This window comes from Lampetra planeri, chromosome 48, assembly GCF_965212315.1.
Source record: "Lampetra planeri chromosome 48, kcLamPlan1.2.h2, whole genome shotgun sequence".
NCBI classification, from domain to species: domain Eukaryota; kingdom Metazoa; phylum Chordata; class Hyperoartia; order Petromyzontiformes; family Petromyzontidae; genus Lampetra; species Lampetra planeri.
This window is the reverse complement of record NC_136154.1, coordinates 3486927-3559015: the sequence shown is the minus strand read 5'-3', so window position 1 is coordinate 3559015 and position 72089 is coordinate 3486927. Positions and strand designations below refer to the sequence as shown.

Sequence of the window (72089 nt, the reverse complement as noted above, 5' to 3'; positions counted from 1 at the left end):
CTGCCGTGCCTCCGCCGCGTTCCCCTCCATCCGTCTCAGTGCCTCCTCCACGCATCCCCCTGCTGCCAGCGGGTCGGTCTGGTTGCCCCAGTCCCCTCCGGCGGCACAGGTGGTGTCGGTGGCCCTCTGCTTTCGCCACGTCTTCTTCTTGTCTTCGGCAGTCACCGTCTGGCCGACTCTGTCGTCCCTGGCTCCCTCAGCAGTGCAGGTGGCATTCATTTCTCTTGGCGCTCTCCCTGCTTCCTATTCATCTGCTGCGAGCATAAGCTGGGCGGCTCGGTCATCCCGGTCTCCTTCAGCAACTCGGGTGGCACTCGTGGTCCTTGACTCTCGCAGTTTCCCCTCTTCGTCTGTTGCGATTTCCGTCTCCATTCTCCAGCAGTCCCCGCTTCTTGGCAGCGTGGTCATCCCTGGCCACACGGTCAGGGCCCTCGCAGGCCTCGGGGCTGGTGGCTAGGTCTCACTTGAGATCCGGACGGGCTGGAAGGATCACCTCGATGCTCCTGGTATCTCCCCTGGCCAACCAGGGCAGTGATTTAAGGTTTTTATTTCCTTTCAAGCGGGAGCAGGCCTCTGCTTTGTACAGCCAAAAGGCCCGGAAAAACCACACAAACGTAACGGGAACAGGGGATCCCCTTCACTGCCGACGCACCGAGCTACGCCGCGATCAAGTTCCTCTTTCACACCCTTCACTCAGAAAAAACCAAAAATTCACCGTCGCAAAAAAAGGGGGGGGGGTGCGTTCATCCACTCATTCTCGAAAGGGGGGGGGGGGTCGTTTCGAATTAGCCCATCCCGCACTTGGGCAGCGGCCACCGCCACTTCGCGCCCGTGGCTGCTCCGCCCGCTGTCGCCCGCTCCACCTCCACCACCCTCTCCAACAGCCCCCTGGCCAGTCGGCACACCTCGGGCGGCGACATATAGGCGCCCTTAATCAGTTTCTGGCGCGCCATCCACAGGGCCTCTTTTACGGCACCTATGACGGCCCATGCCTGAGCCCAGACCCCGCCCGCTCTCTGCCTGAACATCCCCCAAATCATATTAGGCGCTGTGGCCTTTACGGGGCAAAAATGGGACAGCAGGGGTCGGCTTAACTCCCACACCTCCTGGGCAAATGGGCACTGTACGAGGGCATGAGCAGCGCTCTCTCCCAGGCCGCAGCCTCTCGGGCAATCAGGTGAGCGGGCCAATCTGCGGGAGCACATAAATAGTCTGCACTCCAGCCTGTCCCATGCGGCCAGCCAGGATAAGTCCCGCTGCCTTTTTGTCAGGGCTGCCGATGCTACGTTTTCCCAAATTTGTCGTGCCCGGGTACCCCGAGCACCTGGCACCTCTGTGCAGACCTCCTTTTTCGACATTTCCGCCAGGACTTCCCTGGGAACCCACGACCCCCGCGTCCGGTCCAGCTCATACTTCGTGATGTATTCATTTACCGCGGTGCACAACCACCCCTGAGGCCAAGCCAGGGGGGTGCTGCGCGGCAACGACGCCATGCTTAGCCGTCTCAGGAGCCACGCCAGTCTATACCGAACATAATATGAGGCTTTCACCTGGAGCCCATTGGAGAAATATAGTCGCAGCGTATTACAGACAAAAATCGTGTTAAGGATACACACGACATTCGGGGCTCCCCTCCCACCGTTCTCAGCACGTTTGTACATTGTTTCTCTCTTCACTCGGTCCATCCCTCCCCCCCAGATGAACTTGAAAAACAGGCGCTCCAACCTTTTTGCCATTTGCGCCCCTGGCGGGAACACGTAAGCCAGGTAGATGAGTACCGGGAGGATTTCCACCCTCAAAACTAACACTCTACCTTCCATTGAAAGGCGCCTGTCTGCCCAACCAGCCAGCCTGCCTCTCACCATGCACTCTTTTCCCCGCCAATTCTTAGTCGCCGAGTCCTCCCTATAGAACGTGACTCCTAAGATTTTGATACCCTCACCCTGGACCGTTATACCTGGCGGGCGGCCCTCAAATAACCTGGGGTCACCGAATATCAGCAGCTCACTTTTGCTTACATTCACCTTTAATCCTGAGGCCAAAAATAATCTATCCGCAAGTCTTAGGGCCTCCCATACTGAAGCAACATTCCCACAGAAAATGACAACATCGTCCATATACGTTGCAATTTTTGCTGGTTCCGCACACCCTGGCATGCTCACCCCTCTAATCAGCCGACTTCCCCTGACAGCCTGGGAAAAAGGCTCCACGCACATTATGAATAACACCGGCGACATCGGGCACCCCTGCCGCACACCGGACCCAATTGGAAACCCTTCCGAGAGGACTCCATTTATTAGCAGGCTACCTGTGAGCTTATGATATAGCTTCCCTATCCAGTCTATAAGCTGTTTCCCCACCCCCATTTGCCTCAAAACCGCGAACAAATAATCGTGCGAGATGCTATCAAATGCCTTCTCCTGATCCAAACTGAGTAGACCCAATGAATTACCCCTCTCCACAGTGGTTTCCACCACCTCCCTCAACAGAACGAGGGTATCGGATATCCGCCTGCCCGGAACCGCACACTTCTGGTCCGACCCCACCACCTCCCCCACCACCTTCCCCAGACGCGCCGCGATAACTTTGGCCAGGATTTTATAATCGGTGTTCAGCAGGGTGATCGGGCGCCAGCTCCCGAGGTCGCTGCGCTCCCCCTTCCCCTTGTATATAAGGGTTATGACCCCTCTAGTCATTGAATCTGGCACAGGGCCTTCCTCCGTAATTTCCTTATACATCTGCCACATGTCGTCCCTGAGGGTACTCCAAAACGTAACATAGAATTCGGCCGGTATCCCATCTAAACCTGGTGCACTGTGCCGACGTAATCCCCCCACCACCTCATCCAATTCTGCCCTCTGGATATGCTTGTTTATCTCCTCTGGAGCCTCAATAACCCTATCTACCCCCCCTAGCAGTGTGCTCCGCGCCCCCTCATCTGACGGCCTGCTCCCGTACAATTCCTTGTAGTAACCCCTGGCGGCCTCCGTTATCCCCTCTGTGTTCTTGAGTCTACCTAACCTGGGACAAACCAATTCTCGGATTGTGTTGTCTGCTTTCCTGCACTTCTTAAAGAAAAAACGCGTGCAACGCTCACCCTCCTCGACCGCCTTCACCCGAGCCCTGAATGCAAGTTGCGCGGCCTGCTTCTCCCACACCGCAGAGATCCTATCTTTTAGTTGCTTTATTTCTCCCATGACGGGGAATCCCAGTTCCATCAGTTTATATGCTCCCTCCAATCTCTCATTCAATCCCCGCAACTCAACCCCTACGCTCCTCCTTCTACTCTGGGACTGGAAAAAGGACTTAATTCGCCCCTTCACCATTCCCCACCATTCAGCTATCGTGCCAAAGCAGCACCGCAGGCTCCTCCATTCCTCGTACTGCCTGACAAATTCCTCCACCACCTTTTTGTCCTCCAGCAGTCCCGAGTTCATGCGCCAGATTCCCCTTCCCAACCTCAGCCCATCTGGGATTCTGAGCCCCCCCGCTATCATCTTATGGTCAGAAAAAGAGAAAGGTTCGTTTTCCACTCTCTCCACTTTAACCTTGGCAGAGACAAAGAGGAAATCAATCCTCGAGTGTGCGGTTCCCAAACAACTCGACCACGTGAACCCTGGTCGCTTTGGGTGTAACGACCGGTAAGCGTCAATCAAATCAAAATCTCCAACCAAAGCCCCCAGCCTCCTAGAGGAGGGGTCCAACTTTCGACATCCGGCGACTGGCCGCGTGTCCGCCAGGGTTAGAGGGCAATTAAAATCACCCCCCATGACGATGTGTCTTCGTGTTAGCAGCAAGGCTGCCACGTTCTCTAGCAACTCCACACGTTCCGGAGAGCCTGTGGGGGCGTACACATTGATCAGCCGGACCGCCGCCCCACCATATGCAACATCGACATAGTGGAGTCGTCCCAGGACCACTTCTCGGGCCTCCTGCACCTCTATGTTCTTTCTACCTAGGAGGATAACCACTCCTGAGCACCTATTAACATTGCTTCCGGACCAGAAGCAGTGTCCCTCCCAGTCCCTAGCCAGATCCTCTCGACCAAGGGAGTATGTCAAGTGGCACTCCTGTAAAAAGTAAACGTCCTTTTTCAGGGACCGTAGATAATGTAGAATGGCCCCCCTCCTAGCCCTGCCCCACATTCCCCTCACGTTTACTGATGCTACGGTAAGGTCCATACCCAGAATTGTCTCTCCCTACCCAGACCCGTCGTCCAATAGTTCATACAGGTTTGTGTCAGCCAATCCCTGCAATTGTTCCCCTCTCCTAGGCTCCTTGGGCAGCCCTCTTCCCTGGTTGGTCTTAGCCGCCACAGCACCATCTTCCGACGACCTCGCGTCTATCGAGGAGTCTGTTGCCTCCAGGTCCCGTTTGCGGGTCGACCTCGCTGGGCCACGCGGCGCTTTCTGCTTCCTTTTCACCACCCTCTTGAATTTCTCCCTCCTGGTGCTCTCCCTCTGCTGCTCCTCTCCGTCTTCCCCCGCCTCCACCGCCTCCGCCCAGTCAACCACCGTTGGGTCGGGGGGTTTTCCCACGGGCTCCTCGTCCTTGTCCCCAGGGTGCTCCACCTGCCGCCCCGTGGGATCCGCGTCTTCCTCCGATGTCATCTCCCCCTCCTCCCTCTCGTCCTGCAGTGGCGTACCCTGCCTGCCCACCTCTCCACCCCCGTCCTCCATCTTCCCGCCGGGCTGCGTTGGCTTCAGCCCGTCCTCGGCCACCTCCCCTTCTCCATCCGACACCCTGCTCCTATGTGCGCGGACCTTATTTGCGTATGACAGCGGGCAGTCCCTGTACAGGTGGTCTTTATTCCCACATAGGTTGCACAATGCCGGGGCGCAGCATTCTGCCACAACGTGGTCCCGTGCCTTGCATCGGTAACATATCCGTGCCTCGCACGCTGCAGCCAGATGGCCACTCCCCCCACATCGCCTGCAGAGCTTCGGCTGCCCCGCATACACCACGTAGCCCCTATTGCCACCAATGTTCAGGGCGCTCGGGATGTGTTGCAGAGCCCCTTCTGCCGTTCCCAACCTCACTCGCCATTGCCTGGCGCCCGTCCAGATCCCTAACGAGTCTTGGACCCGCTTACTGTCCGAAAGCACCAGGCAGTGCTGCCTCAGCCACACCTCGACGTCGTGGTCTGGCAGAGCTTCGTTGTACAAAAATATGGTGACCACTTTTGTATCGAGCTCAGAGAGCAGTTGGAGCTTCAGCAGTGACAGTGGCCGTTCCCCCGCCTTCTCCTCGAACAAAGTCATAAAACGCTGCAGTAAGTTGCTTGTCTTAAAGCTCACGTCAAAAGCCCTGCCACCTGGCAAGGCTATCAAGCAAAACAGATCTGCCGGATCCACCTTCAGAGTTTCGACCATCACTGACCGCACGAACCTCGGTCTGTCGATCGTGACCTCCTCTGGCACGTCCTCCTTAAAGGACACCCGCACGCAGTTATGCCTCTTAGCGTGTAGCGGGGTGAAGTTCCCTGCCGAACCTCCGCGCCACCGCCCTGCGCGCTCCTGGGGTCGCCCTGCCCCCACAGGTCCAGGACTTGCCTGGACAGCGTCGCTTTGGGCACCTTGCGCCTGCAGGCCCGCCGAGCTCGGTGCTTCCTCCGCCTCCTCTCCTGGGCTGGCCGACACCATCCCACTCCTCGTCGGCTCCTCTCCCTTCCTCGCCCGCTGCCACCAGGCGTCCTCCTCCGCTCGCCTCGAGGTCGACGCTCGCGCCTCGTCCCTCTCCTCTGCGGGTCTCCCTCCTCCAGGCCGTCTCATCGCACCATCCTCCGCCTCTTGGCTCACCACCCCAGATCGCTTGGTCGCCATGGCCCCGAGGGCCTGCGAGGCTGCCACTGACCAGGCAGCCAGGGAGCCGAGACTAGACACGACACCAGCAGAGACACGGTAGATACAAACCAGCCGCGGTCGGGGCCCTCATCGGGCAATTCGCCAGAATGATGGGGCTCCCCTCTCTCTCCCGGTCTTAAATAGAGCAGCAGCAGGGTGACGTCATCATTGAACTCATCAGGTGCAATGATTTGAGGCAGAGGGGGGGTATTGTAATTATATAATAGATTGGTAATCAGTCAATTTTTACGATTAGTAATGAGTTGTAGATTAGTAATTAGTTGTAATCTGTGTTATTGTAATTATATGCTACGGTAGTAATCAGTTAATTAGTATTTGTTTTCCCTATAAGGAATTGTAATTATTTAATAATACGATTGCAGGCTGCACTAGGCCTGTATAGCTGTCAGACCGATTAAAGTTATTTCTATTTCTCTCAATTTCAATGGATTCTCGAATAAGTCTTTGCCAATAATAATTAGTTTCACACAACACTTCAACGTTATCAAAATCAATTGAGTGTCCTTGTTGGCAAGCATGTTCTGCCACTGCCGACAGTTGTGTTTGAGATAATTTAATGTTTCTTTGGTGTTCTTTTAGTCTTACGCTGATGTTACGCCCCGTCTGTCCAATATAGCATCTGTCACATAAACAATTAAAGTGGGCGGGGCTATAGACAAAGTGGACATGACTGGGCAGTGGTAGTGCAACGATTGGCATGCTGCGCTACGAACCCTGGCGGTCCGAGTTCAATTCCCACTCATGGCCACCAACACCAGTGATAGTTATTATCGGAACGGATCCTGAGCCTCCCCTAGGTAGACTCAACCTTAAATGAGTAGCTGGTGCGGTGGTGTAAATATCGCCACTCGTGAGACAAAGGAGGCCAGGTGTGGTGTTGGCCACCCACCCCCTCGTATGCCGTGTCGGACTCGCTAACAGCACTTGCCCTAACAGTCTGTTCAGGCTATACAGGGGATGTTTGTCTTTGGTGTGAGGGTATGTGGGTAAATGGCTGAGTGGGTGAGAGAGTGGGTGAGTTTGTGAGTGAATGGGTAGGTGTGTGTGCTAGTCAATGGGTTAGTGAGTGGTTGAGTGAGTGAGTGGGTGAGTAAGTGTGTGAGTGGGTTGGTGTGTGTCTTGCCTCACGGCAGATGTGGAGCGTACGTTCACAGGAAGTTCCTGTTTTTTTATGCTAATTTTGGTCACGTGACCAGGAAGTCACGATGTTAGATTTTCAGTGAACCACGCGGGTATCGGCCATCTTACTCATAATTCAAGATGGCGGCACGCATCGCATCTCAGTGAGACCACAGCCGCACTTGTCCATTGTGGGAGCTTAAGAAGCATTGTCTGTAAGTTTGTTTATATTCCTATAATATTGGCAATGCTGTTGTAATGTTGGAATGACCGTTATAGTGATGTAAATGCCTTTATGGTGCCATTAAGTTGTTGTAGTAAATACGAGGCCTAGTTAGTAACGAAGCCTGCGACTTTCCTTATTGCGGATGTTACTTGTGATTTAGTAGGTCAAGTCAGACTTGTGCCTATGTTGCGATCCTGAAAGTAAAGATGACGAAGTATCTCATCCACAGTTTAGTGTTATGTGTAATGCTGTACATTTGGGGTGCAGTGGGATGAATACACGATGTGCCTGTATGCAACGCACCGGCTTGTGCTCTTGTCTAGCTGTTCAGTGGTAATGTAGGGGCCTGGTCCGTCCAGGATCTATTGTTATCTAAGACAATGTTCTGATGCTGTGGTGTTCATTGTGTTGGTGTTTCCGGATTATAACAGATGCTGTATCTGTGTTTTCTCACCAGTTTTACCTTGTTACAATCAATAAATGACGATTGGAATTGGACGTTCATCCTTGCTCCGAGGGTTTATTGAACGCAAGGTTATCTACTCGACTAGCGGTGCAACGCAGTGCACAGCGAGGCCGAGATAGTAAAACGACAGTCTTCTTGAAGCTCCCAGCCAGCCCTGCAGCCAGCTCTGCAGCAAGCCATGCAGCCAGCTCTGCAGCAAGCCCTGCGGCCAGCCCTGCAGCCAGCTCTGCAGCCAGCCCTGCAGCCAGCTCTGCAGCCAGCTCTGCATCCAGCCCTGGAGTCAGCCTGCAGCAAGCAAGGAGCTCTGCAACGAGTCTACATTAAAATCGTGCTGCAAGCATCGCAGCATGGAAAGCCTCAGTTCGGCAGGGAGAGATGCTGAAGAAGGTGATTTAAGCAATCCAGGACCTCCCATCCTGCCTCAAGAGGACCAAGGGAGTTCAAGGCACCAAAGAGAGGTCAGGTTGACACAACGGGCCTTGGAAAGCTATGATGCTGAGAAACAGGACCTTGATGCCAGGATACAACGGGCATGGGACCGGGTTAAAGCAGATTTATCTGAAGCTTCAAAGGCCTCAGACACAGTGGCCTCAATTCAGCGGGCCATCCATCGACTGAAGGTGAGCAGCTCAAGCTACAAGCTCCTGGCAAATAAATACATCTCCCTCCTGATGAAGGTGAAAACAGATGAGGGCATTGAGGGAGTGCGCACGCAAGAACACTTCCTCGAACTGCTCGATGATAATGTGCAGGCCGTGATACAAGATGCAATGGACCGTGTGGAGGGCTTAAGAGAGACACGATCTCAGCACTCTGTCTCATCCAGGTCCACCACAAGATCTAAAGCCTCAGAGCACTCACAGACATCATCTACTAGTATGGCAGCAGCTCAGGCACGTGCAGCAGCAGAAGCAGCAAACGCCCGTATTGCCTACATGGCCGAAGAAGAAGCCATGCTAATTGAAAGGGCTCGTATACAAGAAGAAGCAAGCATAGCAACTGCTGCCGCACGGAGGAAAGCAGAGCTCGCAGAGCAAGAAAGTATATTAGCAACTGCTGCCGCACGAGAGCAAGAGAGTATATTAGAGGCTACTGCCACACGGAAGAAAATTGAGCTGGATGCTAAGTTAAGCACCCTACAACTCAAAAGGGAAGCAGCTGCTGCAATGGCCCAGGCAGAGGTGCTCGAGGCAGCAGCCAACCTGGATAAGGAAGAGAATTGGAGTGAGTGTGGCACTCAGATACCTGTCAAGGACCGTGATCAACTCACCAAAAAAAATATTTTGGACTGGTCTGAACAATGCATCAATGCTCCTCCACCAAACGATACTGAACAAAGGGTGGACGTTCAGGCATCGCCATCTCCACACCGAATGAACACGAATGCTGTCTACAGGAATGGTGGAAATGCATATCCTGCCCTGGCAGTTAGTCGCCAACTCCGCGTCGCGCACGTGGAGTCAGACGTGGATGCACCAAGTCAGACCCACATTCCAGAGAGTCACATAAGGGGATCCAGCCAACGTGATCGAAACCCTTTGGGCCCACAGTCCAACGCCATCGCAAATGACGGCATGCAAGGCAATACAGACAATAATTTTAAGGAATAGATGCGTCAAAAAAATACGGCATTCAAAAAATTACTACTTCTCTTCCACTCTCCTTGAATCTCATGGACATGGCAGGATTTTCTGGAAAACAATCAAATGTATCGAAAAGGCATCCAAAACAGATAATCTACCTGTTCAGCTTAACCGAAATGGAGAATATTTTTCAGATCCGCAAAAAATAGTTGACAATTTTAACCTTAATTTTTCTGAAGCTGGTACCCTATTTGATAATGTATTGGGAGTCACCCCTGCTCATGCAAATTCCTACACCCCTATCCAAACATTAAGCGAATTAAGTTTTCAGCTAATCCACGAAAGTAATGTTCTGAAACAACTTGTCTACCTCAAAGGGTCCTCCTCTACTGGAGCAGATAGTATTCCCGTCTTTGCTCTATCAACTGTTGGTCACCTAATATACAAACCTATAGCCCATATTTTCAACCTGTCCATCAAAGAAGCATCAGTTCCTCTGGATTGTAAACATTCCTATGTTCGTCCACTTCACAAAGGGGGCCCTAAAGATGATCAAAATAACTACGGACCTATCTCAATTTTGTCCCCGTTGATGAAAATTTTTGAAAAATTATTGAACTACCAAATTAGCAGTTTCCTGTCCGCCAACAATCTATTACATCTAAAACAATCTGGGTTCCGAAAAAAATACAGCACCACATCTGCTGCATTAGACTCTGAATCACATTTACAGTAGCCTTGATAATAAGCAGTACTGCGCCTATCTTTTTCTTGACTTGTCTAAAGCTTTTGATACAGTAGACCACAACATCCTGCTTAGTAAAATAAGTTGCCTCGGTTTTTCCGAAAACACAGTAAAATGGTTAAAAAATTACCTCTTTTCTCGCACCCAAACTGTATTCACAGATGGTTGGAGGTCAAACAGTGTTAAGATAACAAAAGGGGTTCCACAGGGTTCCATTCTCGGCCCCCTCTTGTTCTCTCTTTATGTAAATGACTTGGGCACTGAACTGGATTATTCCAGGGTTAATCTTTTTGCAGATGACACGGTACTGATTACTGCTGGCCGCTCTCCGGATGACATGATTGCTAAGCTCCAGAGTGATTTCAACAAACTACAACATCAGCTAGTTGCTCTTAAACTAGTCCTAAATCCTGCCAAACCCAAGGTGCTATGCTTCTCACCAGGACTAAAGCGGGAAGTCCTTTTCCCCCAATTACATTCCTTAAATAATGATCAAATAGAGCAAGTCAAGATCTATAAGTATCTTGGGGTCATCCTGGATTCAAAACTGAATTTTGAAGATCTCATTGATTATATTGGGAAAATGACAAAAAAAATTGGTTTTCTATATCGAAACAAGCACTGCTTCCCCCCTATGTTCCGTTTGAAATTTATCAAAGCTACCATACTGCCTCTACTTGATTACTGTGACATTGTGTATAAATCAGCCCCAAGTACTGCACTGAAGAAGCTTGACTCAATGTATCACTCGGCCTTAAGATTTTCATTGAACTGCCCATATAGGACTCACCACTGTGATCTCTACATTGGGTCAAACTTAACATTTCTGAATGTTCGACGGCTTGTGCACCAGATCTTATTTATTCATGATGTCCTTGCAAAAAAATCCGCAGATTACCTGCTGGATCTCATCTCTGTTTCAAAGAACAAATTTTACCTAAGGTCTACACTCATTTACCAGCTTAACATTCCCTATTGCCGTACATATACTGGAGGAATGGCCTTTGCTATTGATGCCCCAAGGGTCTGGAATGCTGTTGCCAATAAATTGAAACTTGAGTCACTACCTATGAGATCTTCACTCAAAACTGCTCTAGAGGAATTGTACACCCCTAGCTGCCAGTGCTATTCAGTGGCCTAAAATAAAATGTTTCGCTCCGGATGATCGCTACAAAGTATGACCTGTGTTTTGATTTAGTGTGCTGATCTTAAAGGTAGATTGAAAAAGTAAAATACTGCGATTGATGCTCCTGCTGTTGTGGAGTGGCTCATACAGCCAGCTATGGCTGCAGGGTTTTGGTAGTACATGTTTATGCCATTTATTGTGAAAATTCCGTCACAGTTCCTATGATTGCTTTTCCATTGCTTTCATGGCTTTATATTGGTGATTTCGAAAAGTGTATTGGTTCAGCCATGTTTGTTTGTTGTAGTACAGAGTTAGACTGATGGCCTTAATCTAAGTTGTCTTATGGTTGTTGTTGTTGTTGTTTGACTTGCATCCCACTGGGATTTTTGCACACAGCGTTGGTGTACGGTGTTTTTTTCTGCAATATTTTGCTGTCTTTTCTTGGATTTTCTGTTTGCACTTAGTCACATATTCACTTTAAGATGTTTTTTGTTCATGTTTTTGTTTTTTGTTTGTTGCGGTTGCACCCGATTCAAGAGCCGAATGGCTCACAGGGCTATACTTAATAAATGAACTTGAACTAGTCTATCGGCTGTGTTAGTTTATGGGGGTGGTGATAGTCTATGGGTGCGGTGTTGGTCTATGGGTACTGTTCGTTTATGGGTGCGGTCTTTATTCTGTGAATGCAGTGTCATTGGGGAGTGTTTGTGCGGCTATTTCAGACTCGATTGCTTGTTGTAAACGGGTGTGTCTATTTGGTGTGCATGTGTTTTTTTTTAGCATCACCATAATCATCGTCATCATAACCGTGACAACCATCATCATCACCAAAATAATCACCATCACCACCATCACCACCATCACCATCAACATCACCATCATCACCATCATCACCATCAACACCACCATCAGCGGCCTCACTCTTTCATAGGCTGATAATACATATTTAGGATAACAAAAGAGACTACCCCACGTCTTTGCCTGTTGCAAAATATGAAAATAGTTTTTCCCCTTTTTTCTGGCAACAAAACACGTGTTAAGATGTGAAAAAAACCAAACTGAATCCTTTTACAAGGAATCATGTCTGCATTAACCACAGTAGTTGTTGGGGCCGCTGTTCCCCGATGTCGCTCCCTGCTCCATGCCCATGGCAGGGGCTCCGTCGTTCGCCGACTCCTCGCTACTCTGCGAGCAGCTGCTGCCGTCGCTGGGCTCATCGCCCGACGGCTCCCCTCCCAGGTCCGTCCCTCTGCGAGCTCGTGTGAGAGGCATAGCTCGCCGCACGCTCTCGTTCACCTGTACATGCTGCGTTGTCTCTCCATAAATCACGCGCTCTAAACAGGGGTCAGGGGTCGAAGGGCGAACGACGCTGCCCTCACACTGCGCGAGTCCCTGCGGCGACAGACGGAGCGGGGACCTGCGGACGCACCGACCCCTTCCCCCACACTACGAGCGCACACACCTGCACACACGCGACACCCACTCGTGCGCCGCTCTACGCGACGCTCCCACGTGGCGAGCAGCCGTGTACACCGCACCACACGGCACTCGCCTCCACGTCGAATAACCACGTGACCAATGCGCACCCGTATCCGACACGCAGCGAACGTACGCGCACTCACGTACACAGATCCCCGCGGCACTCACTCACCACTGAGCACTCACGTTGGGATCGCGCACCTGTATCATACACGTAGTGAACACGCGCGCACCCACACGCGCAGCTCCGCGCAGCGCTCACTCACGTGGTGAACCACTGTGTACAAACGCGCACCCACACGTTCACACTGCTCGACAAGATCACGCAAGGCCACGCTTCGCTATTAACGATTTATTATTCGCTACCCGGAACTAGGTGTTAAATCAGTTTGAGTCGACGAGGCTGGCCTATTCTACCACCCCTGAATCTATTCTATATTTATCGGCTATGATCCTACTTTTACCTCCTTACTCACCGTTAAGTGCCCACGGCGGTCCGCTGATCCTTGTGCTAACAGCGTACCTCGGTGCGTCGCACGGACGTCCGGGTCGCTGGCTGGAGCTGCGTCTGGTCACCTGGCGCTGGAGTAAGAGAGTGATTTCCCCTTTGTGCTCCCCATTTATCCTCCCTACCTCAAAGGGAATGCGGCTCTGGACAATAGGCTCGCAAACCTCTGGCACGCGCACCGTGGTTCCGGGCGCTTTTGATATGCTACTTAATGCTCAACCTGCGCGGCGCAAATGCTCAACCTGCGCGGCGCAAATTCATACCTTCAGCTCAATCATTTACCCTCCCCAACAATTGTGCCTGCGCGCTCAAGCGCAACTATCCCAACCTTCCGTGACTATGCGCAAGAGCCCCTGCGGTCCTGCTACTCATGCTGTCCCGTCCTTCCCCTGCTGGCCTCGTCGACGCGTGGGGGGGTGTGTGTGTGGGGGATGCGTTTCAACCGTGGTGGCCGAATGCCCTTCGCCGCGGACACACCATATTAAGGCCGGTCGCAGCGCCGCCGTGCAACGTAGCGTCGGGGGAGGTCATCCTATTCCCTGATCGCCGGAAACCGTGAGAGTTAATCCCGATAAGGGTTTCTCGGATAAAAACCGGTCGATCAGGTGTCCTCCCCTTCCCGCTCTATGGGGGGGGAGGGGGGGATGCGTGCGGGTGTGTTCATGTGAGGTGAGGTGAGGGGGACGTGGGGTCGGCTCCGTCGCTTGGTGGTGGCGAGGCCGCAGATGGGGCGCCTGCTGAACTGCTTCGTGGTGGCGGCATCACATAGTTGTGGTCAGAATGCAAATAAAAACTTACTCTGATAATATATGCATTATCTTTGAAACGGATTGGTCCACACCAGAGACAGCTTTCTTTTAGAGTCTATAGGTAGTATTAGTCTACGGGTGCGGTGATAGTCTATGGGTGTGGTGCTAGTCTGTGGGTAGTGTTCGTACTTTCTTTCACAAAGCTGTCTCTGGTTAACATTTTTTTCCCGAAACTTGTTATCAGGCGAATGCCCAGAGCACAAACTTTGCATACCACCACCACTAACACCTCAACCAAAGACAAAGGTCCCCCGTGTAACCTGGAACAGACTGCTGGGGCAAGTGCTGTTTGTTAGTAGTAGCGAGCAGCCCCAGTAGCGCCTATGAAGGCCGGCACTGGCACGCACAGAGGGGGTGGGTGGGCAGCACCACGCCCGCCCAGCTGCCTTCACCTCTACATCTGTTATATGGTAGTGTATAGTGTAGTGCCAGTTCCAAAATATGAGAATAGGGTTTTCTCCTTTTTTTCTGGCAACAAAACAGGTGTTAAGATGTTAAAACACCAAACTGAAACCTTTTACAAGGAATCATGTATGCGTTTACCACAATACTTGTGGTCAGAATGCAAAAAATCACTCTGATAATATTTGTATTGTCTTCGAAACTAATTGGTCCACACAATAGACAGCTTTCTTTTAGAGTCAATGGGTAGTATTAGTCTACGGGTGCGGTGATAGTCTATGGGTGCGGTGCTAGTCTATGGGCAGTGTTCGTATCTTTATTTCACAAAGCTGTCTCTGGTGTGGACCAATCAGTTTCAAGGACAGTGCATATATTATCGGAGAGTTTTTTTTATTCTGACCACAAGTATTGTGGTTAATGCCGACTTGATTCCTTGTAAAAGGTTTCAGTTTGGTGTTTTTACATCTTAACACACCTACTCTTAGGTTTTTTCGGAAAAGTCACGTAGGGGAAAAATAAATAAATAACATCGTAACCAATAAGAATACTAGAAATAATAATATAAATAAAATAATAAATAAAAAACCTAAGAGTATGAATCCTTGTAGTCACGAAAGCTTCAAATCTAGGCTTAACACACCTGTTTTGTTGCCCGAAAAAAGGGGAAAAACATCTTCTCAGACCACCACACAGTTTGAGCAGCAGCAGCGGGCAGCAGTTCCATAAATGAGTTAACATTTTTTTTCCGAAACTTGTTATCAGGCGAATGCACACAGCACAAACTTTGCATACCACCACCACTAACACCTCAACCAAAGACAAATGTCCCCCGTGTAGCCTGGAACAGACTGCTGGGCAAGTGCTGTTTGTTAGTAGTAGCGGGCAGCCCCAGTAGCGCCTATGAAGGCGACTGGCACTGGCACGCACAGAGGGGGTGGGTGGCCAGCACCACGCCCGCCCGGCTGCCTTCGTCTATACATCTGTTATATGGTAGTGTATAGTAGTGTATTGTATAGTGTAGTGTATAGTGTAGTGTATAGTAGTGTAGTGTATACTAGTGTAGTGTATAGTAGTGTAGTGTATAGTGTAGTGTATAGTGTAGTGGAAAGTAGTGTAGTGTATAGTAGCATAGTATAATGTGGTGTATTTTATGTTTACTGCTACACCACTGCACCAGGGACTCATTTGAGGCTGAGTCGATCTCGGGCAGGTGGCTCAGGGTGGTGTTGGCCGTGAGTGAGAATCGCACTCGGGTTGCAGGGTTCGTAGTGCAGCGTAGCGCTGACCGCCACCACCACCGCCGGCACCTGCACCACCACCTTCAGCACCACCACCTCCACCACCACCTCCACCACCACCACTGCCTCCACCCCCAACCCCACCACCCCCTCTACCACCACCGCCGGCACCTGCACCATAGTCACCACCACCCCCACCACAACCACCCCCACCACCACCTCCCCCACCATCACCAGGGCGAGGTGGAATTCTGCTCATGTCGCGCGAGTCATTTGGCTTGAGCTCAGTGTCGCCTAACACCTCGTAGAGTAAACACAGTTTACTTTTTACACGCTTTCATTTAACTCACTTTATCTATTGTTGTTGTCGTCGTTTTTGTTGTCGCTGTTGTATCCTCAAATCTTGTAACTCAATTTTAACCCATTTCCCAATGTGGTATCGACTGAAAGCTTAGTATACTTGTCATACTGATGACAATACTATCTTCTATCATAAAAACTAAAAATATATATTTTTAAACATTATTTTTCATACGTTATGTTTCGCCTTGGGTCTAATTGTTCACGATCAACTGACGTTGGCTGTAATTGTTCACGGTCCCTTACGTTATGGAAAGCTTCAGGGCCACTTCCTGGAGTCGTGGAGTTCTTCCATTACTAGTAGATTTCATTAAAGCGTGTTTAAAAAAAAAGTTGCTTTAAATATGACTTATTTCTTCAGTGTACCACTGAGTTGCCTAATTGCTGTCCACCCCCCTTCTCACACACAGGGATCGCCATCTGCAATCATGAATTGTGGAATCATCTTCGTTCATAAGTATCAAGAGAAAGGTGAGTGTGTGTGTGTACTCAGGATGAGTGTGTGTGGTGTGCACGTGTATGTGTGTATGTACATGTGCTCTTTAGAGGAGGCTCATGACGGACGCTGCTACTGGTCAGTTGGAGGCAGTCGCACCTAGACTGGCACAGGTGCCGTTGTGACATCACCGTCACTTAGTGGCGAATTGCAGGTGTTGTGTGTACGTTTGTACGTGTGGCACTATCTGAACCGGTCCTGGGCCTCTCCTAGGTTGACTCAGCCTCAAATGACTATCTGGTGCCACAAGGGAGACCCAATGCTTCATGTGCCGTGCTGGCCTTTATAGGTGCTGCTCGCTACCAGCTCTTGCCCCAATAGTCTGCTAACGTTAGACAGGGTATCTTTGTTTTTGTTGTGTGTATGTCGGTATTTTTTTAATATAAAACTTACGTGACTACAGGAATTAATATTCTTTGGTTCTTTCGGTAAAGTCATGTAGATAGAAAAACAATAATAAAAATATAGTGATTAAAAAAAACCCACGACGTTTCGATCACAACACAAGTGATCGTCTTCAGGAGGAAAGACGATCGCTTGTGTTGTGATCGAAACGTCGTGGTTTTTGTTTCATTTTTATTATTTTTATTGTGATCGAAACGTTGTAGTTTTTGTTACATTTTTATTTTATTTTGTATTATTTCTATTCACTTTATTTTTATTATTATTTTTATTTTTATGTGACTTTACCGAAAGAACCAAAGAATATGTATGTCTGTCTGGAGAGGTGGGTGGGGCTAGTGGCTTAGTGTGCATGGCTATGTCGTAGTGGCTGGGGCAAGTGACTAAGCGGGTGTCATTTTGAAAACAAAAAAACACGTTCATGATAATGCGAGATTCGCCTCGCCTCACCTGACCTCACTTCACCTCACTTCAACTGACCTCACCTCACCAACTCATCTGACCTCTCCTACTTACCTGACCTCTCCTCACACGACCTCACTTCATCTCACCCGACCTCACCTCACCAACTAACCTTACCTCACCTGACCACTCCTCGCCTCACCCGACTTCACCTCGCTACCTCACCAACTCACCTGACCTAACGTGACTTCACCTGACCTCTCCTCACCAGCTGTGCCGCTGAAGGCCGTGTCGGTGGAGGTGAGCGTGCAGGGCTTTGTGGCCTCCGTGCGTGCCACGCTCAGCTACCTCAACGCCGAGGCCTTCCCCGTGGAGGCCTCCTTCCTTTTCCCGCTGGACGACGACTCGGCGGTGCACGCGTTCAGCGCCAGCCTCAACGGTCGCCACATCGATGCCGTCATCAAGGAGAAGGAGAAGGTGGGAGGGTTGGTGGGGGAGTGAGTGAGTGAGTGGGTGAGTGGGTGGGTGAATGAGTGGGTGAGTAGGTGGATGAGTGGGTGAGTAGGTGGATGAGTGGATGGGTGGGTGGATGGATGGGTGGATGAGTGGGTGAGTGGATGGATGTATGAGTGGGTGAGTGGGTAGGTGAAAGGGTGAGTGGGTGTTTGAGTGGGTGAGTGGATGGGTGAGTGAGTGGGTGTATGAGTGAGTGAGTGGGTGAGTGGGTGGATGGGTGGGTGAGTAGGGGGGTGAGGGGGTGGGTGAAGGAGTGAGTGGGTGAGTGTTTGAGTGGCTGGGTAGATGAGTGGGTGGGTAGGTGAGAGTGGGTGGGTGGGTGAGAGTTGGTGGGTGGGTGGGTGGGTGAGTGAATGAGTGGATGTGTGAGTGGGTGTGTGAGTGGGTGTGTGAGTTGATGAGTGGGTGTGTGAGTGGATGAGTGGGTGGGTGAGTGGGTCGGTGGATGGGTGAGTGGGTGGGTGGGTGGATGGGTGGGTGAGTGTATGAGTCAGTTTAACGCATAGGCTTTCGCGACCAATGCTATTCATAATAAACGTTTTGGGTTAGATCGCATTATTTATAAATGTGTCGTAACCCTCCACCACCCGACACGGCCAATCAGCAAAAAAAGTGTCACGTTGACAAAGGACAAATAGTTCACTACTTTAGCTCACCGGTGTGTTTTTGAGTACGACGTTTCGCTGGTAATTACATCCAGCATCATCGGGCAATTCGCCAGAATGATGGGGCTCCCCTCTCTCTCCCGGTCTTAAATAGAGCAGCAGCAGGGTGAAGTCATCATTGAACTCATCAGGTGCAATGATTTGAGGCAGAGGGGGGGTATTGTAATTATATAATAGATTGGTAATCAGTCAATTTTTACGATTAGTAATGAGTTGTAGATTAGTAATTAGTTGTAATGTGTGTTATTGTAATTATATGCTACGGTAGTAATCAGTTAATTAGTATTTGTTTCCACTATAAGGAATTGTAATTATTTAATAATACGATTCCAGGCTGCACTAGGCCTGTATAGCTGTCAGACCGATTAAAGTTATTTCTATTTCTCTCAATTTAAATGGATTCTCTAATAAGTCTTTGCCAGTAATAATTAGTTTTACACAACACTTCAACGTTATCAAAATCAATTGAGTGTCCTTGTTGGCAAGCATGTTCTGCCACTGCCGACAGTTGTGTTTGAGATAATTTAATGTTTCTTTGGTGTTCTTTTAGTCTTACGCTGATGTTACGCCCCGTCTGTCCAATATAGCATCTGTCACATAAACAATTAAAGTGGGCAGGGCTATAGACGAAGTGGACATGACTGGGCAGTGGTAGTGCAACGATTGGCATGCTGCGCTACGAACCCTGGCGGTCCGAGTTCAATTCCCACTCATGGCCACCAACACCAGTGATAGTTATTATCGGAACGGATCCTGAGCCTCCCCTAGGTAGACTCAACCTTAAATGAGTAGCTGGTGCGGTGGTGTAAATATCGCCACTGGGGAGACAAAGGAGGCCAGGCGTGGTGTTGGCCACCCACCCCCTCGTGTGCCGTGTCGGACTCGCTAACAGCACTTGCCCTAACAGTCTGTTCAGGCTATACAGGGGATGTTTGTCTTTGGTGTGAGGGTATGTGGGTAAATGGGTGAGTGGGTGAGAGAGTGGGTGAGTTTGTGAGTGAGTGGGTAGGTGTGTGTGCTAGTCAATGGGTTAGTGAGTGGTTGAGTGAGTGAGTGGGTGAGTGAGTGTGTGAGTGGGTTGGTGTGTGTCTTGCCTCACGGCAGATGTGGAGCGTACGTTCAAAGGAAGTTCCTGTTTTTATGCTAATTTTGGTCACGTGACCAGGAAGTCACGATGTTAGATTTTCAGTGAACCACGCGGGTATCGGTCATCTTACTCATAATTCAAGATGGCGGCACGCATCGCATCTCAGTGAGACCACAGCCGCACTTGTCCATTGTGGGAGCTTAAGAAGCATTGTCTGTAAGTTTGTTTATATTCCTATAATATTGGCAATGCTGTTGTAATGTTGGAATGACCGTTATAGTGATGTAAATGCCTTTATGGTGCCATTAAGTTGTTGTAGTAAATACGAGGCCTAGTTAGTAACGAAGCCTGCGACTTTCCTTATTTTGGATGTTACTTGTGATTTAGTAGGTCGAGTCAGACTTGTGCCTATGTTGCGATCCTGAAAGTAAAGATGACGAAGTATCTCATCCACAATTTAGTGTTATGTGTAATGCTGTACATTTGGGATGCAGTGGGATGAATACACGATGTGCCTGTATGCAACGCACTGGCTTGTGCTCTTGTCTAGCTGTTCAGTGGTAATGTAGGGGCCTGGTCCGTCCAGGATCTATTGTTATTTAAGACAATTTTCTGATGCTGTGGTGTTCATTGTGTTGGTGTTTCCGGATTATAACAGATGCTGTATCTGTGTTTTCTCACCAGTTTTACCTTGTTACAATCAATAAATGACGATTGGAGTTGGACGTTCATCCTGGCTCCGAAGGTTTATTAAACGCAAGGTTATCTACTCGACTAGCGGTGCAACACAGTGCACAGCGAGGCCGAGATAGTAAAACGACAGTCTTCTTGAAGCTCCCAGTCAGCCCTGCAGCCAGCTCTGCAGCAAGCCATGCAGCCAGCTCTGCAGCCAGCCCTGCGGCCAGCTCTGCAGCCAGCTCTGCGGCCAGCCCTTCAGCTAGCTTTGCAGCCAGCCCTGCAGCCAGCTCTGCAGCCAGCCCTGCAGCCAGCTCTGCAGCCAGCCCTGCAGCCAGCTCTGCAGCCAGCCCTGCAGCCAGCCCTGCAGCCAGCTCTGCAGCCAGCCCTGCAGCCAGCTCTGCAGCCAGCTCTGCAGCCAGCCCTGGAGTCAGCCTGCAGCAAGCAAGGAGCTCTGCAAAGAGTCTACATTAAAATCGTGCTGCAAGCATCGCAGCATGGAAAGCCTCAGTTCAGCAGGGAGAGATGCTGAAGAAGGTGATTTAAGCAATCCAGGACCTCCCATCCTGCCTCAAGAGGACCAAGGGAGTTCAAGGCACCAAAGAGAGGTCAGGTTGACACAACGGGCCTTGGAAAGCTATGATGCTGAGAAACAGGACCTTGATGCCAGGATACAACGGGCATGGGACCGGGTTAAAGCAGATTTATCTGAAGCTTCAAAGGCCTCAGACACAGTGGCCTCAATTCAGCGGGCCATCCATCGAGTGAAGGTGAGCAGCTCAAGCTACAAGCTCCTGGCAAATAAATACATCTCCCTCCTGATGAAGGTGAAAACAGATGAGGGCATTGAGGGAGTGCGCACGCAAGAACACTTCCTCGAACTGCTCGATGATAATGTGCAGGCCGTGATACAAGATGCAATGGACCGTGTGGAGGGCTTAAGAGAGACACGATCTCAGCACTCTGTCTCATCCAGGTCCACCACAAGATCTAAAGCCTCAGCGCACTCACAGACATCATCTACTAGTATGGCAGCAGCTCAGGCACGTGCAGCAGCAGAAGCAGCAAACGCCCGTATTGCCTACATGGCCGAAGAAGAAGCCATGCTAATTGAAAGGGCTCGTATACAAGAAGAAGCAAGCATAGCAACTGCTGCCGCACGGAGGAAAGCAGAGCTCGCAGAGCAAGAAAGTATATTAGCAACTGCTGCCGCACGAGAGCAAGAGAGTATATTAGAGGCTACTGCCACACGGAAGAAAATTGAGCTGGATGCTAAGTTAAGCACCCTACAACTCAAAAGGGAATCAGCTGCTGCAATGGCCCAGGCAGAGGTGCTCGAGGCAGCAGCCAACCTGGATAAGGAAGAGAATTGGAGTGAGTTTGGCACTCAGATACCTGTCAAGGACCGTGATCAACTCACCAAAAAAATATTTTGGACTGGTCTGAACAATGCATCAATGCTCCTCCACCAAACGATACTGAACAAAGGGTTGACGTTCAGGCATCGCCATCTCCACACCGAATGAACATGAATGCTGTCTACAGGAATGGTGGAAATGCATATCCTGCCCTGGCAGTTAGTCGCCAACTCCGCGTCGCGCACGTGGGGTCAGACGTGGATGCACCAAGTCAGACCCACATTCCAGAGAGTCACATAAGGGGATCCAGCCAACGTGATCGAAACCCTTTGGGCCCACAGTCCAACGCCATCGCAAATGACGGCAAGCAAGGCAATACAGACAATAATGCCACCTCACAAGCGCCAGTATGGACACACCCTGGATCAGCAGGACTAGGAGACTTTGCTAGGTACCTGGCTCACCGCGAACTAATCAACACAGGACTCGTAAAGTTTGATGACCACTCTGAGAGCTATCGAGCCTGGAGATCTACCTTCAGGAATGCAATCCGAAATGCAGACATCTCTGCAAGTGAAGAACTCGACCTGTTGGTGAAATGGTTAGGAAATGAATCTGCAGAGTACGCAAAGAGGATCCGGTCAGCAAACATTGATGACCCCACCTCAAGCCTGCATGCGGTGTGGGAGAAGCTCGAGGAGTGCTATGGTAGTCCAGAAACCATTGAGAAGGCTCTCTTCAAGAAGTTGCAGAACTTTCCAAAAATCTCTGGTCGAGACAATAAAAGGTTACGGGAGCTTGGAGATCTTTTGATGGAGCTTGAATCAGCCCAGGCTGACCCCTACTTACCAGGTCTCATTTTCTTGAATACCTACCATGGCGTGAACCCCATCGTAGAGAAATTGCCATTTGACGTGCAGGAAAAATGGAGAACAGCGGGTTCAAGATACAAGTCAGAGCATCAGGTTGTATTCCCCCCATTCTCTTTTTTCTCAATGTTTATCTGCAACCTGGCTAAAACTAGAAATGACCCGAGTTTCATGTTTGGCACCACGGGGATTTCCAGTCCAGATCTCTCAAAAATGGAAAGAACGATGGCGAAACGAGGAACAGCGAGAGTGCCAATTTCCGTACACAAGACTGAGGTCTCTCCTGCGACATTCGCAAACTCCGTCCAGGCAACCACCACAAAGTAAAAGATAGAGGATCCAGAGAGGCAATGCCCATTGCATGAATAACCTCACTCCCTCCAGAAATGCCGTGAGTTCAGGAGGAAGCCATTGGAAGAGCGGAAGAATATGCTGAAGGAATTTGGAGTGTGCTTCAAATGCTGTGCTTCTACAAACCACCTTGCAAGGAATTGCAAGGCAGATATCAAGTGCGAGGAATGTGGCAGCGACAAAAACGCAACTGCTCTGCACACATTTTACTCCAAACCCAGTGGCACTAAGGCTTCCGATCCCGAAGCAGAGCACGGCGGGGAGCAAGGTGAGACCGCTGCACTCACTTCGTCAATCACAACGAAATGCACAGAAGTCTGTGGAGAAGGCTTCAAAGGAAGATCTTACTCAAAGATATGCCTCGTCCTAGTGTATCCCAAAGGACATCCTGAAAGGGCAGATATACGCCAAAATGGACGACCAGAGCAACAGGTCTTTGGCAAGGTCAGAGTTTTTTGATCAGTTAAGCGTAGGTGGGAATTCCTTTCCATACACGCTCAGAACATGCTCAGGACTGATGGAGACAGCGGGAAGAAGAGCGAGCGGCCTCATGGTGGAAACCATAGATAGCACCATGAAGCTAGCCCTTCCTACAGTGACAGAGTGCAATGAGATACCGGACGACAGAAGTGAGATTCCCACGCCCGAAGTTGCACGTCACCACCCACACCTGAAACCCATAGCAGAGTGCATCCCGCCATTGGATCATGCGGCACAGATTTTACTTCTGCTTGGCAGGGACATGCTGAGAGTCCACAAGGTTCGCGACCAACGCAATGGACCTCACAACGCTCCCTATGCCCAGAGACTCGACCTAGGATGGGTCATCGTAGGTGACGTTTGTCTCGATGGAACACACAAACCAGACCGCATTAGCATATTCAGAACAAGTGTGCTCACGAATGGACGCACGTCACTCTTCAAACCGTGCCCCAACCACTTCACGCTGAAAGAGAAATTTTACGATAGAAGTCAAGGCTGTACCATGCAGGCCGACGAAGAAACCTCTATGCTGAAAGAGGATGTTGGACATACGGTGTTCGTGACAACGAAGGACGACGACAAACCTGCTCCATCGCTAGAGGATAAAGAATTCTTGAAAATAATGGACAGAGAGTTCATCCAAGATGAGTCAAACAGTTGGGTTGCCCACTGCCATTTCGTAATCCCAGATGCCGGCTACCCAACAATAAAGATCAAGCCCTCTCACGGCTCAACTCATTGTGCCGCACCTTGGACAAGAAACCAGAGATGAAGAATCATTTGTGTCCTTCATGAAAAACATATTTGACAGTGGTCACGCTGAAGCAGCCCCTCCTCCAGAAGAAGGACAGGAATGCTGGTACTTACCAATCTTTGGCGTGTATCACCCAAAGAAGCCGGATCAGATCAGAGTGGTGCTCGATTCCAGTGCTCAATTTAAGGGCATTTCCTTGAACAATGTACTGCTCACCGGACCTGACTTGAACAACAGTCTCCTAGGGTTACTCCTCCATTTCAGAAAGGAGTCAATCGTCGTAACAGCCGACATTCAACAAATGTTCCACTGTTTCATTGTCCGAGAAGACGACAGAAATTACCTCAGGTTTCTGTGGTACCACAATAACAACGTTGATGATCGAATTGTTGAATACATAATGAAGGTGCATGTCTTCGGCAACAGCCCATCTCCAACGGTAGCCACCTATGGACTTAGGAGGACCGCGCAGGCAGTAGAAGGGGAATTTGGGAAAGACGCCAAGAGATTTGTAGAGCGAGATTTCTACTTTGACGATGCACTTAAATCAATGCCCACGGCCTCAGAAGCCATCAATCTGCTCCAAAGGACGCAAGGAATGTTAGCAACTGCTAACCTGAGACTTCACAAGATAGCGTACAGCAGCGTAGAAGTGATAAAAGCGTTTCCTTCAGACGATCGCTCAAAAGACTTGAAAGACTTGGACCTTAACGTCGACACACCACCAATCCAACGCAGCCTTGGACTGAGTTGGGACCTGAAAGCAGATACGTTCACGTTCCGAGTATCAATTGGAGAGAAACCTTACACGCGACGTGGCATCTTGTCGATGGTAAACAGCCTGTACAATCCACTGGGATTTGTAGCGCCGGTTACCATTCAAGGCCGTTGGATACTCAGAGACCTTTGTGCTGATACACAAGACTGGGATAGCCCGTTGCCGGAGGAACGGCGACAAGAATGGGAAACTTGGAGAAATTCCTTACAGGCACTTGAGCAGCTGCAGATTCCACATTCCTACACGCCCACATCCCTTTCCGTAACCCAACGGAAGGAGTTACATGTGTTTGCAAATGCTTCTATGATGGCCGAGCAGCCGTAGCTTACCTAAAAACCACAAGCGCAGAAGGGATCCAGCATGTTGGGTTCATATTGGGCAAAGCCAAACTGGCCCCACAACCGGACCATACCATCCCAAGGCTTGAGCTATGTGGAGCGGTTCTTGCTACAGAGGTGGCGGAACTAATCTTAGACGAATTTGACGTCAAACTGGACGCGGTCAAGTTCTACACGGACAGTAAGGTCGTACTAGGCTACATAAACAACCAAACCAGAAGGTTCTACACCTACATCAGCAACCGGGTGGAGCGCATCAGGAGATCGACGCAGCCGGAGCAATGGAATTACGTTCCAACTGACCAGAATCCAGCAGATCTCGCAACTAGGTCCGTCTCTGCATCTCTGCTGAATTAAACCATCTGGCTGACGGGTCCAGCGTTCCTGTTACGACGTGACGGTGGCCCATATACTACCAAGGAGACCTTTGGACTCATAGAGCCCGAGTCCGACAAGGAGATTCGTCCTCAAGTGACAACTTTCGTAACAAATGTGCGACTAAGAAGTCCACTGAGTCCACACCATTTTGAACATTTCTCGAAATGGACGACGCTCGTGCTAGCGATAGCACATTTAACGCATATCGCAGACTGCTTCCATCGCCCGATGAGAGGCACCACTGGTAGCTGCAATGGATGGCATCACTGCACAGTGCCACGCACTGAAGACGAGCTTTCCAGAGCAAGGAAATCAATCTTCCGCTGTGTGCAACAGGCAGCTTATGCAAGTGAGATCAAGGCCATCAACAAGGGAGAAGACCTTCCTAGGGTCAGCACCCTCAGGAAGTTAAACCCCAGGATGGACAAAGACGACTTGCTCAGGATCGGTGGTCGGCTAGGGAATGCAAAATTAGATGAGAATGAACGAAACCCCCTCATAATCCCAAGCCAGAGCCACATCGCAATCTTACTTGTGCGCCACTACCACGAGAAGGTAAAGCACCAAGGTCGGCACTTCACAGAAGGAGAAATCCGATCTGCAGGGCTGTGGATCGCTGGAGCAAAGAGGTGCATCGCCAGCACAATCCACAAGTGTATCCGGTGTCGTAAGCTACGTGGAAAATAGGAAGAACAGAAAATGGCAGACCTCCCAGCCGATCGACTCAGTGTGGAACCTCCCTTCACCTCTGTAGGGATCGACGTGTTCGGACCATGGACAGTCATCTCCCGCCGCACCAGAGGAGGGCTAGCGAACAGCAAACGTTGGGCAGTGCTGTTCACCTGTATGAGTACACGAGCAGTGCACATCGAAGTAATCGAGTCTATGGACTCTTCGAGCTTTATAAATGCACTCCGGAGATTCTTCGCCATCAGAGGGCCAGCCAAGCAACTCCGTTCTGATTGTGGAACCAATTTCATAGGAGCATGTAAAGAACTTAAGCTCAATACGGAGAATGTCGAAGATGATTCTGTCAGGAAATACCTTAGTGACCAAGGCTGCACATGGATCTTCAATCCTCCCCACTCTTTGCATATGGGTGGAGCCTGGGAACGCATGATCGGGATTGCTCGACGCATTCTCGACTCCATGCTATGTGATGTTGGGTCCACACGGCTCTCTCACGAGGTCTTGACCACTCTCATGGCCGAGGTCTCAGCCATAATTAACTCAAGACCCCTGATCCCCGTCTCAACCGACCCGGAGTCACCATTCATCTTGACTCCTGCTACACTTCTTACCCAGAAGACAGATGTGCTCACAGCACCTACCGAGGAGGCCAGCACTGCAGACCTCTACAGACGTCAATGGAGACAAGTGCAGAGCTTCGCGAACACGTTCTGGAGTCGCTGGAAAAACGAGTACCTTACGACACTCCAAGTGCACAACAAGTGGCAGTCTAACAGACCAGACATCCAAGAAGGCGACCTCGTTCTACTGAAGGACAACCAAGCCAAACGAAATGAGTGGCCAATGGGCCGCATCCTCAAGTCGATTCCAAGTGCCGATGGAAAAGTTCGAAAGGTCGAGGTTATGATTGCCAAGCAAGGTGTCGCAAGAACTTTCATCAGGCCCATAGTCGAGATAGTACTACTTCTCTCTCGCAAAGATATGGACAAATAAGTCGACCCGTTGAAGTTGTTATTCACTTGTTTATGAGATAGGAAATAAATGGTGGTATCTCCTAGATACCAGACAGGGAGTGTCTTGCCTCACGGCAGATGTTGAGCGTACGTTCACAGCAAGTTCCTGTTTTTTTATGCTAATTTTGGTCACGTGACCAGGAAGTCACGATGTTAGATTTTCAGTGAACCACGCGGGTATCGGCCATCTTACTCATAATTCAAGATGGCGGCACGCATCGCATATCAGTGAGACCACAGCCGCACTTGTCCATTGTGGGAGCTTAAGAAGCATTGTCTGTAAGTTTGTTTATATTCCTATAATATTGGCAATGCTGTTGTAATGTTGGAATGACCGTTAGAGTGATGTAAATGCCTTTATCGTGCCGTTAAGTTGTTGTAGTAAATACGAGGCCTAGTTAGTAACGAAGCCTGCGACTTTTCTTATTGTGGATGTTTCTTGTGATTTAGTAGGTCGAGTCAGACTTGTGCCTATGTTGCGATCCTGAGAGTAAAGATGACGAAGTATCTCATCCACAGTTTAGTGTTATGTGTAATGCTGTACATTTGGGGTGCAGTGGGATGAATACACGATGTGCCTGTATGCAACGCACCGGCTGGTGCTCTTGTCTAGCTGTTCAGTGGTAATGTAGGGGCCTGGTCCGTCCATGATCTATTGTTATCTAAGACAATGTTCTGATGCTGTGGTGTTCATTGTGTTGGTGTTTCCGGATTATAACAGATGCTGTATCTGTGTTTTCTCACCAGTTTTACCTTGTTACAATCCATAAATGACGATTGGAGTTGGACGTTCATCCTGGCTCCGAGGGTTTATTGAATGCAAGGTTATCTACTCGACTAGCGGTGCAACGCAGCGCACAGCGAGGCCGAGATAGTGTGTGTGCTAGTCAATGAGATAGTGAGTGCGTGGGTGAGTGGGCTATTGAGTGGGTGGGTGCATGGTTGAATAAGTGAATGGGTGGATGATTGAATGGCACCATGTCTCCTACGGGGTGCATCGTGTCCCCAGGCAAAGGAGGAGTACGACGATGCGATGAGCTCCGGCCACACGGCCTTCCTGCTCTCCGAGGACCGGGGCGACGTGTTTCAGTGCATGCTGGGCAACCTGGGGGCGGGCGAGGGGGCGGAGCTGCAGGTGGAGTTTGTGAGCGAGTTAGCGGTGGAGCCGGATGGAGCGGTGAGATTCTGCCTACCCACGGTGCTCAACCCTCGTTACACGCCGCCAGGTGAGGTGACGACATAACTACAACACAGCGGTCGTAACGCAGCGATATCGCGGTGAGAACAATGTGGCCAATTTGAACTTGCTGGCTCAGTCTCCGACACGGGGGAATCGGAGAAAAATCCATGTGACCACGGGGAGAGAGACACCGCAAACTCCAAATATACAGCAGGTGTCAGGACTGGTATCGAAACCACAAACTCCTGTACCAGGCAAGGAATTAACATTTCCTAGCCACCGTGATGATGGTGAGAGAGACAGACATGCGAACTCCAAATATACAGCAGCAGGCGTCAGGGTCGGGATCGAACCCACGACCTCCTGTATACCTGGCGAAGGAGTTAACATCTCCTAGCCACCTTGATAATGATGAGAGAAAGAAACGGAAACTACAAATATACAGCAGCAGGCGTCAGGGTTGGGATCGACCCCACGACCTCCTGTATAATAGCCGAGGGAGTTAACATCTCCTAGCCACCGTGGCGCCCCCACCAAGAAGGCCCCAGCCGTCATCGTCCACCACCAACCACCATCACGTAACCCGTTGCTCAAAACTGAAGCGTAATCTGCCGCTCTCAGATCGGCCTCATCAAGCCTCACTGGCTCAGTCTCCGACACGGCCATTGTGAACGTTACATTGATGAACACGAACACACGCCTCCTTCCCTCCCTCTCTCTGCTCCCTCTCTCTGCTCCCTCCCTTCCCATCCCCTCCCTCCCACCGCCAGGCTCATCACCAGCAGACTCCGTGCTGCCCTTCGTGCCGTTTGTGAGCTGCTCCCAGCCGCTGCCCTACTCAATGGCCTTCTGTCTCCGCGCCGAGGCTCCGGGAGGCATAGCTGCCGTCACCTCGGCCTGCGACCTTGGGCCGGTCTCCTTCTCGGGCACTGGCAACTCCGTGGCTCAGGCAAGGGTGGCTATGTGCCGGCTAGGAGGAAATGTTAACTACCTCGCCTGCTACGCAGGAGGTCGTGGGTTCCGATCCCAATCCTGAAAAGATGTTAACTACTTTGCCTGGTATGCAGGAGGGCATGGGTTCCGAACCCGACCCTGACAAGATGTGAACTACCACTCTTGGTATGCGTGAGGTCGTGGGTTCTGATCCCGACCCTGACGAGATGTTAACTACCTCGCCTGTTACGCAGGAATTTGGGGGTTCCATTCTTGACCCTGATGAGTTTGCATCTCTCTTTCTCCACGTGGTGAGATTTTAACTACCTCACCTGGTAAACAGGAGGTCGTGGGTTCCGATTCCGGAGCGTGTCTTTCTCTGCCTCTCCCCTTGGCGTGATGTTATCTTCCCCGCCTAGTATGCAGGAGGTCGTCGGTTCATTCCTGATTCTGAAACCTGTTGTATATTTGGAGTTTGCGGATGCTCCAGTTTTTCCCCTCCACATTTAGAATCAAAGTCTCTACGCGTTTAAGAGTATTTGGCTACTGCTATACGTTTACACGTGATGATGATGATAAGCCACTTGGTTGGGCTATCATTTGTGATTGCCAGGTCACTTCTGAAAATAGTTTAGTTTTAGTATGGATCTCTATGAGTATGGGTGTTTTGTGGGTCACTATGGTTCTATATGAGTCTCTGCTTCTATATGAATATCTGGGTCTCTGTGGGTCTCTATGGTTCTATATGAGACTCTGGGTCTCTATGGTTCTATATAAATATCTGGGTCTCTGTGGGTCTTTATGGCTCTATATGAGTCTCTGGGTCTGTGGGTTGCGCCACGTAGCTCTGGATTGCGCCGGGTTCTGCCGGATTGCATCAGACAGTTCTGGATTGCGCCGAGGTTGCGCGCGGATTGCACCGGGGTTGCGTTTTTTGGTTGAACTATATTGTGGCCATGAGCGGTGATGGTCTCCCTCCCTCCTCTACCACCCCTCCACTCCCTCCCTCCACTGCCTCCCTCCCACCCTCCCTCCCTCACCCTCCCTCCTGTCCCCTCCCCACTCCTGCTCCACCACCACCCCTACCGTGTGCCCAGGTGTCTCTGGGGGAAGGGTTCAAGATGGACCGTGACGTGGAGCTGTTTGTCCACCCAATCCAGAAGCACCGCCCCTTCGCACTGCTGGAGGCGGGCCGCACGGCTAAGGGTACGGAGACACACGGATGCACACACACAGACACACACAGACACACAACAACAACAACTGCTATTCGCCACTAAGTGGCGTTGACGTCACCATGGCGCCTGTGCCAGGCCAGGTTCATTTTGAGGCCACGTGAAGTGTCAAAGGCTCGCTGCTAACAGGAGGTCTGAGCACAGATCCAGCAGGTGCCATGGGTTGGCCGACTGAGGTGACCGGTAGATGCACCACCAACAGCTGTACCCCCCACTGTGCCAACTTGCTGCGTTTTAGCCGCCCGGCTCTCCGCTCTTTGTTGTGAAAGTCGCTCCTCTGCACTCCGTTCTTGCTGGAGGGCGACTGCCGCCAACTGCCCAGTAGCGTCCTTCACGAGCCTCCTCCATAGAGGCCGATCTTGAAACCACTGGGGTCAGTCATTAGCAGGTCCACTCAGCTCCACATCCTCTCGTACCGCATCACTCCATCGCTTCTTCACCCCTTGTCATCCCCGATTAGTCCCTTTTATGCGCCAAACAGAAGCTGCTTGGGCATGCTGTAGCTGGGCATGCAGGCTACATGACCCATACAATGCAGCCTTGCCTGCTGGAGGAGCTCGCGGATGGGAATGTATTCAGATATTTCGAGGATTTGTGAGCTCCTCACACAATCCAGCCTGGTTAAACCCAGGATGGATCGTAGGCATGCCGGCCTGAATGTTTCTAACCGGCTCAGATGTTCCATTCGGGGGGCCCGCGTTTCGCAATCGTAGAGAAGGGAGGGCATGACTGTGGCTGAGAAGACCTGAAGCTTCGTGTGGAGTGACACACAGTGTTGCGCAGCTGAGACCTTTGCTGTCAAACCGGAGCTGGTCATAAGAACACTGCCCAGGTATGGAAACCTCTCCACTGTCTCCACAAATGCTCCATCACCAATGGGGAGGTGAGGGGATGGAGTTTTTGATGGCACAACATATCCAGGCAGGTGCATAATTTTGGTGGGGCTGATGGTAACGCCCCACCTCTTAGTGGCATGCTCCAAGTTCAACAGCAGCACCTCCACCTCCTCCTAAGAGTGTGCAACAATCATCAGATCATCAGCATACGTAACATGGATGACCAATAGGGAGCCATCCCTCGACCGCACCTGGGCATCAATCAGCCTCCAATTGTATCTGTACGAGATGGAAAGTCCTCCGGTACAGCCATTAAAGATTAAATAATGTGGGAGCCAGAGGACATCCCCGTCGCACCCCAAGGTGAACAGGGAATGGCTTCGTCTCCCGGCCACGTAGTTTTACCGGGGCCTGCTCACCATCATGAAGGTCCTTAATGATTGTGAGAAGAGAGTCAGGGACTCCGAAAGCACGAAGAACAACCCAGAGCCCAGGCCTACTGATTGTATCATAGGCCCTGAGCCGGTCAATAAAGCAGAAATGAAGGTCTTGTTGGAATTCTCTACACCTCTGCTGTCGCAGACGGACATAGAATATGGCATCTGTGCAGGACCACACTGGTCTGGAACTACATTGGGGCTCCATAAATCTCTCCTCAGCGTGCTTGGCAAGGCGAAGTTGAATAATTCGTTCCAGGACCTTTCCCGGCACACTGGGACCACTAGGGCATCCTTCCAATCATATGGAACCCGTCCAGTGGTACAGACAGTTGTGATGATGTCATGTAGGGCAGTCTGCGCACAGATGCCACCCTCCATCAGCATTTCGCTCGGGAGATCGTCTCTGCCTGGTGCTTTTCGTGGTTTCATACTTCGGATCGCCCCTCGCACTTCCTCCACAGATGGCACCTCAGCCAACCACTCAGAAGGGGGGTGGCTACTTCTGCCAATATTTGAGGCACGACAGACTTAGCAGGGTCGTCCCCACCTTGCACCATGATGTTGTCTGGGCTGAGGGAATTCCCCTCCCCCAAGACCTCACAAAAATCATCTGCAAACCTGCAAACCTGTTCCTGGGGTTCGGAGATCAGATTACCGTTCTTTCCCTTAAAGATGGTGATAGGTGAGGCGCTGAAAGTTACTCTTTTGATGGAATTAAATAGTGATTTGTGATTGCGGGCTACTGTGGCAGATTGCATCTCCTCAGCAACCAGCGCCCACCACTCATCCTTGCAGCCCCACTCCGATCTCCGAACCTCTGAGTGAAGGCTGCGGTAAGCCTCCTCATTCTCCGATGTTGGATGTTTTAGACAATGGGAGTGGGCCTGTCGTTTTCTCTCAACCAGCCGGAACACATCCTCCTTCAACAGCCAGGGTCTCAGGGGAGGTTTAGACCGCATACCCAATGCAGCCGTTGCAGTGCATGAGTCACTGTCCTGAACCTCTCCCATTTCCCCTCAGCATCAGAAGGAAGGGGGGACGATGTCAACCCCAGCTGCAAGCTATGTTAAAATTCCTGCTTGCAACTATCCTCCGCTAGCTGAGACCAGGCCACACAGAGACATACACATGCACAGAGACACACACACACACGCACAGAGATGCACACACAGAGATATACATGCACACACAGAGATACACAGGCACACAGAGATGCACAAGCACACAGAGACGCGCAGGCACACAGAGACCCACAGACACACAGAGACACACAGAGATACATACAGAGACACATACAGAGACACACACAGAGACATGCAAACAGACGCACACACAAAGATACAAAAAAGGCAAAGATCCCCATTAAAGTCTTAACAGACTGTTGGGGCAAGTACTGCTAACATGCGGTACTTTTGAAGGCCTTCATGGGACACGACATTGAGGTGGGTAGCCAGCAACACATCCTGGCCGCATTTGTCTCCCTAGTGGCGATGTTTACACACCGCACCAGGTACTAATGTGAGGCTGAGTCGACCTAGGAGAGGCCCTGGACCGGTTTAGATAATCGTCACTGGTGTTGACCGTGAGCGGGAATCCAACTCGGGTCACCGGGTTCATAGCACAGCGTAGTGAAGTGTATCGCTTACCGCCACCACCACCAACGCAACCACCACCGCCTCCACCACCGTCAACACCCCCACCACGACCACCACTACCCCCGCCACCACCACCTCCACCACCACTGCCTCCACCATCACCAAGGCGAGATGGAATTCCGCTCGTGACGCATGAGTGATTTGGTTCGAGTTGGGGTGCACAGTTTGGGGAGGTGGTGATGGTGGTGGTAGTGGTAGTGGTGATGGTGGTGGTGGTGATGGTGGTAGTGGTGGGGGTGGTGGGGGCGGCGACGGTGGTGACAGTGGTGGTGGGGGCGGTTGGTGGTGGTGATGGAAGTTGAGGTGGTGGTGGTGACGGTAGTGGTCGCCGAATTCGTACTGCAGTACTCTAACCGCTACAATTCCGCACCAACCAACCAACCGCCATTTGCCACGAAGTGGCGGTGACATCACCACGACGCTTGTGCCAGGCTATGTGCACTTTGAGGCCACGTGAAGTGTCGAATGACCGCTGGCACGAGGTCACGGGGCAGACCCAGATGCCAAGGTTCGACTGACTGAGATGACTGCCCGATGCACCTCCGGTGCCCCCTACTATGCCAACTTGCTGTGTTTTAGCCACCTGGTGCTCTGCTCGTTATTGTGAGTCACTCATCCACCCAGTCACTCATCTACCCAATCACTCATTCACCCAGTCACTCATCCACCCAGTCACTCATCTACCCAGTCACTCATCCAACCTGTCACTCACTCATTCACTCTGTCACTCACTCACCCATCACCCACCTACTCACTCACCCAATCACTCATCTACCCATTCACTTATCCAACCATTCACTCATTAACCCAGTCACTCACTCGCCTGGTCACTCACCCACCTAGTCACTCACCCAATGAGTCACTCACGATCTCACTCACATTCCTAGTCACTCATTCACTTAGTCACTCACTCATTCACCCACTAACTTGCCCGGTCACTCGCCTACCTAGTAATTTACCCAGTCACTCACTAATTTGCCCACCTAGTCACTCACCAACCTAGTAACTCACTCACCCATAGACTATACAGTCACTCACTTACCTAGTCACTCATCCATCTATCAATGAGCCAGTTACTCAGCCCATCTCTAGGTCACCTCACCAGCCTTCCCACGATCGTCGCTGTCTCTAAGCCCTCGCAACAACCCACGACCTCGTGCGTACCAGGCGAGGAAGTCAACATCCACGACAACACGGCCAAACTCTGATCCTCCTCCTCTCTACCCCTTCCTCCTCCCCCTGCTCCCCCTCCTCCTTCCACATCTCCCGTCCCCTACTACTTAACATCTTCTTTCCCCCCTCCCCCCTCACCTCCTCCCAGCCTCCTCTCTGATGAGTGACACAGTAGCCATGCTGAACTTCTTCCCGGATGCGGGAGAGACCAAGTCCACCAAGGGGGCGGAGGCGTTGACTCAGAAGGGGGAGTTCATCTTTGTGGTGGACTGCTCCGGCAGCATGGAATGCCCCATGGTCAATGACGGCAGCGGAGGGAGGGAGACTCGCATCCACAGCGCCAAGGTGGGCACGTCGCTGTGGGGCTCTGTGTGTGTGTGGGGGTCTCTGTGTACGTGTGTCTAGGTCTCTGTGTGTGTGTGTGTGGGTCTCTGTGTGTGTGATGTGGGTCTCTCTGTGTGATGTGGGTCTCTCTGTGTGATGTGGGTCTCTGTGTGGTGAGTCTGTGGGGCTCTATATGTGTGTGGGGGTCTCTGTGTGTCTGTGTGTAGGTCTCTGTGTGTGTATGTGGGTCTCTCTGTGTGATGTGGGTCTCTGTGTGGTGGGTCTGTGGGTCTCTGTGTGTGTGTAGGTGAGCATTCTAGTGAGGTGTGGGAAGTTGTAAGCCCCAGGCTACTTTGGGCTCGTCTTCCCATCAACCAGAGGCAAGGAGTGGTGTTCGTGGTTTCTTATGCCCCCACCGAAGATGAACATCGGTGGAGGGATGCAGGCAAGGCAGATGAGTCAGATGCCTTCTATGACCTCCTGTCATTTGTGTTATCCAAAGTGGCCCCTTGGGATCTAGTCATCCTGTTAGGTGACTTAAATGCCTGATTTGGTCATGATGCTGGCACCTGGTCTGGAGCTATTGGAAGGCATGGGCCAGATCAGCTCAATAACAACGGTAGGAGGCTGCTAGACTTTTGTGCAGCCCATAGGCTTGTAATTACCAATACGCTGTTCCAGCATCCACACAACATCATGGACAGCGGATGCTGGCCTATGTCCATGACACCAGGACCTACCGTGGAGCTGATCTGCCCACTGACCATCGGCTTGTCATCTGTAAGATGCGCCTGCCATTCTTTCACTCCGGTGGTGGGTATATACCCAAGACTTCATTCAAACCCACAGTGGCCTGGTCTCAGTCAGCTGATGAAAGTTGCAAGCGAGAATTTCGTCAATGTTTGCAGCTGCAATTGGCATCGTCCCCCACTCCTCATGCCGAGGGGAAATGGGCGAGGTTTAGGACTGTGGCTCATGGAGCTGCAATGGCTGCATTGGGTACACGGTCCAGTCCTCCCCAGAGACACTGGCTGACAGAGGAGGTTTTCAGGCTGGCTGAGAAAAAAAGACAGGCTCACTCCCGTTGTCTACAACATCCAACATCGGAGAATAAGGAGGCTCGCCGCAGCCTTCGCTCAGAGGTTCTGAGAGCCGTGAGGCGCTACACGGATGGGTGGTGGTCACGAGTTGCTGAGGAGATGGAATCTACCTCAGTAGCTGGCGATCACAAATCACTCTTTAATTCCATCAAAAAAGTAACTTGCAGCATCACACCTATTGCCATCATTAAGGGAAAGAACGGTGATCCAATCTCCGACCCCCAGGAACAGGTTTGCAGATTTGCTGAGCATTTTTGTGAGGTCTTCGGGTAGGGGAAATCAGTCTGGAAAACATCATGGGGCAAAGTGTAGATGACCCTGCTGAGGCTGCCAAGCCCTAAAATATTGGAAGATGTTACCCCCTGTGAGTGGCTGAATGAGGTGCCATCTGTTTAGGAAATACGAATACTGAAGGCGATCCATAGTTTGAGACCAGGATAGGCACCGGGCATAGATGATCTCTAAAGAAAAATGCTGAGAGAGGGTGGCATTTGTGCACAGACTATTCTGGCAGGCCATTCTTACCACAGTGCAGTCTTTGACACCAATCACTCGCTGGTATCCAGCAAGGTCAGACTTTGCCCCAAAAAGATACACCGCATCAAACAAAAGCACTACCTACGGATCAACTCTGCCAAGACCTCCCTCCCAGAGCTCACTCAATCATTCCAACACAGCCTTGAGCAGTCCCTACACGACACACCAGATGGAAGCATGGAGACAAAGTGGCCATGCATCAGAGACGCCATCTTCAATGCAGCCATCAATACCTTCGGCAAGCAGACAAGGCAGAACACAGACTGGCTATATTGGAACCCATCCTCCAAGCCAAGCGCATAGCACTCCTGAAGTACAAGCAAGTCCCAATTACAGGATCATTAAGGACTCTGAAAGCTGCCCGCAGTGCAGCTCAAACGACCGCCAGATCCTGCGCCAACAACTACTGGGTGAACCTCAGCAGTATGATCCCAGGCGCCTCTGGCACTGGCAATATCAAGACAGCCTTTGGTCCAAACATCCGGAGGACTGCCCCCCTTAAATCCAGCTCAGGGGCCATCATCACTGATTAACAAGAGCAAATAGCCATGTGGGTAGAACACTACTCAGAGGTCTACTCACAAGATAACGGTGTGTCAGAAGCTGCCCTTGCTGCTGTAAATCCCCTACCAACAATACATGAACTGGAAAATGTTCCAACCTCGAAGGAACTTGGCAATACCATCAACTGTCTAGCTAGCGACAAGTCCCCGGGACAGGACGGTATCGCACCTGAGGTCCTGAAATGTGCGAAATTCGCCATCCTCACAAAACTCCATGAACTTATCTGCCAGTGCTGGGAAGAAGGAGCTAGGCCTCAAGACATGAGAGACTTCAACATCATCACCCGATATAAAAACAAGGGTGACCGTGGGGACTGCAATAACTACCGCGGCATCTTCCTGCTGAGCATCATCGGGAAATACTTTGCCCGTGTGGTCTTCAGCAGGTTACAGATACTAGCTGAGGGGACGTATCTTGAGGCTCAGTGTGACTTCAGAGCAGGAAGGTCCACAACTGACATGCTCTTCTCCTTGCGTCAGCTGCAGGAGAAATCTCGAGAAGAGAGAATGCCCCTGTATTTGGCATTCATTGATCTTACAAAAGCCTTTTTACCTCATCAGTAGGGGAGGCCTCTTCAAACTCCTCGAAGTGATCGGCTGCCCACCGAAGCTGCTGGCAGTCATCTCCTCTTTCCATGACAACATGAAAGAAACAATACAGCACAGCGGCACCACCTCAGAGGAATTTCCCATACTCAGCAGTGTAAAGCAGGGGTGTGTGCTTGCCCCAACACTGTTTGGCATATTTTTCTCACTCACACATGCCTTTGGGACAGCAGAGTCTTTCTCCATACAAGATCTGATGGCAAACTCTTCAACCTTGGCCATCTCAGATCCAAAACCAAAGTCCGCAATGTCCTCATCAGCGAACTCCTATTCGTTAATGATGCCGCGCTGACTGCACACATAGAACAAGGTCTGCAGACACTCATCGAACACCTTGCCAATGCCTGTGTAGTATTCTTGAATGAGACGGAGACTTCTTTTAGAGGCCACACGCTTTATTTCCAATAACCACTCTATTCTACTCACTCACTCACTGGGGGGAACAACCCAACCACACAACCTAGGGAGGTATGGCCTCCACGCTATGCCCTACCACTCTACCTCCCTAGTCCATAGCTACTTCGCCAAGGACGCTTTAACGGGGCCCTCGGCCTCTCAGTCCCGGCGGGGCGGCATCCTCGAGGCTTGGGGTCCCGGAGCTCCGGCGGCACCTCCTTCAGCTCCAGATGAGACGGACTGGCCCCCGCTCTCCGGGAGCCGTCTTATATATCCCCTCCCTGAGGGGTGCGGGTGTCTCGGGCCCTGGCTCTCGCCAGCCCCCTCCCCTCAGAGCGGTTCCAACCGCCTCTCGTCCCTGCCGGTACGAACCGGTCCCAACCGGTACATACCCCTTCCCTAGGTTGTGTGACCTGTGCAATTCTTGACCACCACACCTGCAACAACTTTGGCCTGACATTCAGTCTGGAAAATACCAATGTCATGGGCCAGGATGTCAGGGACACCCCTTCCATAAACATTGGCAGCTACACCCTGGAAGCCGTTCAGGACTTCACCTACTTGGGGTCCACCATCACCTGAAATTTGTCCCTTGTAACAGAGAATGACAAGCGCATTGGGAAGGCGTCTACAGCTATGTTCAGATTGACCAAAAGAGTGTGGGAGAACAAATCCCTAATGCCCAACACCAAAGTGCAGGTGTACCGGGCCTGTGTCCTTAGCACCCTCCTCTATGGGTCTGAGTCCTGGGCAACATACGTCCATCATGAACATCGACTAAACACATTCCACCTCGGTATCAAATGGCAAGATCACTTTCCAACACCTCAGTCCTCAACTTGGCCAACATTCCCAGCATGTACTTTCTACTCAGTCATAGGCGCCTGAGATGGCTTGGACACGTGCGCCGCATGCAGGATGGCAGAATACCCAAGGATGTCTTGTACGGAGAGCTGGCATCAGGCACACGGGACACTGGTCGCCCAGTCCTGCGCTTCAAAGATGTCTGTAAACGGGACATGAAGAGCTGCGACATCAACCCAAATGACTGCGGCGACCGACTTAGCTGGAGATGCGAGGAGAAAAGCCACACTGCTTGGCAGACCAAGAGGGAGCGGCGAAAATAAAAAGCAATAAATATCTCTGGAGCTTCTTCTTAGTTCTTTCGGTAAAGTCACGTAGAAGGGAAATAATAAAATAATAAAAATAAAACATAATAAAATACAATTCTCACGACGTTTCGGCCACAACGCAAGCAGCCGTCCTCAGGTGAAGAACAGGTCTGTTGGAAAGACAGCGTCTGAATGAACATCACCAAGCTTGGCAGCGTATATTTAAGCTGGGTTAGAGGAGGAAGGGCGCCTTGACAAAGGAATTTGCATATCAACATAGGAATTTTGCATATTTATGGAAAATGCAGATATGGGATTAGTCACTACTTGTGGAATGCGTAGGAGGTGGGGGGGGGGGGGGTCTCAACGTCATATTATGCCCGTGCATTATGTAGGATTAGCAGCAACAATGGGAGGAAGTAGGGTTAGCAGTAATATAGGGAAGGAATTTTAATAGTAAGGAGCTGCAGCAGCCAAACCACCACGTAAAAGACATCAATATCATCAATATACTGAATATACTCTCCAATAAGCTGAGCTACTAACAGTAAGTCATACATTACAATTCTACGTCGCAAAAAATATAATTTGCCTCCAGCTAAACTTTTTCCCTACATCACATAGACAAACCCAACATTAAATTATATACTGCATTACTATACACCACCCTATACCTTAGAGGCTTAGACTATACATTGTAATATTACACTATGTATTATTCTACCCACCCTGCTGTATACCACACTGCTGTATATTCACTATACAATTACGATACTATATATTACCTTATACATTATATTAAACATTACACTTTTATACTATTTATTATTATACAATCTGCTATACACTATACCATTGACCGTCGCGTGAAATGTACTAAGAGGAAGCAACGAAATATGTCAATGGGATAGTGGTGTAGGGAGACTTGCAGCAGAGCAAAGACTCCTTTCCCTGCGAAGAATACAAAAGATATATAGTCAATGCCAGTGAGTGTACTGCGGTCTGAAAGCCACCATAAACGTGAACACAATCAGTTAAGATCCGAAATGGTTTATTACATCCTTCCAATGATTGCTGAGCCAGAATCCATCTTCTCGGTTGAAATTGTCTCTGTGTTTGTATATGTGGATCGCCTCATGAACGAATCTCTCATGGTAGCCAGATGGCTTGCAGAGAACCCCTGTCTTGGAGAAGTCAATGTCATGTGAGCCCACTGAATTGTAACAGTGATCTGCCACGGCTGAGGTGTTTGTCCTACCGTGTTTCAGGTCTGCTTTATGTTCACGGATGCGGTCCGAGACATGTCGTTTGGTTTCTCCAATGTAACTGCTACCACAGAGGCAACTTAGTTTGTAGACGCCAGGGTACTGTATGTCTGGAACCACATCTTTTACAGACGGGACCAGATCATAGATTTTATGTACTGTGTTGAATCGGACCTGGATCTTGTGTTTATTCAGGATTTTGGAGATATTTTTTGTGACCCCCGCAATGTAGGGTAAGGTGATGGTTTTGATTGGCTCCTCAACAGGATCCTTCTTGATGGTTGGAGTGATGGCTTTGCGGATTGGAGCTGCCACCGCAATCACTTGCAATCACTGTGGCAAGGATTGTCACTCAAGGATTGGCCTACTAAGTCATTCTAGGCACTGCAAAACCTACAGCTGACCTCATAAGGTGCAAAATAATTGTCTCTCGAGACACACAGGCCTATGATGATGACTCTAAATGACATTATTACAACATTCTGGACCACTAGACGGGTTTGGCAGGATTGGAAGGATGCCCTGGTGGTCCCCCTCTTTAAGAAGGGGGACCGCACAGACTGTAACAACGATACAGGTATCTCACTCCTCAGTGTGACGGGAAAGGCCCTAGTAAGGATTATTGATCATCGCCATACCAGGCACGCTGAGGAGAGGCTTTCAGAGCCCCAATGTAGTTTTAGGAAGCGTCGGTCCTGCACATATGCCATATTTTCAATCTGTCTGCTACAGCAAAGGTGTAGGGAATTCCCACAATATACATCTCTGCTTAAGGACCTGGTCAAGGCCTATGATTCCGTCAGTAGCCCTGGGCTCTGGGTTCTTCATTCTTTTGGAGTCCCTGATTCTCTGTGCACAATCATTAAGGACCTTCATGATGGAGAGCGGGCCCAGGTAAAACTACATGGCTGGGAGTCAGAGCCATTCACTGTTTACCTTGGGGTGCGACAGGGATGTCTTCTCGGGTCCCACATTTTTTAACATCTATTTCGACCACGTAGTTCGTGAAGCCTTCAATGGCTGTACCGGAGAAATATCCATCTGGTACAAATACAATGGGAGGCTGATCAATGCCCGGGTGCGGTCAAGGGATGGCTTCCTATTGGTCAACCATGTTACGTATGCCAATGTTCTGGTCATTGCTGCTCACTCAGAAGAGGAGTTGGATGCGCTGCTGTTGAACCTGGAGTGTGCCACTAAGAGGTGGGGCCTTACCATCAGCCCCACCAAAACTAAGCACCTGTCTGGGTATTTTGTACCATCAGACACTCCACCCCCATAACTCCCAGTTGGTGGTGGGGAAGTTGTGGAGAGAGTGGAGAGTTTCCCAGTCCTGGGCAGTGTGCTCATGATCGGCTCGAGTTTCACAGCAGAGGTCTCACTCCGAATCCGTCGAGCGATATCTTTTCATCGGTTGCATAATGCTGTGTGTAAGCTACCTGGTCTGTTGCTCTACACAAAGCTTCGGGTCTTCTCAGCCACTGTCATGCCCTCCCTTCTCTACGCTTGCGAAACGTGGACCCTCCTAATGGAACATCTTCGCCTGTAAGAAACATTTAGGCTGGGCTGCCTACGATCCTCCGGCAGGCAAAGCTGCGTTGGCTGAGTCATGTAGCCAGCATGTCCAGCCACCGCATGCCTAAGCGGCTTTTGTTCGACCGGATAGAGGGGACTAGAGAAGGGATGGAGTGATGTGGTACAAGAGAATGTGGAGCTGAGTAGACTCGCCAATGACTGGTACCAGCGGTGTCGAGATCGGCCTCTGTGGAGGAGGCTCATGAAGGACGCTACTGGGCAGTTGGAGGGAGTCGCCCTCCAACAACAACGGAAGCGATGCTCACAACAACGAGCGGAGCGCCGGGTGGCTATAGCGCAGCAAGTTGGCACAGTAGGGGGCACAGGTGGTGTATCAGACAGTCGTCTCAGTCAGTCATTCCGTGGTACCTGGGTCTGCCCCGTGATCTCCTGGGAGCGGGCGTTCGACACTTCACGTGGCCTCAACGTGCACATCGCCTGACACAAGCGCCGTCACCGCCACTTAGTGTCGAATGGAGGTTATTGTTCTTCTTGGTTCTTTCGGTAAAGTCACGTAGAAGGGAAGTAATAAAATAATAAAAATAAAACACAATAAAATAATTCTCACGACGTTTCGGCCACAACGCAAGCAGACGTCCTCAGGTGAAAACCAGGTCTGTCGAGGCGACAGAGTCTGAATGAAACAGCACACGAGCATGGAGCATATATATAAGCTGGGCGCCTTGACAAAGGCATTTGCATATCAAGAGGAATTTAGCATATTTATGGGAAATGCAGGAATGTGATTAGTACTACATATGCATGTGCATTATGCAGGATTAACAGCATCAAAGGGAGAGGATATGGGAAATGCAGGTATGTGAATAGTGTTAATTCAGCATCAAAGGGCGGGGATAGGGGTAGCATTAATAAAAGGAAGGAGTGTTAATAGTATGTAGCTGCAGTAACTTAAACCAACACGTAAACAACTAAAGTATAAACTACATAGTATCATCAGTATACTTACTATACTCTACAATAAGCTGAGTTACTAACAGTAAGTAATACATTACAATTCTACGTCGTAAAAATTATATAATATGCTTCCATCTAAACTTTATTATCTTACATCACACGAGTCTACACCGTACTATATACTGCCATAGACAAACCCTTAGTATCTTTCACACGACGGTCAATAGTACAGTGCACAATAACAAACAGCACAACACCCATATGCCCAATACAATGTACAAACCAATATGCAGCACCGCAATTGTTCCTGTACCTGACACCATCGCAATCATTGAAGACTTGGTTCATCAAGGACTGAATGCTGGAGTACCCACCCCTGGTGAGACACTGCTTAACCAATACATACTTCACCTGGAATGGAACTTTCTACAAGCAAACTGAGGGCACCCCAATGGGCTCCCCCTATCTCCGGTTGTAGCCAACATCTTCATGGAGAAATTTGAGACTGACGCCATCAAGACTGCCACTCTACGCCCAACCTTATGGAAGAGGTACATAGATGACACTTTTGTCATCTGGCCACATGGCCGGCCAACTCTAGACCAATTTCTCGACCACAATAATTCCATACACCCAGCCATCAGATTCACCATGGAAGTCGAAAAAGATGGCAAGCTAATCTTTTTGGATGTCCTAATTAAAAGGAGACCTGATGGTTCAATGAGCCACTCTGTCTACAGGAAAGCCACCCATACGGATGCTTACCTAAAACCGGATTCCCACCACCATCCATCCCAGAAGAATTCCCTCATCAAGACTCTATACCAGGGGTCCTCAAACTTTTTAAACAGGGGGCCAGTTCACTGTCCCTCAGACCGTTGGAGGGCCGGACTATAGTTAAAAAAAACTATGAACAAATTCCTATGCGCACTGCATATATCTTATTTTGAAGTGAAGAAACAAAACGGGAACATATACAATATTTAAAATGAAGAACAAGTAAAGTTAAATCAACAAACTTGCCAGTATTTCAATGGGAACTATGGGCCTGCTTTTGGCTAATGAGATGGTCAATGTCCGGTTCCATATTTGTCACTGCTAGTCGTAACAAGTGATGCAAGTGTGCATCCGTTAGTCTAGATCTGTTTGGAGATTTCAAATGTTTCATTCTGGAAAAAGTCTGTTCACAGACATAAGTGCTGCCAAAGATGGTTGCCATTTTGAGTGCATGGTTCCTGAGATGAGGATATGTCTCAGAGGGGAGAGATGCATAGAAATTATGAAGGCTGCTTGACTTGAATGCGTCTTTCAGAGTCACAATTCTGCAGTTCAGCCAGTTCCATTTGGTAAATTGTATCCACATTTTCAATTTCAATAGAAAATGGGTTACGGAAAAGCTGTATGTCCTGTTCATGGAGATGAAGCTCTTTAAATCTAAATTGGAACTCCTTTTGCAATTTTTCCAGTGAATCCACACATGTTTTGTTTGGGAATGTAACCAATGGTTTTTCCGCTAACAGATTTTGAGTTGTGGGAAGATGGCAGAAGTTTTCCTCCTTAACTTGTTTGATGAGGAGGCCTAATTTTACTTCAAATGCTTTGACATGTGATTGCATATCACAGATGAGCTTCCCCTTTCCTTGAAGTTGCACATTGAAACTGTTGAGTAGCTCTGTTACATCTGTCAGAAAGGCAAGGTGCCATTTCCATTCTGCATCATTGAGCTCTGGTACTTCTTTGTTTTTTGAAAGCAGAAAAGCTGTAATCTGTGGAAGTAAGTCATAGAAACGTTTCAAAACTCTCCCTCGACTCAGCCAACGGACTTCTGTGTTGGACAGAACATCTTCATAGTCAACATTTAGCTCAGACAGAAATTCCTGAAATTGTCTGTGGTTTAGTGCATGAGCCTACAGCATCCCACGTCAGAGAATGAGGAGGTTTACCGCAGCCTTCGCTCGGAGGTTCGGAGAGCCGTAAGGCGCTGTAAGGATGGGTGGTGGTCGCGGGTTGCTGAGGAGATGGAGTCTGCCTCAGTGGACCACGATCACAAATCACTATTTAACTCCATCAAAAAAGTAACCTGCAGCGCCACACCTATTACCATCATTATAGGAAAAAACGGTGATCCAAGCTGTTGAGGAAGTACTGAGGGCGATCCGGAGTCTGAGACCAGGGAAGGCACCGGGCAGAGATGATCTCCCGAGCGAAATGCTGAGGGAGGGTGGCGTTTGTGCACAGACTGCCCTATATGACATCATAACAACAGTCTGGACCACTGGACGGGTTCCGCAGGACTGGAAGGATGCCCTGGTGGTCCCCCTCTTTAAGAAGGGGGACCGTACCGACTGTAACAACTACAGGGGCATCTCACTCCTCAGTGTGCCGGGTAAGGTCCTGGCAAGGATTATTCAACATCGCCTTGCTAGGCACGCTGAGGAGAGGCTTGCGGAGCCCCAATGCGGTTTCAGGAAAGGGCGGTCCTGCACAGATGCCATATTTTCTGTCCGTCTGCTACAGCAGAGGTGTAGGGAATTCCAAAAAGACCTACATCTCTGCTTTATTGACCTGGTCAAGGCCTATGATACCATCAGTAGGACTGGGCTCTGGGTTGTTCTTCGTGCTTTCGGAGTCCCTGACCCTCTGCTCACGATCATTAAAGACCTTCATGATGGTGAGCGGGCCCGGGTAAAACTACGTGGCCGGGAGTCGGAGCCTTTCCCTGTACACCTTGGGGTGCGACAGGGATGTCCTCTGGCTCCCACATTATTTAACATATATTTCGACTGCGTAGTTCGTGAAGCCTTCAATAGCTGTACCGGGGGAATTTCCATTTGGTACAGATATAATGGGAGGCTGATCGACGCCCGGGTGCGATCAAGGGATGGCTCCCTATTGGTCAACCACGTTATGTATGCCGATGATTTGGTAATAGCTGCTCATTCAGAAGAGGAGTTGGAGACGCTGCTGCTGAGACTGGAGCATGCCACTAAGAGGTGGGGCCTTACCATCAGCCCCACCAAAACTAAGCACCTGCCTGAGTATTTTGTACCATCGGACACTCCACCCCCACAACTCCCAATTGGTGATGGGGCAGTTGTGGAGAGAGTGGAGAGTTTCCCATACCTGGGCAGTGTGCTCATGACCGGCTCCAGTTTATCAGCAGAGGTCTCACTCCGAATCAGTCGAGCGGCAATATCTTTTCATCGGTTGCATAACGCTGTGTGGAAGCTACCTGGTCTGTCGCTCCGCACGAAGCTTCAGGTCTTCTCGGCCACGGTCATTCCCTCCCTTCTCTACGCTTGCGAAACGTGGACCTCCTTAGTGGAGCATCTTTGCCGGTTGGAAACATTTAGGCTGGCCTGCCTACGATCCATCCTGGGTTTAACCAGGCTGGATTGTGTGAGGAGCTCACAAGTCCTTGAAAGATCTGGGCAAAGTCCCATCAGTGAGCTCCTCCGGCAGGCAAGGCTGCGTTGGCTGGGTCATGTAGCCCGCATGCCCAGCCACCGCATGCCTAAACAGCTTTTGTTCGGCCGGATCGAGGGGGCTAAACGGGCGTGGCACGGGCTAGAGATGAGATGGAGTGATATGGTACAGGAGGATGTGGAGCTGAGTGGACTTGCCGATGACTGGTACCAGCGGTGTCAAGATCGGCCTCAGTGGAGGAGGCTCGTGAAGGACGCTACTGGGCAGTTGGAGGCAGTCGCCCTCCAACAACAACGGAGGGCGGAGGAGCGACGCTCACAACAACGAGCGGAGCGCCGGGTGGCTAAATCACAGCAAGTTGGTACAGTAGGGGGCACAGGTGGTGCATCAGCCAGTCATCTCGGTCATCTCGGTCAGTCGACCCGTGTCACCTGAGTCTGCCCCGTGACCTCCTGCCAGCGGGCGTTCGACACTTCACGTGGCCTCAAGGTGCACATGGCCTGGCACAAGCGTCGTGGTGACGTCACCGCCACTTTGTGGCGAATGGCGGTTGTTGTTGTTGGTTGTTGTTGAGCTCTAGTGAAGTTAACACAAGATACCACAATTTTCATAACAGAGTCCCACTTCAGTGATTTACTACACAGCGCTTGTTGGTGGATGAGGCAGTGTATGGCTATTGGATGAGAATGGTTATGTTTGTCCATCTCTTAGTTAATGCGAGCAATTACTCCTTTCTTAGACCCCACCATGCTAGGAGCACCATCAGTTGTCACACTGGCTAGTTTAGCCCAGTTCAGCTCCAAACCATTCACAGTTTTGCAAACCTTTTCATAGATATCCTCTCCTGTAGTTGTTCACTTTGATGCTTTGCAGTGCAGCAAGCTCTTCTGTGACTTCGAAATAGTCATTCGTCCCACGAATAAAAATTAGAAGGTGTTGCAGAATCACGAACATCATTGCTTTCGTCGAGTGCCAAGGAAAAATAGGAAAGTTTTTTTGTGGAGTTTTGCAAATGCTGATGCAAATTGTCTCCCATTTCTTCAATCCTCCGTGTAATTGTAGGTCCTGAAAGACTCACTGTACTAAATAAATCGGCCTTCTCTGGACACATCTCTTTGGCAACAGAAAGAAGGCATTCTTTAACAAATTCTCCCTCCACGAATGGTCTGCCAGTGCACGCTATTAGCTTGGCAACTTGAAAACTTTCTCGCAGTGATGAAATATTTAGCTGCTTCTGCTTCACAAAAGTATTTTGCTGAGTTGTTAATGTATTTTTCAGTTTTAATATTTTATCTTTTCTCACTTCTTCGACCAAACAATCATGTGTATCTTTACGTTGAGTTTCATAGTGTCGACGTAAATTGTATTCTTTGAACACAGACACTATATTCTGGTATATCAGACACGCAGCTCTTTCCTTGTACTGCATGAAAAAGTAATCATAAGTCCACTGTTCTTTGAATATCCTACACTCCGAGTCAATTTTTCTCTTTCTTGACATCATTGTTTCCTAGGGAGTCAAAATTGCTATTAGTAAAATACCATTATATATACAGCGCTACAAAAACAATATACCAGCAATAACTTTGCCCACACAGAGACATACAGACTGCACTGCCCATCAATGCAGTCTGATTGGGGGAACTCCGCTTTTACCCCAGGCTCACACTGGTGCGGGTGCCATTAAAAAGTTAATTACACCTGCAGTTTTGTTCACAGATCGCGGTGCGATCTGCGAACTCGAATAGGAATCTGATCGCATGGGGGAGAAGACCCATGCGATCCGATTCCACTGCAGGAAAAAAGAAGGCACATGTGCCTTTTTTCTTCCGAATCTAATGCAAGTTCAGCCATACAAGCATATGGCTGAACCCGCACTGCTCAGAGATCGCAACAGTATGAACCGGGGCTTACACAACATACAACATATAACCTCATACAACTGAATAGCAATCAGAATATAAATGCACTTACTGTCATTTAAATTGGGTTTCCTACTCCTCGGCTGTCTGTCACTGACCAGCACGGGAAAACAGCAGGCAGCCCCTCCAGAGATCAGAGATCACTCTGTTATTACCCCTCTATCATTTACTCAGCGGTGCATGTGCTGGGGATCTACATCCCCAGCACACAGGAATATCACTGGGAGTGGAGCTGAGCGGCAAGTGAGGGAGCTGAGGGAGGGAGAGCCAGTCAAGCGCAGCCAGGGGAGGGCTGGCAGCCTTAGGCCTGGGGGGCAAGTCCAGTCAATTGGCCCATTGAACCATTCACCAGCGCAGCCCAATGAGTGCCCACCGCCGCAGCTCAATCAGTGTCCACCGCCGCAGCTCAATCAGTGCTCACCAGCGCAGCCAAATCAGTGCTCGCCACCGCAGCCCAATCAGTGCCCACCACCGCAGCCCAATGAGTGCTCACCAGCACAGCCCAATTAGTGCTCACCAGCGCAGCCCAATTAGTGCTCACAAGCGCAGCCCAATTAGTGACCATGGGCCAGATAAATGTCCTCGGCGGGCCGCATGTGGCCCGCGGGCCGTAGTTTGAGGACCCCTGCTCTATACCATAGAGCCCAATGCATTTCCGACCAGGAACACATTGGCAGTGAACTCAAACACGTACGCCAAGCTCTTAAGGCTAATGAGTCTGTGGGTCTGCGTGTGGTGAGTCTGTGTGGTAAGTATGTGGGTCTGTGCGGTGAGTCTTTGGGTCTGCTTGGTGAGTCTGTGGGTCTGTGTGGTGAGTCTGTGGGTCTGCGTGGTGAGTCTATGGGTCTCTGAGTGGTGAGTGTGGGTTTCTGTGTGTGTGCGTCTCTGTGTGGGTGTGGGTCTATGTGGGCCTCTGTGCGGTGAGTCTTTGGGTCTGGTGGTGAGTCTGTGGGTTTGTGTGGTAAGTCTGTGGTTCTGTGTGGTGAGTCTGAGTCCTTTGCTTGCACCGTGTTAAACTGTGGCCCCCTTTCTTCTATGCTTTTCTCATACTTCCCGCATGTAAATTTCATCCTTTCCCCATGTTAATTCCATGCTTCCCCCATGCTTCCCCAATGCTGCCCCTATATTCATGTCATGCTTCCCCAATGCTGCCCCCACATTAATGTCATATTTCCCCAATGCTGCCCCCATATTATTTCATGCTTCCCCCATGCCTACGCCATGTTCATTGCATGCTCCCCCCCCCTGCAGGAGACGCTGATGCTGCTGCTGAAGAGTCTGCCTCTCGGTTGCTTCTTCAACGTCTACACATTTGGAAGCAGCTACAACAGCTTCTTCCCGTGAGCCTCCACCCCAAGCCCCTCACAGCCCCCCCCCCCCCCGTAGCCCCCCCCCATCCCCTAGCCCAGGGGTCGGCAACCTACGGCTCCGGAGCCGCATGCGGCTCTTTACGGGCTGCTTCTTGACGATATGTACGTATGTACAGTATGTACTCAGATGCATTGCGGCTCTTGAAATACTGAATTTTGTACCGAATTGGAAAGAAATGGCTCTTCTTGTTATTTTGGTTGCCGACCCCTGCCCTAGCCCCTTGCCCAGCCCCCTAGCACTCAGCCCCCCCTGTTACTCAGCTATGAAGCTCTTATTCACAGATATCCATTCCTCCCCAGGGAGGGAGGGAGTGTGGAGTGGGGAGCAAGGGAGGGAGGGTGGAGGCGGGGAGGGAGGGTGGAGTGGGGGGGGAGGGTGGAGCGGGGAGGGAGGGTGGAGCGGGGAGGGAGGGTGGAGGGAGGGAGGAGGCAGGGAGGGAGGTGGAGTGGGGAGGGAGGGTGGATTGCGGAAGTAGGGTGGAGTGGGGAGGGAGGGTCGAGTGGGGAGGGAGGGAGGAGGTGCGGAGGGAGGGTGGAGGCGGGGAGGGAGGGTGGATTGGGGAGGGAGTGTGGAGTGGGGAGTGAGTAGGGAGGGAGGGAGAGGGGAGGAATGGGAGGGAGTGAAGGGGAAGAGAGAGGGGGTGTGGATGAGCGAGGGGAGTGGGGGCTGTGCATGCCACAGTGTAACTACCCCGGTGATGAGAGTTGACGTCTCGGTCCCACTTACTGTACTCCCCCCCGCCCAGGGAGAGCTGCGAGTACTCGCAGGCGAGCATGGACGAGGCGCTGAAGCTTGTCAAGGGGATGCGCGCCAACTTGGGGGGCACCAAAATCCTGGAGCCGCTGGTGGCCATCTACCGCTCGGCGTGCCGGCCGGAACACTCCCGGCAGGTGAGTGACGCGGTCCAACCGTTACCTCCTCCACCCCCTCCTGCTCTCGCCATTCGGCAGTGCACTTGGGCTAGTCCATTGTGATCGACAACATTGTGGGGAGGTTAGGGGGTAGTTTTAGTGTCTTTAACGGGTAACCCAAAATTACAAACGTCCCCCGGGTAGACACACAGATACGCATAGAGGTGCACGTCAATATACACAACAACCGCCATTCGCTACTAAGTGGCGGTGATGTCACCACGACGCTTGTGCCAGGCTATGTGCACCTTGAGGCCACGTGAAGTGTCGAACGCCCGCTGGCAGGAGGTCACGGGGCAGACCCAGGTGCGACGGGTTGACTGATTGAGATGGCTGGCTGATGCACCACCTGTGCCCCCTACTGTGCCAACTTGCTGTGCTTTAGCCACCCGGCGCTCTGCTCGTTGTTGTGAGCGTCGCCCCTCCTCCCTCCGTTGTTGTTGGAGGGCGACTGCTTTCAACTGCCCAGTAGCGTCCTTCAGGAGCCTCCTCCACTGCTGGTATCAGTCATTGGCAAGTCCACTCAGCTCCACATCCTCCTGTACCACATCACTCCATCTCTTTTCTAGCCCATGCCGCGCCCGTTTAACCCCCACTATCCGGCTGAACAAAAGCTGTTTGGGCATGTCATGATTGGGCATGCGGGCGACATGGCCCAGCCAACGCAGCCTTGACTGCCAGAGGAGCTCACCGATGGGACTTTGTCCAGATCTTTCGAGGATTTGTGAGCTCCTTACACAATCCAGCCTGGTTAAACCCAGGATTGATCGTAGGCAGGCCAGTCTAAATATTTCTAACCGGCGAAGATGTTCCATTAGGGGGTCCACGTTTCGCAAGCGTAGAGAAGGGAGGGAATGTCTGTGGCCGAGATGACCCGAGGCTTTGTGCGGAGCGACAGACCAGGTAGCTTCCACACAGCGTTACGCAACCGATGAAAAGATAATGCCGCTCGACTGATTCGGAGTGAGACCTCTGCTGTTAAACCGGAGTCGGTCATGAGCACACTGCCCAGGTATGGGAAACTCTCCACTCTCTCCACAACTGCCCCATCACCGATTGGGAGTTGTGGGGGTGGAGTGTCCGATGGTACAAAATACCCAGGCACACACACACACAAATACAAAGACAACATCCCCCGTATAGCCTGTAACGGACTGTAGGGGCAAGTGCTGTTAGCGAGCAGCACCTATGAAGGCCGGCACGGCACACTAGGGGATGGTTGGCCAACACCACGCACAGCCGCCTTTGTCTCCCCAGTGGCGATGTTTACACACCGCACCATGTACTCATTTGAGGCTGAGTCGACCTAGGGGAGGCCCAGAGACCGGTTCAGATAATCGTCACTGGTGTTGGCCATGAGCGGGAATGGAACCCGGGTCGCCAACTTCGTAGCGCAGCGGAGCGCTAACCACTACACGACCGCTCTCCACACACAACAACAACCGCCATTAGCCACTAAGTGGCGGTGACGTCACCACACACACGTGTACACACACACCGAATTCGTCCACAGGCGTCATGTGTAACAAATGCACACGCACGCACGGAGTGCGTGTACACGCACACAAACAGCCGATGTAGTTGATGTGATGTTATGATGTTATAGTTGACGGTATTGTGATGTGATGTCATAGTTGATGGTGTTGTGATGTTGTGATGTCATAGTTGACGGTGTTGTGATGTCAGAGTGAATGGTGCTGTGATGTCATAGTTGATGGTGCTGACCGATGGAGAAGTCTCCAACACCCGTGACGTTATCAGCCTGGTGAAGAAGAATGCAAGCAAGCATCGGTTAGACTCACTCACTACTCACTAGTTCACTCATTCAACTACTCAATGTTTGTTTTCAATTGAGTATAATAGTGCAGTAGTATAGTGTAGCATCTAGTAGTTTAGAAGTGTAGTGTATAGTCGTGTAGTGTATTGTAGTGGTTAGTGGTGTAGGTAGTGTGTAGTGGTGTAGTGTATAGTGTGTCATGGTGTAGTGTGTGGTAGTGTAGTGTGTAGTGGTGTTGTTCTGCCTCACGGCAGGGGTTTTGCCTCACGGAAAATGGGGGGGGGGGGGGGGGGGCGTATGTACACATGATTTTCCTGTTTTTGATGCTAAGTTTGGTCACGTTACCAGGAAGTTGCGATTTAAGATTCCCGCTCAACCAAGCGGGCGTCGGCACACATCGCGTCCCAGTGAAGCCTGCCACAATTGTCCATTGTGGGACTTTAAGAAGCATTGTCTGTAAGTTCGTTTATGTTCTTATAATATTGGCAATGCTGTTATAATGTTAGAATGACCGTTATGATGATGTAAATGCCTTTATAATGCCGCTAAATTGTTATAAATATGAGGCCTAGTTAACAACGAAGCCTGCAACTTTCCTCATTGTGAATGTTACTTGTAATTTAATAAGTCGAGTCAAACTTGTACCCAAGTAAATATATTGCGATCCTGAGAGCAAGGATGACGAAATATCTCATCCACAATATAGTGTTATGTGTAATACTGTACATTTGGGGTGCAGTGTGATGAATACACGATGTGCCTTTATGTAACACAGCAGCTTATGCTCTTGTATAGTTATTCAGTGGTAATGTAGGGGCCTGGTCCATCCAGGATCTATTGTTTATAAACATGTTATCTAAGACAATGTTCTGATGCTGTGGTGTTCATTCATTGTGTTGGTGTTTCCGGGTATTAACAGATTCTGTATCTGTGCTGTTTTCTTACCAGTTTTACCTCGTTAAATTCAATAAATGACGTTTGGAGTTGGACGTTCACCCTGGCTCTGAGGGTTTATTGAACGCGAGGTTAACTACTCAGCTAGCGTTGCAACGCAGCGCACAGCGAGGCTGAGACAGGTGTAGTGTGTAGTAGTGTAGTGTAGCGTGTAGTAGTGTAGTGTGTAGTAGTATAATGACTCGGACAACTGGATACGTGGAGCTTCTTTATTTAAGACACAGTGACTATACTAGGCCCGGACTTAGTTCTTCATTCTGTGTGTGCATCTGTGTGTCTGTATGTGCATGTCTGCATGTCTGTCGGTGTGTGTCTATGTCGGTGTGTGTTAGTGTGTGTCTGTATGTGCGTGTCTGTGCGTGTCTGTGTGTGTCTGTGTGTCTCTATGTGTGTGTGTGTGTGTCTGTGTATGTGTGTCTGGCTGTGTCTGTGTGTGTATGTGTGTCTTTGTGTCTGTAGCTGCTTCTCCTTTGGAATCGGTGATGGTGCCTCCACGGAGCTGATCACGGGGATTGCCGCCAGCGGAGGAGGGACGGCCGAGTTCATCACCGGCACGGAGCGCCTGCAGGGCAAGGTGAGCGCGAACACGGAGACCCTGCACCTGAGACAGTGCCACTCGGATTCCCGGGTTCTGGGCGTCTCTCTCTGTATCTGTCTTCTGTCTCTGTGACAGACATCCAGAGGGCTGTCTGTCTCTGTGTCTCAGTCTTGGTATCTCTCCGTCTGTGTCTCTGTCTCTTTGTCACTGTTTCTCTGTGTATCTGTCTCTCTCGGGCTGTTTGTCTCTCTGTATTGGTATCTCTCTGTCTGTCTCTCTCTCTCTCACTCTGTTTCTCTCTGTGTCTCTCTGTCTCTCTCTGTGTATCTGTCTCTTTCTGTGTCTCTGTGTCTCTATCTCTCTCCGTTTCGACCTCGGGGGAGGCCCAGGACCGGTTCGGTTCATTTCCCGCTCACGGCGACCATCAGTGACGATTATCGGAACCTTCCTCCCCCTCTCCCTCCATCCCTGCCACCTTCTGCCTTTACCTGACCCTCCCTCTCCCTCCATCTCCCCGCCCACCACCCCAGGTGCTGAAGGCCCTGAAGTGCGCTCTTCAGCCCACGCTGACCTCCGTGTCACTCTCCTGGAGCCTCCCCCTGGGCGTGTTGGCCATCGTGGTGCCCGAGGTGCCACGCAGCATCTTCCTGGGCCAGCGAATCATCCTCTACGCACAGCTCGCTGGCACCGTGAGACCACACGCAACACGCGGGGACACGGGGACCTGGTTCGACACGGCGAGACATGGGGACAAGTCTAATTGAGTGTCAGGAGGGGCCGGGTCTCAGGATCAGAGTCTGAAGTGAGACTTGGGGTGACCAGGTCTCAGGGTCAAAGTATGGAGTGAGACTTGGGGTGACCGGGTCTCTGGGTCAGAGTCTGGAGTGAGACTCGGGGTGACCGGGTCTCTGGGTCAGAGTCTGGAGTGAGACTCGGGGTGACCGGGTCTCGGGGTCAGATTGAGACTCAGGTAGGCATCGGGTCTCTGGGTCAGGCTCCCAGACTGAGCCTCTCGTCTGTGCAGGCTCCGGCTGCCCCATGGCAGGGCGAGGCAGTGCTGAAGTACTCCCTGCATGGGGAGTCCGTGGAGAACCGGGTTCCCGTCACCAGCCAGACCGCCAACCCTGGCGAGTCCCGGTATGTAGCCCCCTCGTTCACCCACCCGCTCGTTCAACCACTCATTCACCCACCGACCCACCGATAAAGATGTTCAAAGCAGGTGGCTGCCAGAGCAGCAATAAACGAGCCAGCAGCATTTTATAGTCCATAATAATAGGTATAAATGTGTCCTTAAACCCACCACCACCAGACACAGCCAATCAGTGAGGTTTGTGACGTAAACAAAATGTGCCAATTCGTTACTAGTACAGCACTACACCGGTTGTGGGTTGGAGAATAAACCCACAACAGCGTTTACAATTGGAGTATCCGTGTGACGTTTCGCCGGTAATTACAACAACAACCAGCATCATCATCAGGCGGACAGCCTCCGAGTTGTGGCGAAATCCTCCTCCTGTTTCATTCTTAAATACATGTCCTGGGATAAATGTGATGTCGTCACCTTGTGAGCCAGTCAGGTGCGAAGGCTAGAGGTGGAGGGGGGGGGGGGTTAATGTAGTCATGCAAATTGCAATGGATATCAATTACAATGGAACACATTCCTGCGGAGGGAGCTGGTAGGAACGTTGGGTTGCTCGGTCAATGGCCAGGGTCAACGGCGGCGTGGTGTATTCTGCAAATATGCCCGACTGTGAGGGCGGGCACAAGCCGGTGTGAGTCGGTTGAACGTTGAGTGGTATAAGGGCACCACGGGGTGACCAGCCCCTCCCCACCCAGCCCCACCCCCCACCCAGCCCCATCCTCTCCACCCAGCCCCTCCCCACCCTCCCCACCCAGCCCCTCCCCACCCTCCCTACCCAGCCCCTCCCCACCCTCCCCTCCCCACCCAGCCCCACCCTCCCCACCCAGCCCCTCCCCACCCTCCCCACCCCATCCTTTCCCACCCAGCCCCTCCCTGCACGACGGACACAATAATCTCCTGTGGGCTGGTCTAACCAGGAGGTTCCTACCAGTATAACGCTACTAATTGGCTGTGTCAGGTGGTGGCGGGTTTAACAACACATTTTACGCGATCTTACCCAAAAACCTCGATTATGGATAATATTGGTCATGAAAGCCTCCTAGGTGTTCAGAATCTTACAGCCAAACATAGGACCCACAGGCATCCAGGAGGCTGCCTTGAATATGGATCCCACGAGGCTTTCCAAGCACCAGCTGGCCAAAGCATGGCTCGCCGAGCGGCCCGCGCAGGCTCCGGCCCGGGTGTAGGCCTCACGGTCACCCAAGGAGCCACGTGAAGGCTGCTGAAGGAAGTTGAGCGTGCTGGCCCACATACCATGGTGCACGGCCATGAGACCGCTGATCACGTGGAGTCGGGGTGGAGGCAGCTGTCTGTATCTGGCAAACCAGGGAACAGCAGCTCAGGCAGACCCCCACTGTAAACTCTCCCAGTGCGACCCTGCACTGGCTCGCAGCCAAGGCGATGATCCGCCACCTCGTGTCGGGTCCCAATGCCCCCGACTCTACGCCGGCGCCGGGAGACGCGGAGCAGCAGAAGAAGAAGAATGAGGAGGAGGAGGCGGAGGCCAAGTCTCGCCGGGAGCGAGTGGTGGCGCTGAGCGTGGAGTCGGGCGTCGTGTCCCCCTACACAGCTTTCGTCGGAGTGGACACCGACTCCCGCCAGCCACTAGGGGCCGCCATGCAGGAGCGCCCCACCCCACGCCATCACTTCTTTGGTGGTTCAGGTTAGAAGCGGGGGGGCGGGTGGGAGGCTTTATGTGGTCGGTCTGTGGGTCGATGGTACCGTCGGTCAGCGTGTGGGTCAGTCAGTCTGTGGGTATGTCAGTCGGTCATTCTGTCTGATGGTATGTTAGTCAATCGGTGTGTTGTATGTCTCTCTGTGGATATGTCAGTCAGTCTGTCTGTGGGTCTGTGGTAGGGTATGTCAGCGTGTGGGTCAGTCAGTCTGTGGTTATGTCCGTCAGTCAGTTGGTGTGTCTATCTGTGGGTATATGCCAGTCATTTGGAGTTTCCATCTCTCAGCCTGACTTGATTTTTGTCATTTACTCAATTGCAGTGTCTGTCAGTCTGCCTAGTCGGTTTGATAGCTAGTCAGTCCGTCTGTTAATCAGTATTGGTCGGACGGTCTGTCAGTCAGTCTGATGGTCAGTCGGTTTGTTAGTCGGTCGGTGTTTTAGTCGAAAATCGCAAACGACAATGGCAACGACCCCCCCACCCTCCCATCCTCCACGGTTGGCGGCACAATCGGGGGGGGGGGGCGTGACGGTGGCGGGCGGCGTGGGCACGGCGTGGGGGCCGGCGTGGGGGGTGGCGTTGGGGGTGGCGTGGAGACGCTAAGCGGCGACGACGTTGTGGTGATGACGACGACAACGCGGTGAGGACGACGACGATGCGGTGAGGATGATGACGTCACTGGCGTGGCACTCACTGGCATGGGATGATCGCTTGCCGGTAGCGGACAACTCATCAGAGGTGTAAGAGGGAGGTTGAGCGAGGCGGAGGTCTCCCGGTACCTCCCCGGTGTTCTCGGTGTGCTTTTTGCAGCACCCATGCATGGCGGGGAGTAGATGTGTTTGCTGGATCCTCCAGTGTCTGCTGCCACGAGTGCGTACACGGCTCTGATGCCACCCTGAAACCACGTTTCAGCAACGGCAAAATAGACGCAGAAACACAGATACACACGCAGACATACACACAGATAGACACACATGGACACAACAACAACTGGAATTCGCGACTAAGTGGCGGTGACGTCACCACGGCGCTTGTGCCAGGCTATGTGCACGTTGAGTCTACGTGAAGTATCGAACGCCCTTCGGCAGGTCATGGGGCAGACCCAGGTGCCACGGGTCGACTGACTAAGATGACTGGCTGATGCACCACCTGTGCCCCCTATTGTGCCAACTGGCTGTGCTTTAGCCACCCGGTGCTCCGCTCGTTGTTGGGAGCGTCGCTCTTCCGCGTTCTGTTGTTTTTGGAGGGCGACTGCCTTCAACTGCCCAGTAGCGTCCTTCATGAGCGTTCTCCACAGAGGCCGATCTTGACACAGCTGGTACCGGTCATCGGAAAGTCCACTCAGCTCCACATCCTCTTGTACCACATCACTCCATCTCTTCTCTAGCCCATGCCGCGCCCGTTTAGCCCCCTCGATCCGGCCGAACAAAAGATATTTAGGCATGCGGTGGCTGGGCATGCGGGTTACATGACCCAGCCAATACAGCCTCGCCTGCTGGAGGAGCTCACCGATGGGACTTTGTCCACATCTTTCAAGGATTTGTGAGTTCCTCACACAATCCAGTCTGGTTAAACCCAGGAAGGATCGTAGGCAGGCCAGCCTAAATGTTTCTAACCGGTGAAGATGTTCCATTACGGGCGTCCACGTTTCTCAAGTGTAGAGTAGGGAGGCAATGACCGTGCACGAGAAGACCTGAAGCTTTGTGCAGAGTTAGCTTCCACACAGCGTTACGCAACCGATAAAAAGATAATGCCGCTCGACTGATTCAGAGTGAGACCTCTGCTGCTAAACTGGAGCCAGTCATGAGCACACTGCCAAGATATGGGAAACTCTCCACTCTCTCCACAACTGCCTTATCACCAATTGGGAGTTGTGGGGATGGAGTGTCCGATGGTACAAAATACCCAGGCAGGTGCTTAGTTTTGGTGGGGTTGATGTTAAGGCCCCACCTCTTGGTGGCAAGCTCCAGGTTCAGCAGCAGCGCCTCAAACTCCTCCTCTGAGTGAGCAGCAATTACCAGATCATCGGCATACATAACGTGGTTGAGCAATAGGGAGCCATTCCTTGACCGCACCCAGGCATCGATCAGCCTCCCAATTATATCTGTACCAAATGGAAATTCCTCCGGTACAGAAATTGAAGGCTTAACGAACTACGTGGTCAAAATATATGTTAAATAATGTGGGAGCCAGAGGACATCCCTTTCGCACCCCAAGGTGTACAGGGAATGGCTCTGACTCCCGGACACCTAGTTTTACCCGGGCCCGCTCACCATCAGAAGGTCCTTAATGAGCCTGAGCAAAGGGTCAGGGACTCCGAAAGCACGAAGAATAACCCAGAGCCCAGGCCTACTGATGCTATCATAGGCCTTGACCAGGTCAATAAAGCAGAGATGTAGGTCTTGTTGGAATTCCCTACACCTCTGCTGTAGCACACGGGCAGAAAATATGGCATCTGTGCAGGACCGCCCTTTCCTGAAACCGCACTGGGGCTCCGCAAGCCTCACCTCAGCATGCCTAGCAAGGTGATGTTGAATAATCCGTGCCAGAACCTTTCCCGGCACACTGAGGAGTGAGATGCCCCTGTAGTTGTTAATATCTGTGCGGTCCCCGTTCTTAAAGAGGGGGACCACCAGGGCATCCTTTCAATCCCGCGGAAACCATCCAGTGGCGCAGACTGTTGTTATGATGTCATGTAGGGCAGTCTGCGCACAAACGCCACCCTCCCTCAGCATTTTGCTTGGGAGATAATCTCTGCCCAGTGCCTTTCCTGGTCTCAGACTCTGGATTGCCTTCAGTACTTCCTCAACAGATGGCACCTCAGCCAGCCACTCACAGGGGGTGACTTCCTCCTCAAATATTCGAGGCACCGCAGCCTCAGCAGGGTTATCCTCACTTTGTCCCATGATGTTTTCCAGGCTGAGGGATTTCCCCTCCCCCAGGACCTCACAGAAATGCTCAGAAAATCTGCAAACCTATAGCTTGGGGTCAGAGATTTAATCACCGTTCTTTCCCCTAATGATGGTAATAGGTGTGGTGCTGCAGGTTACTTTTTTGATGGAGTTAAATTGAAATTTGTGATCGTGGGTCATTGAGGCAGACTCCATCTCCTCAGCAACCCGCGACCACCACCCATCCTTGCAGAGCCTCACGGCTCTCCGAACCTCCGAGCGAAGGCTGCTGTATGCCTCCTCATTGGGATGCTGTAGCCCAGCGGTCGGGAACCTATGGCTCGCGAGCCATATATGGCTCTTCCGGTGACGGCATATGGCTCCCAGACAATTTTGAGTTGAAAAAACTAATAATACAAAAATACAAATAAAATCAGTTTGGAACTGATTTTAAAATACTTGTGATATTGCTTAATAATACTGTGTCATTTTAAAGTAAACAGAAATTAGTTTTGAAGATACAATGTCTCAGGTCACGGGTCCTGTGACCAGAAGTCACATTAAAAGTAAGACATATTTAATTTATTATACGTTAAAAATACTATATGGCTCTCAATTAAATATATTTAGAAATAGTTGGCTTTTATGGCTCTCCCAGTCAAAAAGGTTCCCGACCCCTGCTGTAGCCGATGAGAGTGGGCCTGTCACTTTTTCTCAGCTAGCTTGAACACCTCCTCTGTCAGCCACGGTCTCTGGGGAACTCTGGACCGTGTATCCAAAGCAGCCATTGCAGCTGCATGAGTCACAGTCCTTAACCTCACCCATTTACCCTCGACATCAGGAGGAGTGGGGGACTATAACAACCCCAACCGCCAGCGATGATGAAATTCTCGCTTGCAACTTCCATTAGCTAGCTGAGATCAGGCCACCTTAGGTTAGAATGGGGTCCTGGGTGTACACCCAACACCGGAGTGGAAGAATGGCAGGCGCATCTTACAGATGACAAATCGATGGTCAGAGGGCAAATCAGCTCCACGATAAGTCCTAGTGTCAAGGACATTGGCTCGCATCCGCTGATCCGTCACTATGTAGTCCAGCAGATGTTCTTGCTTGGACCCGGCGTGCATCCATGATGCCGGAACAGCGTGTTGGTAATTACAAGCCCATGGGCTGCACAAATATCCCAGCAGTCTCATACTGTTGTTATTTAGCTGATCTGGCCCATGCCTTCCAATCACTCAAGACAAGGTTCCAGCATCATGACCAACTCGGGCATTGAAGTCACCCAACAAGATGACTCTATCCTGAGGGTCCACTTTAGCCAGCACCTGTGACAGGAGGCCATAGAAGGCATCTGACTCATCAGCCTTGCCTGCATCCCTCCACGGATGTTCATCTTCGGTGGGGGCATAAGTAACCACGACCACCACTCCTCGCCTCTGGTTGATGGGAAGGCGAGCCCAAAGTAGCCTGGGGCTTGCAGCTTCCCACACCTCACCGCAACGCTCACACGCCCCCTTCATTCTTTTGTTCAGAAGAAGAGCCACACCCTGTTGATTGGCAGTCTCCTGCCCCGAGTAGAGGACTGTCCACCCCTCATGGTGGCAGGAGCCGGAGCCGGTCCACCAGACCTCCTGAATGCCACAGAGATCAAGGCGGTACCCGTCCAGCTCCTCCGCAGTGACCATTCGAACATTCCACATGGCCATCCATAGTGGCTTTTTGTTGTTTCTGGAGGAACCCCGAGGGTAAAGATTCAATCTCCTGGCTCCGCCAGACACACATACACAGACACACACACATAGGCACACACAGAGCCACAGACAACAGCCAGGCACGCCGTGAGGTTGCATTGTTGCATTGTTGCATTGTTGTCCATCCAGCGTCTCTGGCACGGCACTGGTGCGGATCGCTCGTGCAGTGGAAAGATCTGGGCTGGAAGAAGGTTGAATGAGCGGTACCGCATCTTTGTGTGTTTTACAGCTCCTAACCGTGGTGCCATGCAGTCCATGAGAGAATTTGCTTATCAAATGAGGCCTCCTCCTGTTGCAAGTGGGTACAACAATCCGATCTATTGAATGCACATTTCCATTACAGCACAAGCAGACACACAGATACGCAAATACTAAGATGCCCTCCCCTCCCCCCTCGCCCCCTCGTATAGTGTTAACATAATGTTTTGGCAAATGCTGCTAGTGAGTAGCACCAATTAAGGCTGGCACGGCACACCAGGGGGTGGGTGGCCAGCACCACACTCAGCTGCTTTTGTCTCCCAAGTAATAAAGTTTTAACATAGACAAAAGACAAGGATCGCCCGTATAGCTTTACCATACTGTTGGGGCAAGTGCTGTTAGTTAACAACACCTAAGAAGAGGCCACACTGCGTAAACCCGCCACTCCCCACAATGGCTACAAACATCCCATCGCACGTGTTTGAGCTCTGATCATTTTAATGGCTAAATTAAAGTTCATGAGAATTTCAATGGCTAAATTCAAGATCCTGAGAATGTCAGTGGCTAAATTCAAGTATCTCAGAATTTCAGTGACAAAATTCACGATCCTGAGAATTTCAGTGCTAAATTTAAGTTCATGAAAATTTCAGTGTCTAAATTCAAGATCCTGAGAATGTCAGTGGCTAAATTCAATCTACTCAGAATTTCAATGGCTAAATTCAAGTTCCTGAGAATTTCAGTGGCTAAATTCAAGTTCCTGATAATTGTAGTGGCTAAATTGAGGTACCTGAGAATATCAGTGGCTAAATTCAAGATCCTGGGAATTCTAGATTTGAAACTTTTTCGTGAATGCAAGGATTCATACTCTTAGATTTTTTCCGTGAAGTCACGTAGGTAAAAAATTAAAATTAAACAAATAATAGAAATAATAATAGAAATAAAATAATAAATCACGACGTTTCAGTGGCAACGTAAGTCTCTGTCATCAGGTGGGACCGCCACAGCTGAATTTACTGTATTAAGTGAAGAAAAATCCTGGGAATTTCAGTGGCTAAATTCAAGGTCCAGAGAATTTCAGTGGCGAAATTCAAGATCCTGAAAATGTCAATGGATAAATTCAAGTTGATGATAATTTACGTGGCTAAATTCAAGCTCCTGAGAATTCCAGTGGCTAAATTCAAGTTCCTGAGAATTTCAGTGGCTAAATTCAAGTTCCTGAGAATTTCAGTGGCTACATTCAATTTCCTCGCCTCCGGTTGATGGGAAGGCGAGCCCAAAGTAGCCTGGGGCTTACAGCTTACCACACCTCAGCGCCATACTCCCACGCCCCGTTCATTCTTTTGTTCAGAAGAAGAGCTACACCCTGTTCTTTGGCAGTCTCCTGCCCCGAGTAGAAGACTGTCCACCCCTCATGGTGGCAGGAGCCAGAGCCGGTCCACCGGACCTCCTGAATGCCACAGAGATCTAGGCGGTACCTGTACAGCTCCTGACAGAGGAGTGGCAGCCTCTCCTCCGCAGTGACCATTCGAACATTCCACATGGCCATCCGTAGTGGCTTTTTGTTGTTTCTGGAGGAGCCCCGAGGGTAAAGATTCGATCTCCTGGCTCCGCCAGACACACATACACAGACACACACACATAGGCACACACAGAGACACAGACAACAGCCAGGCACGCCGTGAGGTTGCATTGGTGTCCATCAAGCGTCTCTGGCACGGCACTGGCGCGGATCGCTCGTGCAGTGGAAAAATCTGGGCTGGAAGAAGATTGAATGAGCGGTACCGCATCTTTGTGTGTTTTACAGCTCCTAACCTTGGTGCCATGCAGTCCATGAGAGAATTTGCTTATCAAATGAGGCCTCCTCCTGTTGCAAGTGGGTACAACAATCCGATCTATTGAATGCACATGTCCATTACAGCACAAGCAGACACACACACATATACGCAAAGACAAAGATGCCCTCCCCTCCCCCCTCGTATAGTGTTAACATAATGTTGGGGCAAATGCTGCTAGTGAGTTGCACCTATTAAGGCTGGCACGGCACACCAGGGGGTGGGTGGCCAGCACCACACTCAGATGCTTTTGTCTCCCAAATAATAAAGTTTTAACATAGACAAAAAGACAAGGATCGCCCGTATAGCTTTACCATACTGTTGGGGCAAGTGCTGTTAGTTAACAACACTTAAGAAGAGGCCACACTGTGTAAACCCGCCACTCCCCACAATGGCTACAAACCTCCCATCGCACGTGTTTGAGCTCTGATAATTTTAGTGGCTAAATTCAAGTTCGTGAGAATTTCAGTGGCTAAATTAAAGATCCTGAGAATTTCGGTGGCTAAATTCAAAATCCTGGGAATTCCAGTGGCTAAATTCAAGTTACAGAGAATTTCAGTGGCGAAATTCAAGATCCTGAGAATGGCAATGGATAAATTCAAGTTGATGATAATTTATGTGGCTAAATTAAAGTTCATGAATATTTTAGTGGTTAAATTTTAGATCCTGAGAATGTTAGTGGCTAAATTCATATTCCTGGGAATTTCAGTAGGTTCATTCAATTTCCTCGCCTCCGGTTGATGGGAAGGCGAGCCCAAAGTAGCCTGGGGATTACAGCTTCTCACACCTCACCGCCATGCTCCCACGCCCCCTTCATTCTTTTGTTCAAAAGAAGAGCTACACCCTGTTGTTTGGCAGTCTCCTGCCCCAATTAGAGGACTGTCCACCCCTCATGGTGGCAGGAGCCAGAGCCGGTCCACCGGACCTCCTGAATGCCACAGAGATCTAGGCGGTACCTGTCCAGCTCCTGACAGAGGAGTGGCAGCCTCTCCTCCGCAGTGAGCATTCGAACATTCCACATGGCCATCCGCAGTGGCTTTTTGTTGTTTCTGGAGGAGCCCCGAGGGTAAAGATTCAATCTCCTGGCTCCACCAGACACACATACACAGACACACAGATAGGCTCACACAGAGACACAGACAACAGCCAGGCCTGCCGTGAGGTCGCATTGTCATCCATCGAGCGTTTCTGGCACGGCACTGGCGCGGGTCGCTCGTGCAGTGGAAAGATCTGGGCTGGAAGAAGGTTGAATGAGCGGTACCGCATCTTTGTGTGTTTTACAGCTCCTAACCGTGGTCCCATGCAGTCCATGAGAGAATTTGCTTATCAAATGAGGCCTCCTCCTGTTGCAAGTGGGTACAACAATCCGATCTATTGAATGCACATTTCCATTACAGCACAAGCAGACACACAGATACGCAAAGACAAAGATGCTCTCCCTTCCCCCCTCGCCCTCTCGTATAGTGTTAACATAATGTTGGGGCAAATGCTGCTAGTGAGTTGCACCAATTAAGGCTGGCACGGCACACCAGGGGGTGGGTGGCCAGCACCACACTCAGATGCTTTTGTCTCCCAAATAATAAAGTTTTAACATAGACAAAAAGACAAGGATCGCCCGTATAGCTTTACCATACTGTTGGGGCAAGTGCTGTTAGTTAACAACACCTAAGAAGAGGCCACACTGTGTAAACCCGCCACTCCCCACAATGGCTACAAACCTCCCATCGCACGTGTTTGAGCTCTGATAATTTTAGTGGCTAAATTCAAGTTCGTGAGAATTTCAGTGGCTAAATTAAAGATCCTGAGAATTTCGGTGGCTAAATTCAAGATCCTGGGAATTTCAGTGGCTAAATTCAAGTTCCAGAGAATGTCAGTGGCTAAATTTAAGTTACTGAGAATTTCAGTGTCTAAAGTCAAGATCCTGAGAATGTCAGTGGCTAAATTCAATCTACTCAGAATGTCAGTGGCTAAATTAAAGTTCCTGATAATTTCATTGGCGAAATTCAAGATTCTGAGAATTTCAATGGCTAAATTCAAATTCCTGAGAATTTCAGTGGCTAAATTCAAGTTCCTGATAATTGTAGTGGCTAAATTGAGGTACCTGAGAATATCAATGGCTAAATTCAAGATCCTGGGAATTCTAGATTTGAAACTTTTTCGTGAATGCAAGGATTCATACTCTTAGATTTTTTCGGCGAAGTCACGTAGGTAAAAAATTAAAATAAAACAAATAATAGAAATAATAATAGAAATAAAATAATAAATCACGACGTTTCAGTGGCAACATAAGTCTCTGTCATCAGGTGAGACCACCACAGCTGAATTTACTGTATTAAGTGAAGAAAAATCCTGGGAATTTCAGTGGCTAAATTCAAGGTCCAGAGAATTTCAGTGGCGAAATTCAAGATCCTGAAAATGTTAATGGATAAATTCAAGTTGATGATAATTTACGTAGCTAAATACAAGCTCCTGAGAATTCCAGTGGCTAAATTCAAGTTCCTGAGAATTTCAGTGGCTAAATTCAAGTTCCTGAGAATTGTAGTTGCTAAATTCAGGTACCTGAAAATTTTAGTGGCTAAAATCAAGTTCCTGATAATATCAGTGGCTAAATTCAAGTTCCTAAGAATTGTAGTTGCTAAATTCAGGTACCTGAGAATTCAGGAGCTCAATTCAAGTTACTGAGAATTTCAGTGGCTAAATTTAAGTATCTGAGAATTTCATTGACTAAATTCAAGTTCCTGAATATTGTAGTGGCTAAATTCAAGTACCTGAATTTCAGTGGCTAAGTTCAAGTTCCTGAGAATTTCAGTGGCTAAAGTCAAGTTCATGAGAATTTGTGGCTAAATTCAAGTACCTGGGAATTTCAGTGGCTCAATTCAAGTTCCTGAGAATTTCAGTGGCTAAATTCAAGATCCTGAGATTGTCAGTGGCTAAATTCAAGATCCTGAGGATTTATTTGGCTAAATTCAAGTACTTGATCATTTCAGTGGCTAAATTCAAATTCCTGAGAATTTCAGTGGCTAAATTCAAGTTCATGAGAATTTGTGGCTAAATTCAAATACCTGAGAATTTCAGTGGCTATATTCAAGTTCCTGAGAATTGTAGTGGCTAAATTCAGGTACCTGAGAATTTCAGTGTCTCAATTCAAGATCCTGAGAATATCAGTGGCTAAATTCAAGATCCTGAGAATTTATTTGGCTAAATTCAAGTACCTGATCATTTCAGTGGCTAAATTCAAGTTCATGAGAATTCCAGTGGCTATATTCAAGTTCCTGAGAATTGTAGTGGCTAAATTCAGGTACATGAGAATTGCAGTGGCTAAATTCAACATCCTGAGAATGTCAGATGCTAAACTCAAGTTCCTTAGAATTTCAGTTGCTAAATACAAGTTTCTGATAATTTTTAATGATCAACTCGTGCATTAAATTCACCCAACAGTATGACTCTCTCCCGAGGAGCCACTATCTAGCACCTGTGATAGGTCATAGAAGGCATCTGACTCATCGGCCTTGCCTGCATCCCTCTACTGATGTTCATCTTTGGTGGGGGCATAAGTAACCACGACTACCACTCCTCACCTTTGGTTGATGGGAAGGTGAGCCCAAAGTAGCCTGGGGCTTGATGCTTCCCACACCTCACCGCCTCGCACCCATGCCCCCTTCATTTTTTTACTCCTAAGAGAAGACACTCCCTATTCATATTGTTTGGGTCTTTCGGTAAAGCCACGTAGATAGAAAAATAACAAAAATCAAAATCACAACGTTTCGATCGCAACACAAGCAATCGTCTTCAGGTGAAAAAGAGGGAAATCTGCTGAGGCAGGCTGTTCATAAAGGTTTAGAGATGGGCAGGGCAGCTAATGTTAGCGGTTCGAAGAGAGCGAGTAGGAGAGAGAAATTTGCTTGTAAATGTAAGCTCGGCGAGGGCCAAGCTCGGCTAGGGCCCGGAAATTTGAGAAGTGACAGCAGCAGATGTGAGTGTAAAGGTATTACCTCAGCATCGCTAACATTAGCTGCCCCGCCCATCTTTAAACCTTTATAACCAGCCTCCCTCAGCAGATTTCCCTCTTTTACTCGCTTTTATTTAACTCACTCCGTCTGTTGTATCCTCGAAAAAAAATATTGTAACTCAATTTTTACCCACTTCCCAATGTGCTATCGACTGCAAACTTGAAATACCTATGTCATACTGATGACAAGACTATATTCTATCATAAACAAATAAAAATATATATTTTTAAACATTTTACATACTTTTATTTTACTCACTCTGTTGTTGTATCCTCAAATCTTGTAACTCAATTTCAACTCAATTTCAACCGTGCTTGCTTGTGTTGCGATCGAAACGTTGTGATTTTTATTTTTGTTATTTTTTCTATCTACGTGGCTTTACTGAAAGACCCAACGAATATGAGTTCCTGCAGTCACTAAAGCTTTTTCAAGATTTAAGCCACTCCCTGTTGTTTGGCAGTCTCCTGCCCAAGTAGAGGACTGTTCACCCCTCATGGTGGCAAGAGCCAGAGCCAGTCCACTGGACCTCCTGAATACCGCAGAGGTCCAGGCGGTACCGGTCCAGCTACTGACAGAGGAGTCGCAGCGTCTCCTCCGCAGTGAGCATTTGAACATTCCACATGGCCACCAGCAGTGGTTTTTTGTTGTTTCTGGAGGATCCCCGAGGGTAAGGATTCAATCTGCTGGCTCCGCCAAATGGGGTTTGGCCAGGAGACCTCATAGACACCTGTAACGCTGGGGCCTACGGCACATGTTTAGCTTGATATTTTCTTCTTCGTGGTTTAGGGGTAATTGAAGGTGGAGGTGTTACCAGCCCCTCATACCCATACAGAGCCCCCTCTGGCCACTGTGGTGGCTCAAAACGCCGTGAGGTGGAATGGCCAATCGAAATTGGCCCTCCTCCATGGCACTGCTGACCACAGTGTTACCCACACATACACACACTGTTACACAGACACACACACAGATAGACACACACACAAAAAACAAATATACCCTGTATAGCCTTAACATATTGTTGGGGCAAGTGCTGTTAGCGATCACCAATGATAGCCGGCATTGCACACAAGGGGGTGGGTGGCCAGCACCACGCCCGGCCACCTTTATCTCTCGAGTAGTAATGTTTTACACATCACACCAAGTACTCATTTGAGTCAGAGTCGACCTAGGGGAGGCCCATAACCGGTTTGAATGACACTGACACACGCACAAACGTGCACACGTAACACGACACGGATGTGCACAGAAACGATGCGTGACCAAATGCACTCTGCTGATGGCAATGCATCTCTCCCTCTCCGCTTCACCTCAGGGGGATGCCGTCTAAGCTCTGCCAAGATGGCGATGCCCAAGATGATGATGATGAACTCGCCGTGCTGGTCGGATGACCTGCACGGCCCAGGAAACAGACAAGCAGCCATGGAATGCGATTACTTCGCTCCGGAGGGTCCGGCCAAACCGCCCTTCCTGGAGTTCGTCGACCTGCAGAGGGCCCACGGGGCCTGGGAGCTGTCCACCCAGCTGGCCTCGGTCGTCCATTCGAGCGAGGGGGCACTGCGCAAGGAAACTCCTGCGGTGAGAGACTCCCATCAGTCAATGGGAGCCACCCCCGATTTACAGTAGCACCTGTACTGTCACAGATACAAAACAGAGACAAGACGGACACAAGATGGAGACAATAAGGATACAAGATGGAGACAAGATTGAGACAAAAGGAGACAACACGGAGAAAAGACGTAGACGAGATGTAGACAAGATGGAGACCAGACGGAGACGAGACAGATAAGATGGTGACATGATGGGACGAGATGGCGTGTGTGTTCTTCCACGGCAGCATCATCGTGAGCAGTTCAGTTACAGTGCATACAGGAATCTCATGATCAACTGTGAATAGTCGAGCCACAGGGGCACAATCGGCGAACTGTACGCGAAAGGTAAGAGTTTGGTGAATATCAGTGGATTAAATGGGGTTCCATTTTAAACATTTTCCCATTAAGCTATTATTTATATGTAAGTAATGTGCAAACTGATAATGGGCGAGGCAAGGAGAGATATCCATTCTAACTCCAAATCAACTACAGGTACTATACTTATTAACATTGGACTTACGAACTTTCAGAGATATGAACAAACATGTCCATAAGGCCAGTTGCCTGTTTGGACCGAGAGTCGTAAGTTTAACTGCCACATAATAGATAGCGGTGGTGGCATTTACATCTAGAGAACATGAAGAACCAGCGGCATCTACATCAACAGGGGATTATACAACTTTTAAAGCCATTCCCCCTGTTTAGTGTACATGTCGTACAACATCCTTGGAATCGACCTCTGGAACATAACTCGTCCGAAAGTAGAGCAGTCCCTGGAAATGAATTTCACTGCATCATATGAGGTTTCTTCACCTTTTTCTTGGGATTTCTTTTCACCAACAGTAAGCGTCTTGCTTTATACACATTTGTGATCAGTTGTTTGTTTATTTAGACTTCTTATTTTACTTTCTTTGTTGTTTTCTGTTGTTTTTACTGGTCAGGGTGCGGCTGCGCTCTCTGCAGTGTATTGGTGTCTTTATTCTCCGCACATCCCCCACTTTTATTTGATAGTTAATTTAATAATTACGCTTTTCTTCATTTTCATTTCGATTTTGAGTTATTTTGTTCCTCTAACAATTTTTGAGTTTTCTGATTGTTTTTGTATTTTTTTCGTCCCTTTGTCTGGCGTGGTTCCACGTGAACACACGTGTTAGTACTATACCACACGAGTTGGTGTGAGTACAGGGCATCCCCTTTAGAACCCCTTTGCTTGTGCCCAATACAACAACGAGGGAACTGTGGAAAAGAGTGATTAAGAAACTCACCCAATGAATGACTCAGAGCCCCTCACCACGGAACTTACGTGAGATGGCTGTAGACCCCGCTCCAATTGCAGCTGCTGCCATGGAGACTGAGGCTCAGCCAGCTGCCCAGCCGTCATTGACAGCGGACCTCTGAAGAGAAAATTTATTAAGGATTCAGCTTCATTATCTCCAGAGTCAAGTGGGGATGAGGTCGGTCCTTTTAAAGATATCCCAGAGTTGGAGTCGGAAATCACACCCATGCCTGGGGGAGATGCGGAGAGCACTGGTGGCAACGACGAGTTCTTCGCCATCCCAGATGCCCCTAGAGATAGGAGACACACAGGGAAGAAACCACGTGCAGGAGCCAAGACCAAGCACAGGCCACCTGCAGAAAATCTGAAATAGAAGCCGAGGAAAATGCAATCTACGAAGTGGCAAAGAAAACAAGTGAAGAGGTCGCACTTCAGACCTTGCTGATGCACCCAGTTCGGCGGCCGAAGACTCCCAGGAAACACGAACAGCCGAGAGCACAGAGGAGCCCAAACAGGACCCAACTGACCAAACTGGGATGGGTGATTAAGGCGAGGACAATGAAAGGACATCTATGAAGGGGCAAGCGGAATCACCCAATAAAGCACTGACAGAGAATACCACGATGACTGAAAATCCTCAAAGCCTCGGGGTGGGGAAGGGAAGCCTAGAAGAGGAGGTGGAAGTATCCCTCAGCACAGGAAGTGGGGTGAGCCTGGCATCTGCTGGAGTGACTGAATTGGCACCAATATTCTCAATCGGAGCTGTTGTATATATAGGCCTTTTTTTCCAAAATTTCATATTTTCATAATAATTCTGCCAATATATATTTTTGATAATAATACAAATTTGAAACAAACACCCTCAACCCTGCTACCTACCACAAGCCATGCCAAGTATCTGGAGGTCATACAAAAACCCCATTAAATAACAAACTCCGGGGCAAAGGAAGGCTAACGACGAACTGTTAAATCTCCGACCGCATGACACGACCTCCCCAGACGTTTTGGACAGTTGACAAACATATCTGCAGAGCCGTAAAACACATGCACATAGCAGGGACAATCGGACGTTACAACCGGCGTTTTTTTTTCTCTCCGGTAAAAGTTAGAATCTTAGCGACAAGAAAAGATTGACATTATAGACTGCCAGATTAAGAACCAGACTGCAGTCTACATTAGTGGCTTTATTATTATTCACCTTATTTTACTCTTATTCACCACATATATATTTTATTGTATCTTTATATCTACGTGACTTTACCAAGAGAACCAAAGTACATGAGTTCCTGCAATCACGAAAGCTTACGTCCAAACTTAGCTATATCTCCAACCTCAGAATATCAAAATGTAACTCGAAAATAAAACACCTATCCCTGGCGACACGGACTGAGAACAAAGCTTAGCAAAACCCTCTGAATAGTGGTGGTAACAACGAGGGCACATTACAAATCTTGGTAAACATAAACCAAATAATAAATCCCGAAGTATTAGACAGGGGGTAACTCAAAAGAGATACAAGAAAATAGGTCAAACACACAACACCAGATAATATGTATTCCATGGAATCAGAACCTCCCGGGCCACCTTTGTCTTCCAATAATTTGACACAACACATGGTCGCCATAAAATACGCATGAAGGGTGTCTCCCCTCGAGATAACAAACAACACCAAGAGAGGGGGGGGAATGCAAACAAAAACATGAACTGTTATGGAAAGCAGCTCGTCAAAGGTCAAAAAGGGGGGGGGGGGGGCAACCAGGCGGCTGCGGCCACGTGAGGAGAATGGTGACAGAGGGCATCT

The 72089-nt window shown here is 50.0% G+C and overlaps 1 protein-coding gene across 1 annotated transcript; it reads left to right on the top strand.

The window, feature by feature from the left end:
• Nucleotides 1–16330: 16330 nt before the first annotated feature.
• LOC144733717 (von Willebrand factor A domain-containing protein 5A-like) lies at nucleotides 16331–69317 on the top strand. Its single transcript, XM_078615743.1, has 16 exons — nucleotides 16331–16396; nucleotides 17497–17702; nucleotides 28190–28406; nucleotides 29131–29309; nucleotides 30391–30499; nucleotides 34781–34977; nucleotides 49625–49713; nucleotides 50490–50634; nucleotides 52367–52446; nucleotides 53846–53960; nucleotides 54455–54613; nucleotides 54949–55061; nucleotides 56436–56728; nucleotides 61613–61681; nucleotides 68736–68998; nucleotides 69258–69317. Exons 1-16 carry the CDS (start codon nucleotides 16354–16356, stop codon nucleotides 69315–69317), a joined length of 2337 nt encoding a protein of 778 aa, XP_078471869.1. The 5' UTR covers nucleotides 16331–16353.
• The last annotated feature ends 2772 nt before the right edge of the window (nucleotides 69318–72089 follow it).

Excerpts from the sequence above, each read along its gene's own strand:
- LOC144733717 (XM_078615743.1), top strand. The coding sequence starts at position 16,354 with ATGAATTGTGGAATCATCTTCGTTCATAAGTATCAAGAGAAAG. Across the intron at positions 16,397-17,496 it reads TCATAAGTATCAAGAGAAAG|CTGTGCCGCTGAAGGCCGTG; the intron begins GTGAGTGTGTGT and ends TCTCCTCACCAG. Across the intron at positions 61,682-68,735 it reads GAGGCCTCCTCCTGTTGCAA|GGGGATGCCGTCTAAGCTCT; the intron begins GTGGGTACAACA and ends GCTTCACCTCAG.